Source organism: Saccostrea echinata, unplaced genomic scaffold (assembly GCF_033153115.1).
Source record: "Saccostrea echinata isolate AGI-Se365-2 ecotype Australia unplaced genomic scaffold, CSIRO_AGI_Sech_v1 ptg000045l, whole genome shotgun sequence".
In the NCBI taxonomy this organism is placed as follows: Eukaryota; Metazoa; Mollusca; class Bivalvia; order Ostreida; family Ostreidae; genus Saccostrea; species Saccostrea echinata.
Window position 1 is genome coordinate 4,263,055 of NW_026889794.1, and position 71,699 is coordinate 4,334,753.

General features: G+C 33.5%; 7 protein-coding genes and 1 pseudogene across 7 annotated transcripts; 2 read left to right on the plus strand and 6 right to left on the minus strand.

Moving 5' to 3' along the window:
- Positions 1–1,631: 1,631 nt before the first annotated feature.
- Positions 1,632–4,437, minus strand: LOC133201650 (prostaglandin E2 receptor EP4 subtype-like). Its single transcript, XM_061337438.1, has 2 exons — positions 3,655–4,437; positions 1,632–1,904 (listed from the first exon to the last, which is right to left on the minus strand). The coding sequence occupies exons 1-2, from the start codon at positions 4,435–4,437 to the stop codon at positions 1,632–1,634; spliced, it is 1,056 nt and encodes a 351-aa protein (XP_061193422.1).
- A 4,409-nt stretch (positions 4,438–8,846) lies between these two features.
- On the minus strand, positions 8,847–17,777 carry LOC133201796 (iron-sulfur clusters transporter ABCB7, mitochondrial-like). The gene is made up of 15 exons (XM_061337602.1): positions 17,610–17,777; positions 17,448–17,507; positions 16,148–16,342; positions 15,709–15,838; positions 15,073–15,259; positions 14,889–14,970; positions 14,701–14,789; positions 14,234–14,321; positions 13,929–14,103; positions 13,120–13,277; positions 12,721–12,884; positions 11,972–12,101; positions 11,620–11,785; positions 10,641–10,744; positions 8,847–10,032 (listed from the first exon to the last, which is right to left on the minus strand). Exons 1-15 carry the CDS (start codon positions 17,736–17,738, stop codon positions 9,796–9,798), a joined length of 2,094 nt encoding a protein of 697 aa, XP_061193586.1. The 5' UTR covers positions 17,739–17,777; the 3' UTR covers positions 8,847–9,795.
- Positions 17,778–17,813: 36 nt separating this feature from the next.
- On the plus strand, positions 17,814–24,962 carry LOC133201803 (uracil phosphoribosyltransferase homolog). The gene is made up of 7 exons (XM_061337610.1): positions 17,814–17,999; positions 19,877–19,919; positions 20,293–20,362; positions 20,723–20,785; positions 21,065–21,226; positions 22,684–22,782; positions 23,246–24,962. The coding sequence occupies exons 1-7, from the start codon at positions 17,869–17,871 to the stop codon at positions 23,350–23,352; spliced, it is 675 nt and encodes a 224-aa protein (XP_061193594.1). The 5' UTR covers positions 17,814–17,868; the 3' UTR covers positions 23,353–24,962.
- A 3,401-nt stretch (positions 24,963–28,363) lies between these two features.
- LOC133201795 (PR domain zinc finger protein 4-like) lies at positions 28,364–38,934 on the minus strand. The gene is made up of 10 exons (XM_061337601.1): positions 38,697–38,934; positions 38,406–38,507; positions 37,237–38,277; positions 35,398–35,538; positions 34,749–34,802; positions 34,158–34,307; positions 33,675–33,787; positions 31,868–32,078; positions 30,974–31,240; positions 28,364–28,998 (listed from the first exon to the last, which is right to left on the minus strand). Exons 1-10 carry the CDS (start codon positions 38,842–38,844, stop codon positions 28,574–28,576), a joined length of 2,652 nt encoding a protein of 883 aa, XP_061193585.1. The 5' UTR covers positions 38,845–38,934; the 3' UTR covers positions 28,364–28,573.
- Positions 38,935–42,123: 3,189 nt separating this feature from the next.
- On the minus strand, positions 42,124–43,131 carry LOC133201802 (serine-enriched protein-like). The gene is made up of 2 exons (XM_061337609.1): positions 43,053–43,131; positions 42,124–42,776 (listed from the first exon to the last, which is right to left on the minus strand). The coding sequence occupies exons 1-2, from the start codon at positions 43,129–43,131 to the stop codon at positions 42,124–42,126; spliced, it is 732 nt and encodes a 243-aa protein (XP_061193593.1).
- Positions 43,132–48,143: 5,012 nt separating this feature from the next.
- LOC133201652 (serine-enriched protein-like) lies at positions 48,144–49,092 on the minus strand. Its single transcript, XM_061337439.1, has 2 exons — positions 49,014–49,092; positions 48,144–48,790 (listed from the first exon to the last, which is right to left on the minus strand). The coding sequence occupies exons 1-2, from the start codon at positions 49,090–49,092 to the stop codon at positions 48,144–48,146; spliced, it is 726 nt and encodes a 241-aa protein (XP_061193423.1).
- A 1,665-nt stretch (positions 49,093–50,757) lies between these two features.
- On the plus strand, positions 50,758–57,952 carry LOC133201794 (uncharacterized). Its single transcript, XM_061337600.1, has 7 exons — positions 50,758–51,844; positions 52,246–52,372; positions 54,241–54,406; positions 54,502–55,576; positions 55,681–55,798; positions 56,447–56,613; positions 56,829–57,952. Exons 1-7 carry the CDS (start codon positions 50,892–50,894, stop codon positions 56,932–56,934), a joined length of 2,712 nt encoding a protein of 903 aa, XP_061193584.1. The 5' UTR covers positions 50,758–50,891; the 3' UTR covers positions 56,935–57,952.
- Positions 57,953–68,754: 10,802 nt separating this feature from the next.
- On the minus strand, positions 68,755–69,928 carry LOC133201806 (uncharacterized; annotated as a pseudogene).
- Between the last annotated feature and the right edge of the window lie 1,771 nt (positions 69,929–71,699).

Below are 71,699 nucleotides of genomic sequence, written 5' to 3' on the forward strand. Positions count from 1 at the left end.
GATACTACCGATGCAACTATGGAAGAAAGGTAAATGCCAAAACATAAGAAATAAAATGATAAATTGTAAGATACAGACAGGAGAGATGTAATGGTATCTGGATTTTCTCTTGATATGAAAGGCTCGGTGGCTGTAGTCCTCAAATATTCTCTGTATTGGTCTTTAACCGATTTTAAGTACTGGTAACCTAATTAGTCAGACTTGGGCTGATCCTCAGCCATGGGGGAAAGAGGGGTATCAATATGGATGCTAATCGTCATTAAGCATGTTAAGATAAAGATCTGAAAATAATTCTTCACGGAAATTAATCATCCGCTGATCCCAAGTGGATAAAATTTAAATAACCTTCAACTAACACACAGCTTTCGTCATTCAATTTGTCCTAAATTTTACAAATATGTATGATTATAAAAAAAGAAATAAAAAAGAAATTTACATAATCGTTTTGGCCCACGAATATATTCAATCTAAATGATTAGAGCGCAAATACCAGTAACAAATTGTAGAGAGTGAATCAGAATTAATTTGCTTCATCATGTTTTGCTAGCGAATCTCACACAAAATCAAAAAGATATTTGTTTTACCCAAACAAGTACTATTACTGCAACTTTCGACAATTACTGAAAGTTGGATTTATGTTCATAAAAATAAGCTGAATAATGTTTGCCAAGGTAAATACATGTAGTACTTTTGTATGATTTTGTAATAATGTCATACAATGTCTGAAAAAAAAGTGTGTAAAGATAGTACAGAAAAATAACACACATTCTCAATTTTGAACTCCGAAGAATACTTCTGAAATAAAATGTAAAGATTAGTACAGAAAATGTTACAGCGTCTCAATTTTGAAGACTAAAGAATACTTACAATTTCTTTATATTTTAGGAATTCATTATTTTGTGTTATTTCTCTTCAATATCAGTCAAAAAATATATACCAATCCGTGCATCAAATTTCTGTTTGTGTTATTTATCCTTCAATGAAGTTGTAAACTTAGGACCTTTTGCAGTCCATCGTAGCCCAAGGAGCCATGAAATGAATATTTTGTCATGCACTATTATGCAAAATCATGATGCAGAAAAACAAATAACTTGAAAAACTTGTATGATTTTCAATTTAAAAAAAAATATTTCAAAGGACGACTTTGATAAACTATAAATACTGCACAAAAAAATTCAATAACAAATAATCAAGAGATAAAGTAAAGATACTGTAACAGTAACTTTTCGAACTGATTAATGTCGATATACAATTACTGTCACTCTTCAAAATCATGAATAGCACTAAATAAACATGTTTTGTGATGTTATATGACTAGCAATGATAAAGATCTTTAAGATATACATTTGAATGAGATCAAACTCACTGTAAAATTCTGCGCCTCATACACTTTTAAACATTTTTTTCTGTCTTCTTCTTCTTCTTTTTTTTTTTGGGGGGGGGGGGTATACATGTAATTTCTGTACCTTCCACACCTACAATCTCAGAGTCTACAGATGTATCACAAAGTACCGAGAGGAAGGATTGAATTCCTTCAAATTTCTTCTATATGGTTATGAAGACAAAGTCATAAGCTGTTATAAGGCTTTTTTTTAATTTTTTTTTTTAAATTTTTTTTTTAATTTGTTTATTCAGGTTGATGAACTGATTTCAATTTTCTCTTGGTTGGAAGCAGATGTTGCTTTGTTGTCAGTTTTAGTACTGGTACTATTGCACTGCTCTGGCGATTTTTCGGATCTCCCGTGCCTTTTTCTTATAAATCGGAACAGACACTCGAGATTTTCCCTACGGAAGAAAATGTAGACGAGGGGGTCTAAAACTAAATTAAAGGTGGCCATCCTGCTTGCATGGAGATCGGCGCTATTGTCTTTCATAGATCCACTTTCATTCACAATGGCTCGAATCTGGAAATAGAATAACTGACTTTTATGCTGCATTATTTTAGCCTCCATAGTTTATTAATAATATATCATAAAGCAAGCTTGAATTCTATCCAAATTGTTTTCTGTATTAGAATTGACTTTGTAAAGTTCTCATCTTATACACCACCTAAAATATTCGCTCTTAAGTTGAACATTTTATATATAACGAATTCTTGTGTAAATACTTTGAATGAAGTTAACAAACAGTGATGAGACGTGGTGAAAGTTATAGTTAAGTACCAGTTAGTAAGATCCCACACAATCCGAATTTCCTTACATTTTATTGCCTTTTAGAGTAAATCATTTTATTCAATTTCTTTCAAAACATATGCAGCGTGTACTGTATTCATTTATATCTTGAATCCTAATAGTTAATATTCGTGAAATCTTTAATTTGTTTTCCAATATGCTCGGGAAATGCATGCATGCAACACCCGCGTCAAAATAAGTAATTTTTATCCAACCTGAACTATATTTTTTTAATTACATCATATCGTAAAAAATATGTGATTTTCAAAACAAATTTGCATTGGAAAAAAAAATTAATTTCGATTACTTGATCATTCCCTATGGTTTATATAACTGACATTGAAGGATAAGAAGTCAAAAAGTTTAAATCAATTTGATTTACACCCGTGCAAATAAAAGTATTTCCGATTAATTTATGTTTTTAATTTACATTCTGTTAATTAATCATCGTAACAATTCTGAGAATCACTATCCAGGTGCAATTAATTTCAGTGGAGAATAAATAACGGCATGCATTTTCTAAACTTTTATTACCTATGATTTTTCAAAATTGTCAAATGTCAAACGTGCTTTTCCTAAATTGAATAGATATACTGCAATAATGCCTATTTTTGATTTAAAAATAACTTGAAGCCATTTATATTGAGGGGGTTGACAGAAGAAGTAACTTGCTTGTCTTTCATTTATTATTTCAGTGAATGAAAACCAAAACAACATGAACACGACTTCCTGCTCCCAGCCTCAGCAAGTGCAATTTTCACCTGAATAGAAAAAGATGGCTAGTAGACAGAGTTGGTTTACCTGAAGACATTCAAAAATGTTTTCTTTTATGTTTATGTATACGGATACAGATTCAATCATCTACCTTTGACAAAAAACTACTAAAACTTAAAAAAGAAAATGTTGAAGTCACGATCCTGTCAATAAAGAAATAAAACTCTGCAGTAATTTTTAAAAAAAATTGCTTTTTTTGGTTGTTTGTTTGTAGGGGAATTAATGTTGCAGCTGTTGTAGAAAAAAAATTCATTTAAATTTAAAGTTAAATAAATTAAAGTATTTTTTTTTCTGCAATACCTGCAATGTTAATACTCGTACTGACAAAGAAAGAAAGACTTTTTCTTGTTTATATTATCTGTATAAATAACCATATAAAGTAAAATTAAGTCCGTTAAATATTGTATTATTGATATGTATGTCATTGTATGTTTCATCGATGGAAAAGCTTGGTTAGTGGCATTTACTGAGTGATAAACAACCGTGGTTTTCATAGGCAATAAAGGAAATAATATTCATTGGATGTAGATATTTACTTTTTATACCTCTTTGTCATGGGAAAGAAGTTTCTATAATGACAATAACAGTTTAATGCACATATTTAATGCCTTCCAATGAAAATGTCCTTTTTTGTCATTTAGCTCATTTAAGAATTGCATAACATAATACGTTTTTTGCAAAATTTACGTGTTTCTGGGAAAACACTTACCGCCATAGGGATTCCGCACGTGGCTGTTACTATGACAATAATAATCAGGAGAATGATGGAATAAATTTCATTTCTGTTGGCTTTGTCATACTGTTTCTTCTTGTCCTGTGCTCTGATTCGCCTCAATACTAATTTGACTAAATTAAATATAATAGTAAAAAGAATGGTTAAAATCCAAAATACAGAGTACATGTATGCATATATCTTGTCTGCCAGATTTTGAGCTCTGAAATTGTAGAAGCACCAAGTACCCGGATACTGTAAAACATATTCACCAAATCCGATGATAGGAAGAAGGGAGATGAAAGCCACTGTGACCCAAACTGTTCCAAGCAAAATGTTCGTTCGCCTTTCTTTTGCTGTGGGATTATTATAGAAGAATGGGAACCAAACTCCAATGAACCTTTCTAGCGACATGGTGCCTACGATGGCAGCAGACGACAAGACGACAAAACTAATCATGTACCCGGTATAATTACAAAGCTGTTGACCCCCTTGCCATTCGACGTTGTTGGCATACGTAGCCAAAAGTACTGGGAAGCATGTGATACTACCAAATAAGTCTGTGATGTTCAATGACACCATTAGTCTGTAAAAAGCACTCCATCTGTGGGACTTTGAGGACCTGATGATCATGACAAGAGCAGAAATGTTGAACATCAAGGCCAAAATAAACATAACTATTATATTTCCAAGAAACCCTTTACTTTTAATTCCAGGATCTTCTGTAGTGGAATTAACAGACGTGTTGCTTGCAAGTGACATACTGTTACCTGCATTCATTGCTTGTACAACTAGCATCTATATAGTGTGCTTGGCGGATTTAGCATTGCGAGTGCTGGTACATGCACATCTGGTGCTCCAGATAAAAAGAAATGTGAAGTTTGAAGACATTAAATTACCATTGAATTATGAAAAGCATGTAGGTGTGAAAGAAATCGACACTTTTCCTTGACTCAATCTTTTCTTTCTTTGAGAACCTGATTTTTAATGCTTTCGCAATTTCAATCTTCTTTGGTTGAATTTAATGAAATGCCGTTTGTCGCCCTTATCTGAATTTAATGTTTTATTCAAGATCTACAAGAAGGAAGAAAAACTTCTATCCGATCTTGAAAGTATAGGTGTGACACAATACAGGCCAATAATTCGAAAAGCGATGACTCATCTCTTATAATACAGTTCCTGAAAATAAAAACAAAAAATATAAATGTTGATTTGTTACAACTGCCTTCCGTTCCTAATAAAGATTGATCAAAAGGATCAAGCTTTTTTTAATTCTTGATTTACCTTGAGTTACCTGTCTTCAATTACCGGGTACTTCAGTTATATATACGAGGGGTGATAAAAAAGTTCGCGAACTTTCTCTGTATTTAGAAACCCACAATTCAGATCAGAATGAAATTTGGCACACATATAGTCATACACATGTTCTATAAATAGCAGATGTTAAATATAATGTTTTGCTCCGTGTTTGTGACGTCACAATGTGAAAATGACGTCAGTATGTAGGTCACTTGTGATAAAAAACGGTTGACTCAGTCGAGCTCGAGCAATGAACGGCTGTAAAGTTTAACGTATATCTCGGAAATTCCTTTGCAGTAGAATATGATAATTTGTACGAGGTTTATGAAGACAAAAGACTTACCAGAAGTTCAATCATTAATTAGATTGAATGTTTTAGTGAAGGCAGGGAGATGGTTAAAAATGATGTTTGTTCTGTTGCCCAGGGAAAGCAAGCGGGTAAAAAGATGTGTCCTTAGTTGGGCAATTTGTTTTGAAAGATCGCCAAGTTACAGTAAGAAAAATAGTTGAATATCTGAGCAATAATATAATTATTAAATTCCTAAAATATCGTTTACATTAGACTTTAAACATATGAGATATGAAAAAAAGAAGGCGCCCATACTTTTTCCACATTGGATAAACGACGCTCCCGAGACAGAAGACTCGGGTTGTGATGGTCACCATGCTAATTCTGGGAAGGGATATCCTTATCCACCCATCCTATTGCCGAGATTTGACCATTTTTAACAGATGGTCTGTCCTTGTTATAAAAAATTACTTGCATGGTAAGAAATATAAGACTCGGAAAAATCTCTTAGCTTATGTGAACAGACCGCTACGAAGCATGTCACGTGACCGCCTGGATCACGTGATTCGCGCATGGGCAGAACAATGGCAAAATCGAAGAGGACTACTTGAAAAAATAATGAACACTGAAACCTCATTTTATTTCTTTTAAGGAAGTAATTCAATTAGTTCGCGAACTTTTTGATCACCCCTCGTATATAGCTAAATATTGAATCTGCTTTGCTCCTGGTTTCGTCTACTCACAAACTCAAACTTATGTCTTACAACTCTTGAACAATCTTTATATAAATTAAGGAGGTTGGATCCTGCCATCAAAAGTAATGAGAATTTTTTATCAAGTATATTTTCTGAATTTATACACATAGCTTAATTAAAAATCAAAACAAAAAATGGGGGTCAATGCGCTTCTTTTGGCGCTACAGAGCATTTAGTTTGACCTTTTTGCACTGTAAATACGTCTTACACATAAATCAATTTTTGAAGTTTTTCCTCCAATATTTTTTATTCAAGTAAATTATGGGAACAAACACTGACTTATGTCATCTTGAATAGACACCTAAAAATTTGTGACAACGAAAAAATTTTCAAATTACTCCGCATGTTCAATTATTTGACCTTTTTGCACTCAAAAAATTTCATTTTTCTGGCATTAAAAATTTAACAAGCAAAAATATCATTTGAAAGTAATGACATTTTACTGAATTTAAGAAGAAATGTTAAAAGTATCTTATATATTCAGAAAAGAAAATAAAAAGTGGGGGTCTGTGATGTTAATTTTTAGATATTACTAAAATAGTGCTAATTTTAAGCTTAAAATAGGGATATTTTTTTCTTGACTTTCAAAATATATTTGCTATATTTATTAAATATGATGATAAAATTCATGACAGTTTATTAAATATATAATTTAGGACCAGTATAAAACAGTTCACTTCACAAAATAACTCTGTGTGCAGACTGCATGGAGAAATAGGAATTCAAACTTAACATACTTTAAATACTTCGAAAGAGAAAAAATGATCATTTTCTTCTAAAAAACCTTCCGCCACAAAATATAGTTCCTCACTTAATGCTTTTGGTATGGAATTAAGTCATGGAGTTTTAACTGAATATAGTTTAATTGGCATTGTAGAATCCAAAATTACTGTAAGAATTCAAACTTTACGCAGAATTTTTGAAATATAGGGTAAGATATAAATCTGCTCAAAAGCTCAGGAGCGAACCTCGTTAAATCTTATTCACATTTAGGTCATGGAATACCCAAAATCCAAAGAAAGTGGGGTTTTATCATAGCGTTTTGTATTTCGTTGTTTTTAGATTTAAAATAAAGACTTTGTTATATGATAAACTCTCACACAAAATTCTATAGCCAATCAGAAGTTAGAAACTTACCGGTATTCACTATTCATCATTCACTAATCGAATAGCGAACCGTATTCTGTGGTGGATTCACTATTCAAATTTCTGTTTGTGTCCTGATAGGCCTAAATATTTTTTTTCAAGAAACTAGATTGACTCAATTTTTATACATTCAAAGACCACACTTACAATAAAAGACACAGGACCCTGGACCAATATAACTAGCCCGACCAAAATGGTGGCCGTGGATGTAATACTATCAAAAGGTAAATCTTGTACAAGGGACTGTATAACATCCAGAATCCCATATTTAGACCTTCATCTTTGGACACGAAAGGGGGGGGGGGGGCTGGGAGTGAAAACGCGAGGTTTTTTTCCAAAGGATCCTTCCTGTAAATATAAACAGTGCCCATTTCATCATCAATTTTATTCCTTTTAAACTAATTCTATTAAATATTCTGCAATCAGTTCCATACTTGGAATATTTCCAGATCGAGAGTAGGCAGTTAAAGAAAAAAAATCACCCAAACCAACTATAGCCTCAGTATCCAAACCTACGACCTTAATAACGGGACTCTGGAAAAATGACAATAATGAAGCTTAATTAAAATCAATAGAGTTAATGTTGTTTCCTACCTTTAAATATGCTGTGCCTATTTTCTGTGATTAAATACACTCGATCAGGAAGATGAAGACGAAGACATAACTCGGGAGGAAATGTGATAACAACATTCAAGTTCATTTCCTTGTTCCATCAAGAAGAAATGCTTTAGAATTAAACATAAATCAGATGTAGTGAAACACTGATGTAAGAAAAAGAATCCTTCCCGTTTTACATCTATACTTTGTAATATCCATTGAATATTTATTCATATGTGGACCTTTTTTCACGAAAAATCTTACTACTAAGACAAGTTTTTTTTTTCCATTCTCCAAGTATCTGAGATGTAGTAGGTCACAAAAAAATCTTACATTTTCAATATATGTATATTCTTTTTAGATTTTAATTAGATTTTATGAATAAAATATCTTTATTAAACCAAAATGTTCAGTTTTAAGTTTTTATCCTATAGCTAATTGTAAGATTTTTGTGATGAGAGCCACTGTATCCTACTAGAAATTATCTTGAATCAAAGGGGCATCTCCGGCGGATAAGAACTATCATGGAAAAAACGACTTGCCAAAAATTACATCGAAAACTGTAGACAGGAGAGTTTACATTGGTTTCTGAATGACTGGGTAGCGTGATTTACAAATATTCTCTGCATGGTTTTTCTCAAAAATATTCAAGGATTAAAATAGTCCAATCTGTCAGACGTTCATTTTATTTTGTATTAAAATACTTCATCCCAGAAATTGGTCACCATATGCGCCATACTCCATCTGTTCTCAAAGACTTTAACTGTGCTAGATACCATCAGAACTGATCATCAACCTACCAATATCTTAATTAATTGTGAGTTCTAATTAAATCCTCTAAAGATGTTCTCAACTTATTTGATAAAGAAGCTACATACGGGTTTTACAATCACCAATCTACTCAATCCTGGTGATTTACTTAAAAATAATGAAAATCAGAGTGGTGAATCGGAATTATTTTACTTTATCAGATTCTGATGGTGAACCTCACTCAAAATCTGCCACAAATTGTATCAGTGGAAAATATCTGTATTTATACCCATACAGATACCATTATTCATACTAGTAACTACTACAGATCAGCAATACTTACAGAAACATGCTGCCTTTTAATGTAATGATTTATTGTAAACAAACTGAATCACACAGTTTGAAACACCAGTAGAATGATCATTTCTAACCTATATAAATATATATCTCCATTTTTTTTAACATCAAACACAAACAATTTTCCTGGAATAAGGAACCCTAAATAATGAATAGAAAAGGGAGTGTGGTGGGGAAAGGAATAAACTCCTAAAAAAAGAAATTTATCAATTCCAAAAGGTTCTTGATTGCTTGATGGAGTACATCATAAAAGTGCATGAGAGTTTCAATCCATCATTTCACAAGACATTGAAAAAAACAAATAAACCCATAATCTTCCCACTAGATGGACAGCTTGTGTTCATTCATGCATATTTCAGAAGTTGGCTTAACAAATAAATACAGCAAATTCTAAATATTTCTTTTCTCCTATCAAACCCTTTTTCTGATAAAAACGAACAGAAATTTAAGAACAAAAGTGGGAGAAGCATACATTAATTTTTATAAGCATTTTTAATTTATGTTCAACATAAATGTACATGTACAGCTTGTGGTATTCATTAGATAAAAGCAATAGCCATTAGACAATACAATAAATAAAAACTTTCACATCTCTATAAATAATTTCATCCAATATAGTTTGCCTCTATATAATTTCATTGTTCATGTCCGAGCAAATCAGACACATTAATTAAAATGACACATTTGGCAGACCCTGTAATAAAATGCCAGTGAGAAAAGAGGTGTTGATTTTATTGGTGGATCTTAAATTATCTTAAATTATCTAATGCTTCTTAAAAAATGAATATTACATAAATACACAGCAAAGTGCATCTTGTGTTTACTCATTGTGTGATGACAAGCAAAATAAAAAGCATGTTACATCAGTTTGAACAAGTACAAATTGTTTGACATCCTCACAAATTCCTTCATTTTTATCTAATTAAAACTAAAACAACACATAAATTAATGTACGTCATCTAAAACTGGTACGTGCCCTTGTGCTATGTGACTTTGCTTAGTCCATAAGTGTCCATACAGACTATCAGGATTAGCTAAGAGTTCATAATGGCTGCCCTTCTCTGCAACCTTGCCATTACGTATCACTAAAATTTCATCAGCATCCACAATGGTAGAGAGTCTGTGTGCTATCACTAGGGTGGTTCTACCCTCTGTCACCCGCTTCAGAGTCGACAGAATCATCTAAAACACAAAAGGACAATTACATGACTGCATTCAAAATCTACACAGCACCGTTCATTCATATTTATTTCTATGTATTGTCCTATGTAAATGCAAGCTATATGTGTTGTTTTTTGTTGTGTTTTTGTGTGTGTAAATTATGTCTGTTGTACTGCATGCCATTGTAATTTTAACTATGTTAAATGTGTATATTGTCATTTGTGTATTTTATGTATAAGTCTTACTAATCTAGTTAGAATAATCTAACTGTGTCTCGGGACAAGCCCTCACCACTATCGTTAAACCGGGTCCGTAGGACAACATCATTTTAACGATAGAACATTCTATCTATTACTAATCATGTCGGTCAAAAGCTCTACAGTGCTTATGTTATTTGTTTGAAAATTTGATTCTGAAGCACATACTGTACAAGTAAACCAACTTTTATTTGCATGCAAGAAATATCAGCAAATTTTGATACCTATGCTATACTTGTGAATATTTCTCTGCTTCAACATTTACTTGTGTCAAATCTTTAGACAGTTGTCTTGTCCCCTTCATGGAAGCTACTCATATGCCAGTGAATGTAAAACTAATTCATTATTTTTGTGTTCATATGTTAAACATACCTGTTCTGTAATAGTATCTAGAGATGATGTTGCTTCATCATAAACTATAATCATGGGGTCCTTAACTAACATCCGGGCTATGGCAACTCGTTGTTGCTCTCCTCCTAAAATAAACATAGAAAATTTATCTCCCTTTTAAAGCAATCTAAATCATTATTGCTAGAAAACAACCCAAAAGTAAAAAAAAAAAAATCAATCAAATAGTTGAACTAAATTACTGACATGCAAGTCATACCAAATATAAATGGGCACAGCAATGACAATGGATGTTTTAGCAAAGAACAATTCTCAAGCAGTGTTAAGTAGACATAACCATACATAACTCTGCATACAGTACAGACAATGTAGTTTCCTTATTTACACCTCATGTTTGTGTGATTTCATCACAGTTTGGACAGGTAAATCAGGTAGCACTGATGTCATCTTCCCCAAAGAAAAAACCATTCACATTGTAGTAAAAAAAATTTTAAATGTACTTGTCACTTGGCTTTCAGTGATATTCAAATATAGTTTTCAGAATATAAAATTATACAATTTCTTCCCTAATTCTCATACTTCACAATAATAGTCAAACTAAAAAATGAATTATTTATTAGATATTACTGTACTACTGCTAGCAAAAAGAAGTCTGTTCCTTAGCCCTCTCTATCTGCCACTTCTTACAGTGTTCAAAAAATAAACATAGGTTTCTTGTAGATCAAATATTTAAATTTATGAGTATCTTTAACTTGGGTTTTAGTGATTTTCAAATATTGTTTCCAGAATATGACATTATTAGATATTTTTATCACTGATTCATACTTGATAATCTGTCACTGCTTACAGTTTTATAAGTGACATTTATATTGCCAAAGTATAGACAATTAGGATAGTGCAAATGAACAGCATCTGAGCTTTTGAACAATAATTCACATCACGGTGGTGTAAAACCTGGATTTCCTTTATTACACTGTTGCGTGGGAGGAGATAAAATTCTCACCTGAAAGTTTGTTTCCTCTTTCCCCTAACTTCATCTCCATATTGTAGAGAAGTTTGGGAGGAATTTGTGCCATGGTGGCTGCCTCCATAACTTGTTCCTGAGATTTGTTGTGGTCTCCATATTGTAAGTTATACATCAAGGTCTCGTTAAATAACATGCTACAGTCCTTGATAAAATATAATTCTTTTTGTAGTCAACTTTTTGTTTACATAAATACATTGTAGAAATATACATGTGAAATCAATTGTCATACATGTATTTTTCTCTTTACATCAAGTGCAATTAATATAACACAGGAATCTTCTCTAAGTGTTAAAAATTGTAATATTATGGATTTTAAGGTACAATTTACCTGTGGTACAACTCCAATAACTTGCCTAACACTATGTAGGTCAAGGTCCCTGATGTTCTGTCCATTAATGAGGATTCTACCTTCATCAGGGTCAAAAAACCTAAACAGCATCTTAACAATGGTGGACTTCCTGGAACAAAGTAAAAACAATTCTTTTTAAAAAAAAAATACACAAAAGAATATTTCTTTGAATACTTGTGCCCAGTACTGAGTGCTAGGGCTTCCTGATTATACTAAGATAACATTTTTGAAAAAAAAAAATTGCTAAAGTTGATATGGCCTGGTGGTGAAGTATTTACAATTCAAAGCTAGAAAACTGATCAGTTTGGGAGGGCACTGCAGAGGGATTTATGTTTAAAGGTGGGTTTAAAGGGATGTTATTGTGATAACAAACAAGAAAGAAAAAGATTCAGAAAATTTGAAAATATCATCACAAAAAAGAAAAATTGAAACAGCCACAATAATTATAAGATTTAATATCCCCGCCCCCTCCCCCCAAAAGAAATTCACTTTTTTGACATCAAAATCCATCAAAAATAGGTAAAAACCCTGATACATTGCATTACATGTAATTTAAAGTTTGTCCTTGTCAACACATATAATGGTTTAATATCACATAATACTGTTAAACATGAGCAGAGGAGAAAAAAAGAGTAGTTTTTCAATCAAAACGAGTAGGATACATTTCAAGTGACAGTCTTGGCTATACATATAACATCTGAATCAATACAAGACAGATTTCCACCTACCCTGATCCGCTGCCTCCAACAATGGCCACCTTCTTCCCTGGTTCAACAGAGAAAGACAGTCCATCAAGAATCTGCCTCTCTTCCGAGTGAGCGAAGCGAACATTGTCAAACTCGATAGAGGCAGAGTCAGGGGAAACAAACAGTGGTGGGGCATTTGGAAGACTCTGAAAAACAGCATATGAAAAATGATGGAAATTCAAGCAGATGATTTTTTAGGATAAAATCAAATAAAATTCCTGTATTCTGCACATTATTTGAAAAGAAATGGCTCAAAAAGTGGGGAAAAAGCAATCACCTAAGTCAGATATTCATGATTAAAATTTTCTTCTCAGTCAACATTTTTTATCATTAGAATAATTTTATAGGTGAAACATAATAATGACAGCATGATATCAGAACCTTGATACTGGTCTCCATTTTCATGAGCTTGAACATCTCCTTCATGTCAATGTTTGACTCTGACAGTTCTCTGTAGGTGGATCCAACAAAGTTTAGCTGGGTGGAGAGTTGAATTAGGAGTCCATTGACCATCACCAGATCCCCAATGGTGGCAGTACCTGCAGAATGTCAGATACATTTTCACTTAACTGCAATGATTATACACCTATAAAATATCAGATTCAATTCTGATTTTATATAAAGAAAGTACACTATGTAATTTACTTTATGCTGAATTCAATTATAAGTGTAAACTGAGTTTCAAGAATATATACCGTAATACATTTATCATATATATGGTATGTCATCAGTAAACACTTGAAGCATTTGAATTTGTGAGGTCCATCTCCATGGACTGAAAATTTCTTTCCTATTTTAATGTACACAGAAAGCTTGTTGGTTAAGTGGGTAAAGTGATTTATACAATTTCATGTATAATTCACAATTGCTATTCAAATCATGATTCATTAAGGCTGCAACCTTTATCTTTAATATGGATATAGATTCTCATTGTATAATAGTGTATAGTGAAATATGTGGAGATAGTTAAGGGAAAAAAGGGCCACATCTCTGCATTTTGATGAAAATATGGAGAATTTAACACAAATCAAAACGTTAAGTACCATACAGTTGCATTAGTGTTTCCCTGTTTACTTTAAAGAAAAATATACCCCAGTATTAATAATTTACACCGCATTAATGTCGCCAAGTGATTTATCTATTTATTAATTTTTATATCTAATTATCCTGCTGTGAACCCCATGTTGTACCTTGTGTAATTCCTTGAGCAGTCAGTGCCATGACACCTGTGAGGCCGATGGAGAATATTAGATTCTGTCCACTGTTTAACAAGGCCAGAGTCTTCATTGTTAGCTGTCTTAAATCCATATACTTCCCAGTCAGTTTGTCATACACCTTAGCTTCATAATCTTCGTTGTTGAAAAGCTAAAATTATTATAAGAAATTAGATTTGTTTTTGTGATCTTAATTTTTCATCTTGAGAGGTGATAGGCCTAGTTATAATAGTTATTGCCCTTTGGTCTTTGCCTTTTATAAATATATATTTATAAATTACCTTTACAAGTTCATAGTTCAGAAGGCACTCTGTGGCTTTACTTCTTGTTGCATTTTTAGCCATATTCATACTACGCCTTATTTTACTCCTACAAAGAGAAGTCACTACTCTGTCACATACATGTGTATTTGGCCAAGAAATTTACTTGCTTTATAAATATAAACTATAAAATGCAACAATTTTGATTAAAGAATTCTATTTTACCTGCACAGATAGTATGTCTTCATTCTTCAATGTCTATATTATGGTATTTGAATGTATTATCAACTGTTTCTCCTATTCATTTTCCCCAGTTCAGTACATATTATACTTCAAGGTGATGTTTATCACCACATTATGTGATGATACCATTTATTCCTTTGTTACATATTTTTAACTTCATATTAATGGTAGTCAAGCAAATTGAATATGATTTTCAGTAATCACCTTCTATGGAAATATATAAATCTAATTCTGTTACACTCTACCTTTTTTCTGTGTATTGGAGAGTAAACACTACATAGGTAATGATAGTTCCACAGGTTATAGCTGCATAGGTCAAACCAAACCTATAACCCTGTCAAAAAATATCACAAAAATATTTAGAATTTATTGCTTCTTGAGTGTTTCGTTAAATATATAAGTGACCAATGGAACTGGATGATTTATCACTTACCAAAATGCTAGAAACAAGCAAAACTTCCAGTACTGAAGGAATGATATTCACAACTAACATCCTTAACATTGTGTTCATTCCTCTGAAAAAAAGAAAAGCAAAATCTTAAAAAAAATTAGACATAAACCTACGTTACATGTACATGTATACAATTTTCATTTTTGTAAGCAGTATGTTTACTTACTCTGTGCCCCTGCTGATGGCCTCACACACATCTGAGGTGTCTTTGGAGGAGTGGAACTTGTGGTCCATGTACAGCATGTTCCTCAGAATATTTGTGGCAACTTTCCTCATGGAACTCTGGGCTACTTCACTGAATACATAATTCCTCATCTCACTGAAGAATGTGGACAAAATCCTGGCAATGCCATCTACAATTAATATTTCTGAGATTATAAAATTACTCTTACAGATGGAATTATGTACATGTATGTATTGTGTCAAGTCATAATCAGCATCAAGGAAGATAACTTTTGAAGACCACTGAAAACATAACATATATCTACTTTTCATTCCTTTTTCTTTCCTTTTTTTCAAACTAAAACTTATTCAATCAAATTACACAAGTAAGGAGATAGAAAGTCTATTAAAAGTGACAAATATACTAAGAAAACTGGAAAATTTATCCATCAAAGAATCACTCCCTTATTCTGACCAAATTGAAATGAAAAATAACATGGCTTGAGAACTCTAAGGGCATTATTTGGGCAAGTTAAGTACCGGGTAATTCAAAATAATCAATATGGCTTGAAAAAAAATGTATACAAAAAACTAACAAAAGAGAGCATAAACTAAAGATGGTGAGAATTTTAAAACCTACAGATTAACATGGATCCTGTAGCTACTGTTAAGACAGCAGTTGGGGCACTGGTCAAGTCCAGGAAGTTTTCTTTATCTCCAAGGTAATCTACTGCATATTTAAATATAAATGGCACACAAATATTGATGGCCTGAAATAAAAGCAAAAAAGGTGTGACAAATTAATTCATTATAAGTGAATACAAAGATAAATAAACTACTACAGTGTAACTAATTAAACAATTTAAGTTTGAAGCACATTTGTTTCACTTCGAAAAAGTTACTAACCATGTTAAAAATAAACAAAATTTGATTAAAGAGGTCAAGTAGAAAGAACAATTCATTCAGGTAACCTAACCTGAATGGTACAATTAAAAAGTCACACTTTCAAGGATGCAAATTTTTCCTTCTCCTCTTTAATCTTCCCCTCCCACCACTACATTTTAATAAATAATTTAAACCTTAGAGCCAAGAAGTAGCGAGGTTGTTAATATGATGCGCCGTTTGATGAACCAATCATCTTTAGGCCAGATAAAACTAAGAAGGTATCGTCGAATTTCTTTATTGGTGACATCAGGAGTTCTCTCATCTTCCTTTTTAGCTGCAGGCTTTGTAGATAAAACTCTCGCCTCAACAACAGCATTATTCCAAGAGCGCTGAAAGAAAGAGAACATAAAAGCTACCAATGTGTCAAGGCATTGAGTCAAGGCATTAGCAACATTTTATTTAAGGTAAGGTTTGTGATTACAAAGAGATAACTCAAATATTGTTAACAAGGATGCCATGGATCATCCGAGCATTTGAAACAAAAGTAAATATTACAAATGTAGACATGCGTAGTCATTCAAGTCATGGTGTTTTCGAGATAAAAGAGGTAAATTTTAGTGTTGTCAATGAAAAACCATCTGAGTAACCAGTTATTCGATCGGAAAAATAAGCGAGTAACTGGTTACTAAAAATTGTCCGATTTGACAACAATAGTAAATTTCAATCCCAAAAATTATTCTTCAAGCAATTTAAAGACAGTGAAGTGAAAAGGGATTCATTAGAAAAATCTTCCAGTGGAAAACTCAGTGAAAGACAACCACAATTTCACCTTGCAAACCTTACCTTAATACCATCAACATATGCATACCTAGTCCGAAATATCTGACGTTTTCCAGGCTTTTTTCACGATTTTGATATTTTACGTGCCAGGAAAACGTCAGAACCGGCGCCATTACGAAAACTGGAAATTTCACCGTCTCCAACCGGGGCTGATTTTCGATACTTGCAAACTGAGTTAAATGCCGAACTTACTATTTATCAGTACCAGAATGCCCCTAGTACTCACCAATATCGATGAAAAGAAAATATCACTCCACATTTCGATTTGGTTTTGCAAGAGTTTAAAATGCACGAAATGAAAAGAAATTCGACTGTGTGATAAAATGGTTTTCACCAGATTGTATTTTTCATAAACAAACCCATATAAACGATGCTGGTGAGTATTAAAGGCATTGTACTATTGATAAGTTGTGAATTCAGCATTTAATTCGGTTCGCAGGTATCGAAAATCAACCCGAGAATGCCGTCTCCAGTTGGAGGCGGCGAATTTCCAGTTTTTGTAATGGCGCCGGTTCTGATGTTTTCCTGGCACGTAAAATATCAAAATCGTGAAAAAAGCCTGGAAAACGTCAGATATTTCGGACTAATGCATACCCATCTTAATTAAAGGCATGTATATTCCATATATTATTTTAATTTTACAAATACACATACCTTCAGAAAAGTATTTTCATGACACAAGCTTCCAAGTACAGCTTTCTCAGGAGCATGACCCTGAAATTTTTGATTTAAGAATAATAAAAAAGTACATGTATCTCCATTTCATATTCAAACAGTCAAAGTGAACGTCCGTAAATCTGACCTTATGTTACTCACGGGTTTGAAATTATGTAAATACTGTCTACATAGATTGTATTTTGGTACACTGCTTTGGCATAAGGGTTTTAAATTCAGAATTCTATGTGAACATTGTCTACATTGCAGTATTTTTGCAAGGCCTGTCATTCCCTCAGCTGTACTTTCACTTCCGGTGAGTACATATAGATATTCCGTACATAAAAAATTCCTTTTCATTCATTTCTGAGAACGAGTTAGTTTTGAATGCAATTTTCCGGGAAGCCGCACGAGGATTACGATGGAGCCAGATTTAATACAAAATTCTCATGTACATCACAATAGTTATGAGGACACTGACTTCGGACCAAAGTTTAAGAAGTTGAGAATAACTGACAACGTCAGAGAATTACAGACTGTGTTACGTGACAAGTAGGTGTTTAGTGTCATTTCATATTTCTGTTGTAATCGACTGTAATTTCTTTTGTTTACAAACACGTGTTAAAACATTAAAACGAGAATAAAACTTTGCCAAAGGTCTTCTAGATGTAATTGAACAAATATACATTTTTATATTTAGTGGTGTTCATGTTGTTAGGCAGTCACCCCCCCCCCCCCCTCAAAAAAGCAAACCCCCCCCCCCTTCACCAAATATCTAAATATCAGAGCAAGCAATGCAATATACATGATATGCTATGCCACTATACAGACATAAGACATTTATGTCTCAGAGGTTATAAAATGAAGCAAATTCATAATGAAGTTTATAAAATTATTTAGGTATTTTTTTTTGGTTCAGATATCTTGAACAGAACATACTTTAGGTTAAATTATTTGATGTTTTTATTGTACAGTAGGCCTAATGTGCAACATAACTTATGATACACATTAGACAAGAAGTAGATACAATGACTTTATTTGCAAATAAAAGCTGTTGCTAGGTAAATGTAGATCGACATTTTTCTTACAAATTGTTAATTTGTAATTCAAACTGAATTCGTCTTCAGATTTTCCGTTTACCAGATCATGACAAGGGGAGCACATGGCAGGTAACCCAAGACGACAGGGGATGCCTACTCCTCCATGGCACCTGATCACACCTCTGTTTTCAGAGGTCCTAGTTGGCTTTGTTTATAATTTGTATTATTTAAATGGACTCTTTAGATACATGATCACTGTTCGTTATCTTCAGATTTTACCTTTCCATATCGTTTTTCCTTTGGAAAGCTACTATTATAATTTGTATATCTAAAAAGTTTTCCTAAATGTCCTGATGTAATGTGTAATCTGGTCTGTGTGGGTAGGTTAAGGTTACCTGTCAAAAATTATATTGCACGTATGCAGTCTCTTCTCTGAACAACCAAGAAAAGATCTCAAGACACTGCAAACTTGAGCTGTCATGATGTGGAGAGTGTCATAAAACTTTACAACTTAATTGATAGTGCATGTAAAATGAATGCTATTGTAAAATCCATATGTCTACATTGTCCGCGGTTTGAGGATTTGTTATATTTATTTATTTCATATTTTAAAGTTAACAATATTTTATTTCATTTCCCTAAATTGGCATTCAGTGTATCAATATGATAACAAAGAAATAGAATTGTAAAGTTGCATGTAACAGGTAGCATTTATCATTAATGTAATCATTATATAATGTAACTGACTGGTGCAAGTGATTGATAAGAATTAATTTAACACATTATCCTTGATTTGGGAGGAATAAGTTGTATGTTCTCTTTCTGAATCTTATTTAGGATGCTGTTGTGATTGCTTCAGTATTAGTATTAATTGCAGTGCTATAGAGAAAATACATGTACCAACAAATACATGGGTTCATTGCAAGTTGAAATTCTCATATAAAAATATTTTCTTTAAGAGGTACATGTGCATGTAACTACTCATTGACAAGTTCGTCGCTAGCACTTTTCAGGTTTTTTACATTAGAAAATGAGTTCATTTATGTAACAAAAAAAAAGACAGTGTTAATCACTTGCATAGAAGCAACTGACATCCAACACATTTAAAAAATATAATTGAATGTAACTTGATCATCAAGGTCATGTGACATTGTGACTGTCAAAATATATCTAATAGAACCCTCTGTGCAAATTGACTGTACTTACATACAGAGTTCATAAATTAAAATAGAAATTGGGCTAGCTTGCAATGTAATGATGTATAAGCTTCCAACAACTTTAACATAGCTGCATGTCCTATGAATAAGAACATTTAATAGCACAATAAAGATATATATAATAATGATGTACATTCAATTTTTTATTAAAATGTGAAATTTCTATTTTTAGATCAACATCACGAGGGGATTTTATTTTTTATGCAGATCGATTGGTAAGGAAAATATATGAAAAATTAAGAGTAATACCTTAGTACGCTTCAACTACATATCAAAGAAAATGCAGTGCTAAAGTATTTTCATTACTGCCGAGGAATTAAACTTGACAAAAGATCTTTCTTGCCCTTCCTATTAATATTCATAATTATTAAGATCATATTTGTGATAATTCTTTGATAATAAAGAAGTTACTATCCCTGCTTAAAAGTTACCAGTAATTAATAGCCGAGCTGGTCATCTGGTTGCTTATCACAGAATGGAATTTTTCTTAACACTTGACGTGTATTACAAAAATGATATATTGTTGCCAACTCTTGTACCGGTACATATTACTTATGATTGACATTTTAACATAATGTTTCTTATCAGATTCGCCTTGTAGTTGAGGAGGGTCTCAATCAACTTCCTTACAGATCAAGCGAGGTCACCACTCCTACAGGTAAGTTGAGTATTGGGGGGGGGGGTGGGGGTGGGTAGTCCTTCTTTTCACTTGTAGAATTACTGCATATAGTAATGATGAATCCCATGTGTTAGACATAAAGTTTGCATACATAATATTCATTGTACAATAAAATGTCAAAGCCTATCTAGAGGAGATACATGTATTAGTCATTTAAATTAAATACCAAGATTTTTAATGTGTAGACAGAATTATTGAATTTTTAAAAATCAAAGTTCATGTTTTCAACATGTTCAAATTCATTCCTTTCACATATACATGTTTTTCAAATAACACCCAGTCAAGAAGATGTATTGAATAAACTCTGAATAATAACATATATTTTGGGTTATATTGCAGGACAGGTATACAGTGGTCTAAGATATGAGAAAGGAAATTGTGGGGTCAGCATAATGAGAAGTGGTGAGTCAACCTATGTGTTAGAGCTAGTATTCTCCAATATGTTGTAGGAAATAATTTTCTATGAAAAGTAAACTTTATATAAATGCCAAAAATTTTTGGTGTTTCTTCATACTTTATGTAATTTCAAATCAAGTTTAATTCAGACTGTATTTTATATATATACATGGATGTGAAAGGTAATGTACATGTATGTCTTACAATCCTTCACAAATCTCCAGGCAGTAAATGAATTTAAGAAATTTGTAAACTTGACCAGATTTCTTTGTTTTACTATGACAGGAGAGGCGATGGAGCAAGGTCTTCGAGACTGTTGTAGGTCGATACGTATTGGAAAAATCCTCATCCAGAGTGACGAGGACACACACGAGGCCAAGATTGTATATGCCAAACTCCCTCCTGATATTGCTGACCGCAAGGTGCTCCTAATGTACCCCATCTTGAGTAAGTGTGGTATAACACCCTGTTGTTGGAAAAATGGATATTTTTCTAGGCTCACCAAGTTTTTAGTTAGGACTACATGGAATCATCTCAATGATTTCCCCCATAGGAAAGCCTGACATAGTGATCCGACATGTTAAACCATCAGTGATTTGTAGCTGAGTTAAGGCTTTTGTTGTTACATGTATTTTGTACTGGAAAATTCTGTGAAACACCTATATTGTATGAGGTTTACTGTTAGCTGTATGACCATTGGCTAACATTGGCTGAGGGTAACCTTGATGGACTATTATATAAATAGTGCACGTTTTTGAGGGTAACAGTTGAAATTGACACCCCAAGGAAAACCATTGTCAACCGACGCGTCAGCGGAGGTTGACAATGGTTTTCCGAGGGGTGTCAATTTCAACTGTTACCCTCAAAAACGTGCACCATTTATTTTATTATACTGAATGTCTTATTGATTTCGGATGTCATAAAAAAATTCGGAGATCGTCGTTAAGTTCACGCTTAGAAAGCTTTCAAACTCCCCGCTTCTATTTTTCTCAATAAGAAAGCTTCGGAAAAGATTTACCAACCTCTTTATAGCTTGTTTGCTACTCAAAAAGTCCTTTATCATCTAAAGTTTGCACTCGCAAGGATGTTTCGTCTGTCGTTTGTTGTTTTCAAGTAAGCTTCATCGGACGCAAGCTTTTAATGAAGTCGTTTATGCTGCTTCTTTCAAACGCACAACTGACGTTTTGAGAATTCTACGGTGAACCGTACGCGCATGATTTGAACGCATGTGATATTTTCGTAATATTACCCGTTGCTAAGTGTGTTGCTAACGCTGAGGGTAACATTACGGATAGTTAAATGCGTCTAAACCAATCAGATTTTAGTATTTAACATGAAAGTATAATAAAGTATGATATTGTTCACTTCAGAAGAATATCTGACTCTCTAGTATAGATCACAGAAAATGATTATAGTACATGTACAGTGTATGTCTCAGAGTTTCTATTCTTTATGGGGAAAGTAATAATTAGCACAGTCATGAGTATAAACATAGTTTTAACGTGTGTAATATTCAAATTGTTGTCCTATAGTATCTTATGCCCTTGAGATGGGAAAAAACAGGATATAATGGGTACATGTATAATTTTCTAATTGGCTGTGTAATAATCACCTTGTTCACAAATTTAACACCATACACATACCTATTCTTAAAGTCATGAGACAGAGACTTTACAAAAGATGAAGGTCTCTTGTTGTGCTAAGATCAAAGATTGAGTATAGTTTTGCTACAATAGGAATTTCACACCCTCTTAAGTTATACAGAGATATATAATTATTGAGAAAAGGTCAAGGTTTTCAGTTTGGCCAAAGTCATACTTTTTTAAGTTTTAAAGACCAGATTCAAATTTGCATCCATTGGATCTTCACACCATCTGGAACATTTTATTTTTGTATCTTACCAGGTACAGGGAACACTGTAGTAAAGGCCTGTGCAATACTCACAGACCACAAAGTACCGGAGGAAAATATCATCCTATTGAATCTCTTCACAACTCCACAGGGTAAGCAAAATACATGACAAAGTAATAACGATAGTATTCAATGTTAGTAAAGAACTCAAGTCTTAGCTCCAACCAGCTTGTTATCTTATTAGTTGCTAATTTTCAAATTTATCAATCTCAGGGTTTTAGTATTTATTTCTGTTTTGTTTCAGCTATAGAAAAAGCACAGGATTTTCACATTATTTATTTTTCACGTATATATTAAAAAAATAACCCCATACCTTGTAAATAACTTTAAGGTATGGGGACGGGTTAATTTTTTCAATAAGAAAAATATGTGACAACAAGTGCCTGTGGTATAGGCTCATTGTTATGCTATACAAACTTTGTAGAATATAAAATTTTGTTTGATTTTCAAACTGAATAGATAAACCATTGGTTAGCCCTGTATTTCTAGATACATAATTTATGATAATATTATAACTGCATTTATCAGAGACAAATCTTACTCTTTCTATTTCAGCTGTTCGCTTGGTCCAGAATAAATATCCAGAAGTGACCATCTTGACATCAGAAGTTCACCCTGTGGCACCTAATCATTTTGGACAGAAGTATTTTGGTACAGAATAATGAACGTTGGAAAGCTCAATAGCTCTCAGTGTGAATGCTTGGTAATGAATATGTCTTAAGTTTTGGTATGTCTGTAAAAAATGAGAACTTAGAAGGAACAATTTTTTCGTCTGCTTTAAATCAATTGTCCATTTTTTTTCCCCTTCATTTTTTTTTTCATGAATGCCTTTTTGGTTGATGAAATATCTCTTTAAAAAATCTCAGGAATATTTGGCATTGTTCACCGAGATTTCCGATTTGACACATGTATGATTATAATTATGTTCATGTATATTATATACATATAATGAAAGGACTAATGTAATTTAACATTTGATAATTAAATTAGATTTACATGTATGATGAGCATTTACTGGTGCCAGGAATTGTGTGATAATGTTTTGGTGTTTTTTAAAGTATTATTAAATGTTTATACATTATTTGTTGCAACAATGTAAACAACAATGTAAAATGCACAAAGCCCTTTTTTCCCTTTTATTAATGGACTTTTTGTCTTTATTTTTTGTAAAAATCTTGACATATACAAAGTATCATGATACTAGTTGATTGTAAATTGAAACTAGGTGTTTATTTCTCTCAGTAGTCTCTAGCCGTATGACTGAGAATATGGGTATGAATGAGGATGGAATATAATTACATGTGTAATATGTTGTGTCTGACTCAGTAAAATTTACTTATTCCACTAATTGCATTATTGCAATAACAGTATATACTGAGTACATGTATAATCAAATGACACACCTTAATCTTGTACTTTACCAAAATACTGAAAACAAACTTTTTTCCATGGGGTCATAATTCCATGAAATCAGAATTTCTGTTCAATCTGTGGGTAGAAAATTATGCAGATTTTTCTTGGAATGTGTTTACATGTCCTTAATGCATTTTAAGTCTGCATACGTAGTATAAATTAATCCCATACGGAAAAAAGTACACCTACAGTAAATGATCATACCAACGTATTTTCATTTTTTTTCTCTGTAACATATACCAAAATAAAAGATTATTTATCCAAAAAGGTCACATTGCTTGTATTATCATGATAATACATGGTAAATATGATTTTTGTTTTTGTTGAGTACATTATGCATACTTTTGTATTTTATCAGAGCATTTATATAAAACTAGAATATGTTTACATGTATTAGAATTGGAATGTGCAATTAAAAATTAACAATTATATTTGCATTATGACACAAGGGCTTCATTTGTGAAAAGAACTCAATTTTTAACACATGTATCAGAGTTATGGCCTTTGACATAAAATAACTGGAACTTAATTAATTCTTATTTGTTTTGTCATGTAAATTGTTAAGGAAGAAAAAAATGGATGTATTTAATATTTACAAGATATTTTCACAAGTTATAAAATTGTTAATTATGGAGATGCTGTCTTGAAAGTGAGTCTGTTATACCTATCTAGTAAAAAAGCAGTTTACATTGATTTGATATTAATATCTTTATGTTTATAGTAAATGTTGACGTGTACTGGTATACTGAAAACTGCCACAATCTATAGAAATTTGTTCATTTCTTGAAAATACATATGTGTAGCTAGAATTACCTTTACTTGTTCATTTTGAATCAGAATAAAGCAATTCTGTATGAAATGGAGTACCTATGCATCTCTTTTTAAAGCCAATAAGAAAAGGATATGTTGATGAAATACAGTATTTCAGATGCTGTTAGAACGAAAAAAAAATCTTACTGGTTACTGAGCTCTCTGTAAATTGTGGTGAAAATTTATCACCAGCTAAACTCTGTAATAGATCATGTCGGCTGCATCATCAAAATTGATTTCTGTGCATGAACTGCACAGGATTCAAGACAAATAAAACATTGACTCACATTAATACTTTTTATCCCCCCCCCCCCCACCCCCCAGAAAGGAAGAACAATTTCTGAGTTTCCATGTTTGTTATTTTTTTAAGTTGGAAGATTACATGAAAAAAGTAACACCAGAATGTATGCTTAAAGCTGACATGATTGATTAAATATGCAATGCTGTAAAATCACTTATTTTCGTGGGGTCAAATTTTTTAGTTTGAGGAAAATATATTGGTATGAAAGAATTTGATTTTGTAGGTAAAAAAAGACTTTATACTGTTGATGTGTTGTATAGAATTTTAACATATTTGTGGGCATCTTTATACCACGAAATCAACAAAAATTAGACCCTCATTAAATTTAGGAATTTCACAGTAGTTTTGTTCTTCAAATACATGACCTGCATGTCCTGTATAACTGTTAAGCTTACAGAGATATGCACTTCCAGAATGCCTTCTAAATTTGTCAGTAAAAAGCTATAATTCTTAGAGATATCAATCCTGTATATATAATAAAAAAAATCAATTTAGAGTAATCTTGAAAATCATCCAAACCTCCCATTTTATATTTAAATCTGTTTTGTGGTGATTCATGTCATACTTTGTTCCATGGCCATATATAACTTCAGCCAAATAACAGGTAAAAGAAAACACCATAACACACAATAAAAGTTTTAATATTAAAGCAACAAAAACAATTCATATTAATGCTGGTACAATGTACTGTAAATCATTATATTTCATGTGACTTTTTTCGGTGAGACAATAGCACTGCATTTATACCAGATATAAATCTTATGTATATTTCCTAGACAATAAATAATTAAAGTCATTTCCCATAACTAGTCTATTGATGAAAATTTATTTTCAAGATGAGACAATAATTACTTTAGTGCATCTATGGTTGCATTTCCATAAAAAAAAATCTCCATGTATAAAAAAAACATTCCTCTCCTGCATCACATTGCTCTCTCTAGCAAAATTTTTTTCACATAAATTTGGTCTTTTTGATGACATGTCTCTTTATAGAAAGAATTATCAATGACCTATTAAACCTATAAAAAAATTTCAATCGTCTCCCTCCCTTGCTTCCAAATTTTTTGGAGAAATTTGAGTCCTGCTTATCCAAGCATGCTTTTTAACAAGTTTGGTTGAAATAATAATACAGAGTTAACAGACAAGACACCAATTGGATGGGCAGAAAAAATTAAGAAAATTTTTGATTAGAAAAGCTTACTTGAGCCTTTGGCCCAGATGTGCTAAGAAGTTGCAGACAAGAAAGATAATTAAGCATACACTAGCTAGGGTTTATGTTCAACAAACAACAATACTTATTTTAGAAAACAACACTTTATAAAAGGTTATAAAATAACTATAAAAAACAGCACTTTAAACAAATTAAATAAAATACTGAAGCATAGAAGCCTTCTTTTCTTGTAAAGTTTAAAGTTAATACTAGTATAACATTATTTTTTGCAAAAAATAACCTGAAACTAGAAATATGTCCATAGGACATGAATGCCCCGCCAAGGGTATATTAGTAATGCAACATTTTAACACAAATTGAGAAAAGTGAGGTCAAGGTCAAAGGAAAGGTCAAGGTCAAAAAATATTGCTGCAGTTGAATAGCTTACATCAGTATGTATCAGCATATGACGTTTGATTCAGAAACTAATTTAAGAAAAGTGAGGTCAAGATCAAAGGAAAGGTCAAGATCAAAAAATGTTGATGTAGTTGAAAAGGTTACATCAGTATGTATTAGCATATGAAGTTTGATGAAAATATTATGAATGGTTTCTTTAAAACTGAGCTAAACACTAATTTAAGAAAAGTGAGGTCAAGGTCAAAGGAAAGGTCAAGGTCAAAAAATATTGATGCAGTTGAATAGCTTACATCAGTATGTATCAGCATATGAAGTTTGACACTAATTTAAGAAAAGTGAGGTCAAGGTCAAAGGAAAGGTCAAGGTCAAAAAATGTTGATGCAGTTGAAAAGGTTACATCAGTATGTATTAGCATATGAAGTTTGATGAAAATATTATGAATGGTTTCTTTAAAACTGAGCTAAACATTAATTTAAGAAAAGTGAGGTCAAGGTCAAAGGAAAGGTCAATGTCAAAAAATATTGATGCAATTGAATAGCTCTCATCAGTATGTATCAGCATATGAAGTTTGACACTAATTTAAGAAAAGTGAGGTCAAGGTCAAAGGAAAGGTCAAGGTCAAAAAATGTTGATGCAGTTGAATAGCTCTCATCAGTATGTATCAGCATATGAAGTTTGATAACACTATCTTGAATGGTATCTTTAATACTGAGCTAAAAACTTATTTAAGAAAAGTGAGGTCAAGGTCAAAGGAAAGGTCAAGGTAAAAAATATTGATGCAGTTGAATAGCTCTCATCAGTATGTATCAGCATAAGAAGTTTGACACTAATTTAAGAAAAGTGAGGTCAAGGTCAAAGGAAAGGTCAAGGTCAAAAAATGTTGATGCAGTTGAATAGCTCTCATCAGTATGTATCAGCATATGAAGTTTGATAACACTATCTTGAATGGTATCTTTAATACTGAGCTAAAAACTTATTTAAGAAAAGTGAGGTCAAGGTCAAAGGAAAGGTCAAGGTAAAAAATATTGATGCAGTTGAATAGCTCTCATCAGTATGTATCAGCATATGAAGTTTGTTAAAAATATCTTGAATGGTTTCATTAAAACAGAGCTAAACATTAATTTAAGAAAAGTGAGGTCAAGGTCAAAATAAAGGTCAAGATCAAAAAAATGTTGATGCAATTGAATAGCTTACATCAGTATGTATCAACATATGAAGTTTGATAACACTATCTTGAATGGTATCTTTAAAACTGAGCTAAACACTAATTTAAGAAAAGTGAGGTCAAGGTCAAAGGAAAGGTCAAGGTCAAAAAATGTTGATGCAGTTGCATATTCCTCATCAATATCTATCAGCATATGAAGTTTGATAAAAATATCTTGGATAGTTTCTTTGAAACTGAGCTTTGAACAGAGCTAAACGCAAAGTGTGACGGAAGGACAGACGGAAGGACGGAAGGACAGAAGGACGGAAGGACGGAAGACGGACATGACAAACACTATATGCCCCGGCCATATTCATGGCGGGGCATAAAAAAGTTTATACAAAACAGAATAATATGTGCTTATTCTATTTCCTCTTTTTTCTATGCATTACTTCATATGTCTAAAATTCCTCAAATGCTACAATACTCAACATTTGCTCTGAATCATCTATGCTACCAAGTGTTTCTGATTTGCTGGACTCCCCACAAACCCAAGGGTTTGGGAGTGAAACACTTGGTAAATGAAGATTGCATTGGATGTATAAAAGGACATTGACGCGTAGCTTAAAGATTTCAAAATGATTCTAGCTATAGAGTGCTTTTGTTCTCTACTCCTAGTATTTCGTTCTGATTATAAACACTTTCCTCCATCTGTAAGTACATTGGATACTTGTCAACCCCGCGACATTTAGCTTTATGCCGCTGTAAATGGTATTTTGTGTAGTAGTTTTTGTCACATAACTCACAGTGAAAGTTCTTCTGTCCAGTGTGAATAAGAATGTGTCTTTTGTAGTTTTGCTTTTTAGTAAAGGTCTTTTCGCAGGACTCACACTGAAAAAGACCAGATTTCGTATGGATTTTCTCATGGAGTTTTCGATCTGTGTCCCGGTTGAACGTTCTTTCACAAAATGTGCACCTGAGTTTTTCCACTTTATGAATTCCCATGTGAGACTCCAAATGTGCCTTTTGTCGAAAAGATTTATGACACAATTCACATTGAAAATTTCTTTCACCTGAAAAAAGATACATAATTTCAAACCTGCTTCTATAAAATACACAAAAGTATACGCTTCAGCCTATCAAACTGAGAAATCTCTTCTTTTTTTTCTACATACTTTACATAGTGCATGATTGTTTTATTGATTGAATTAAGTATTATGTCTCAACTACATACAAGTAATGAAACAAGAGGCCCAGGGGCCACATCGCTCACCTGAGCACTCTGCCTAGGAAAAAGCAGAAATCAGTTCAGTCTTGAAAAGTTTTGTTATAAAAGTGGTTTGAGGGGGGAGGGGGGGGGGGTTATTTTGAACTTGAATCTATACTTCAAAGGGATGCTTTTGAATTAATATGACAAATAATGGCTATGCTGTTCTTAGGAAGACAATTTTTATTGATATATCATTTATATTCTTTTGTATAACTATGATCCCCTGTTATGGCCCCTCTATTCTCCTGGGGGTTCATGATTTGAACAAAATTTGAATCTACATTACCTGAGGATGCTTGCATTTAAATATGACTAATTATTGCTTTGCTGTTCTTCAGAAGAAGATTTTAAAAGGCTTGCTTTTTCCTATGTATTCCTATGTAAAACTTTGATTGCCCATTGTGGCCCCACCCTACCCCTGGGAGGTCATGATTTAAACAAACTTGAATCTACACTACCTGAGAATGCACCCATAAAAAAAAAACAATCATGGCTTTGCTGTTCTTGAGAAAAAGATTTTTACAAATTTTTCCTAAGGCCCCACCTTACCCCCAGGGTCATGATTGGAACAAACTTGAACCTGCACTACTTGAGGATGCTTCCATGTAAATATGACCAATCATGGCTTTGTTGTTCTTGTGAAGAAGATTTTTACAGATTTTTCCTATGTATTCTTATTTAAAACTTGGATCGCCCATTGTGGCTCCACCCTACCCCCGGGGGTCATGATTGGAACAAACTTGAATCTACACTACCTGAGCATGCTTCCATATAAATATAACCATTCATGGCTTTGCTGTTCTTGAGAAGAAGATTTTTAAAGAATTTTCCTATATATTCCTATGTAAAACTTTGATCGCCCATTGTGGCCCCACCCTACCCCCGGGGGTCATGATTTGAACAAACTTGAATCTACACTACATGAGGATGCTACTACATAAATATAACCAATCATGGCTTTGCTGTTCTTTTTAAAGAATTTTCCTATATATTCCTATGTAAAACTTTGATCGCTCATTGTGGCCCCACCCTACCCCCAGGGGTCATGATTTGAACAAACTTGAATCTACACTACCTGAGGATGCTTCCATATAAGTTTCATATTTTCAAGCACAGTGGTTCTTGAGAAGAAGATTTTTAAATGATGCCATTAATTTTTCATGAATTCATGATTATCTCCCCTTGGAAGAAGGCGTGGCCCTTCATTTGAACAAACTTGAATCCCCTTCACCCAAGGATACTCTGTGCCAAGTTTGGTTGAAATTGGCCCAGTAGTTCTGGAGAAGAAGATGAAATTGTGAAAAGTTTACAACAACAACGACAACAACGCCGACGACGACGACAGACAACGGACAAATTTTGATCAGAAAAGCTCACTTGAGCCTTCGGCTCAGGTGAGCTAAAAATGTTCTCGTAGAATTCCAATATGTATTTCAGTTAAAAAGGGAAATAACTCTGTATTAACCTGAGTGCTTACAATTTTCTAACACACTATAAGAAACTCCGTTTTACAAAATACAGAAGTATAGCAGATCATAAACATGGGAAATTATTGAATCAGGTAATTGTAACTGCTCTCTGCAAATAATGAGTTTTGCTACGAAGGGAAGTCATGAACCATTTAATATTCAATTGCATATTTACATAGAATGTTTCATCAGTTGCAAAAATTATTAGTCTTGTGTGGATTTCATACTGATGTATCATGCATACAAATTAATGCTAATAATGGTTGGTTTACAGAATACATTGTATAACATGGAAATTTATAGCCTTACCTTTGTGGACTGCTAAGTGTTTTTTGAGATTACTGTTACTGGCCAGCACTTTCTTACAAAATGGACAAGTGATGAGTTCTAAGGGATCGGATTTTTGTTTCCTGGATTTGGATTTCAGACAGAAAGGATCATTATCATCCACTGGATTACAGAGGGCTTCCTTGTGTATGTCTGCAAGATGCTGCCTCAGACCCTGCTTTTTACGGAACATTCTGGCGCAGACTGGGCACTCGTTGACACTTCCTGGTTTGGGAATCAGTGAGAAACCTGTGAGAGATCAAACAGAAATATGTTAATGTACCTATACTAATTATATATTTAGAAATATTACTTCGAGATTACACCATTATTTTTAGGAAAAAAAATTGTTCTTATACATGTACATCAGGATATATATGGATTAATTTATTCATTTTGGAGATTCTTTATGCACTGAATGATCATTTTTAGCAATGCACTGCATTATAAAATGTACAAGGTCTGTTTACAAATTTTTCAATGTATACTGATGAAAATTTGTATGTACACATCACCTTGTGTGATTTATGACAAAGTGAAATTCAAAAAAATGAATATTTAATGCTTATACACATACAAATATCAATTCTAAAAACTTATATTTGCCCTCATTTACTACTAATTTCAATTTTTTCTCAACCTAATTTACCATTGTGTCATCATATTCTGCACTGATGATGATCTGACAAATGAAATGCAAGTTTTATTAAGGAGTTATGAGCAAAATTTTTAAATAGAGTACATGCACTCAAAAAATATGATACCAGTATTTCACATTATGAAATGGTTATTAGAATGACACATTTATGAAGTAATTATATTCTTTATCAGGTATATACATGTAACTGTGTACTTTTTAAGTTTCTAAACATTTACCACAAATCACAGCATACTCCTTGGAGAACCAGTACAAGAGTTCTTCCCCTTCTCTGATGTCTCTTTTGGCAAAGAAGAACAACGACCTTCCCACCTGATGTACGATCAAGTTCTGCTCCACGATGTTCTGAGCAGGGCGTATGAATCTCAACCAATTACTAAGTTCTTCATCCTCAGTTGTAATATAGTGACAATCATTTTCTGCCATTACCTGAAAGTAAATCCAATTCAGCTAATATTGTTGGGATACTACCCAGTAAATAAACTGTGAATGTGTCATCATCCATATACTGAATATATGAAGTTTAAAAGTCATCTGATCCTTAAAGACATAAGATGAAGTGATTTAAATAAGAACTTTTGTTCAGATGAGCTAATAAATATTCACAAGCATAGGTGTGTATTTTGAAAATTAGACAAATCCACATTAAATTCCATGTCCCACGATAATGAAACAACTTAGCCCAAAGTCAAAATCCATAAATTGACCTTATTAGTATAGTACATGTAGTCAAATAGTCCAAACATAAATGTTATTCAAGATTGCATCACCAAGGTGTGTATATCTGCCAATTCAAAATTTCATTTACACAGCATCTGAAAAAATAAGGTGTCTACCTTTAGCCATTACTCATCTGTGTTGCAAATACATTGCATAAAGTTAAAAGATACTTGTGTTATTGTGTCACATAAAAGTGTTGACACAACGAAGATGGGTGGATGGACAAACATAGGGATTATTATAGGGCACCCACACTTTCATGCTGGACCCTAATTAATACTAGAAATATGTCCATAGGACATGAATGCCCCGCAGAGGGTATATTAGTAATGCAACATGAAAATTTGTATTAGTGTATGAAATTTGATGAGAATATCTTGAATAGTTTCTTTAAAATTGAAATTGAAATCTAAAAAGTTGGATATAGATGATAAGTTCTCACCAAATTATGTATAAGTGCATAAACTTACACAAATATATCTTAAATGGTTTCTTTAAAATTAAGCAAAATGCAAATCTAAGAAAAGTGAGGTCAAGGTCACAAGAAAGTTCAAGGTCAAATGTTTTAGAAGCAATTGAATACTTCTCACAAATATGTATCAGCATATTTAAGTTTGATAAAAAAATTTTGAATGGTTTATTTAAAACTGAGCTAAACACTAATTTAATATAAATGAAGTTAAGGTCAAAGGAAAGGTCAAGGTCAAAAAATGTTGATGCAATTGAAAAGGTTACATCAGTATGTATTAACATATAAAGTTTGATAAAAATATCATGAATGGTTTCTTTAAAACTTAGTAAACACACATAAAGAAAAGTGAGGTCAAGGTCAAAGGAAAGGTCAAGGTCAAAAAATATTGATGCAGTTGAATAGCTTACATCAGTATGTATCAGCATATGAAGTTTGACACTAATTTAAGAAAAGTGAGGTCAAGGTCAAAAAATGTTGATGCAGTTGAATAGCTCTCTCATCAATATGTATCAACATATGAAGTTTGATAACACTGTATTGAATGGAATCTTTAAAATTGAGCTAAACACTAATTTAAGAAAAGTGAGGTCAAGGTCAAAGGAAAAGTCAAGGTCAAAAAATGTTGATGCAGTTGCATAGCTCTCATCAACATCTCTCAACATATGAAGTTTGATAAAAATATCTTGGATAGTTTCTTTGAAACCTAGCTTTGAACAGAGCTAAACAATAAGCGTGACGGAAAGACAGATGGAAGGATGGAAGGACAGAAGAAGGACATGACAAACACTATATGCCCCGGCCATATTCATGGCGGGGCATAAAACCTGGCTTACTCTCCACTCTGGGAATGATCCTTCTGTTTCTAATGTTGTTATATCTTTCCCAATCAGTGGTCCAAACTTTGTATGTGCCCCCAAACCTTTCAGTGCATAGACACCTTCAGGAGCTGAAACCAACAAGTAACAACTTTGTAATATTTATAAAAATAGGAAACTACCAGTACAATCATTTTTCTAAGTGTTCAAGTTTTGTGTTTATTCTAGCACACAGACATAGGTTCTTTTTTCAAAGGACAAGATTTCTTTACTATACATATACTCAGTATGGTGATTTTAATCACATTAAATCTTATTATAATAAGAATGCTGAATGACTGTGTCCAAGAGCTACCATAATTGTCTAACATGAGTAGATATTGAAAGGAAAAAGTTGAAGATAACGAACAGTGATCCATCTCATAAAATATTTTTTTTTGTTTAAATCATCTTAAAAAATATTTTTCATTTAATTCATCTTGAAAAATGTTAAGACTTTACTCTGTGAGGACATAGAAGACTTTGAGAGCCTGATTTCCAGACAGCTTGGCATAGACAGACGAGCCCTGGAGGGGATGACTTTGTCTGTAATGTGGGTATACTGAACGGGACTCAGGCAGGTGCACTTAGAACTGTCACAGGTAACACAATCTAAAACAGAGCAAATCTAGTTATTACACATGGTGTGACAAGAGTAGGAAAGAGTTAATACAGTCGGTTAGACATACATGTAACAGTTGCTACCGCACATCAATGATGTAGCTAATAACCTAGATGTTTAATAAGTAAAAGATATACCATACAATTTTGACTGTTTTGTGGTGTAGTGTAAATTATATCATGGTATATGTATATCCACAACTAACTTTTCTATAGAGTCAATGGGGGCAATATAGGTTGTAAGTAAGAGTAATGCATACTGGGCAGTGCATTTCGATTATTTCTATAAGAGGTCTATATCTAAGTCATCTAAACTATCTGATAAATAAATAACTGATCAATAAAACCCATTACTGTTGCCAACAACACATTAATGAATTTGGAGAATACTAAGGTACCTGTTTGAAATGTTTCAAAATTATTCAAACTTACAGTCTACTGAAAAGTCTACAGCTTGAGTTGATGGGGTTTTCTTAACTTTTGGATCTGAAATAATGAAATGGCAATTGAGCATCCATACATACATGTATGTACATGTATAATTAACATTAATCAATGGACACATGCTGATCTACAGTGTACTCACAGGTACAAGTATAATGTATATCTTAGTTTGAGTAAGTTCATGAACATCTGTGCAAGATACTGTTTACAGGGAAATTTTCGCTCCCGTTTTATTTTCGCCCCTTTCGCCCTTCTCAGAGGTGGGCGAATTTAAAACAGGGCGAATTCAAAGAACACAGTATAATCTCTTAAACAGAACTGCAACTGGGCGAATTTAAAACGGGGCAAAGTTGTTTGCAAGTGTGAAAGGGCAAAAATAATATGGGGCGAAAATAACCCTGTATACAGTAAAACTTTAATGCATGTTAAGATAAAATGACTTGTCTTCCATTCACATTCTTCAGTGCTTGCACTTTGCACTGAAGAGCTACCTATGGTTAATTTATATACAATAATGATCATTTACGTACATCATAATGTACATATATCTTAACATCACCTATCTTATACATGTAAATTTTTTTCATTGAGAATGAACACCTAATAATTATAAAGGTCACACAGCCTTTGTGGCTACCTTCAGACTGTATAGCTGCGTTGATGTTTTCTATGGTGAGGTTGGACGGAAGTGTGACATCATCCGTATCCGCGGAGGACTGGAGGTAGTTAGTAAGACTATTCTGAATGGCAGCGTAGTCCTGGTAGTTCATCGTAGCCACTGAAAAAAAAAAACCACACTCCAAAATCTGCAATCTGATGATGTCTAGCCAAATATTGCACCATAGTTATTTGATGAATACATTTAATGAAGAATGACATTCAGTAAAAATTGTTTATAATAGAATCCTTGAGACATAAATTTTTAGTTCTAACCCATATTTTAAACCAAATTTCTCTGTATTCATATATAGAGACAGTTATGACATGAGGGATAAGAAATGATATAACTTCCTTTTTACAGAGATTTCCTTATACCCAAGCTCCTTATAAGTGAGTTTTATTGTACATGTAATTTTTGTGATATAAAATTAAGGAAGCAACAACAAAAGATAATAAAATAAAACTGGTTATGTCTGCTACTCAGGCAGATTGCAATTTAAAACTTCAATGTCTTTAAATGTAGCATTCACTTTTAAAATTTTGAAATTAATTAGTTGCATGAAATTTGGATTAAATATCTTGGATCAAGTTTCTTCAATTAAGAAATAAAAATAAAGAAGTAAAACCATTGGAATTATTCATACCGGTAAATTTTATACATATTCACAATTCTTTATAAATCTTAAAAATCCTTATTTCTTGTAACGAGTAATTTAAAATGGGTGCAAACACACAGAAATTTTAGACTGAATGTGTTCTTCTTTTGGCAAGATTTATATTTTGACACCTTTAATGCGATCTTTAGTCAGGGATAGACATTAACTTTCAGATTCACTTGCCCTTCGGGCAAGTGATCTCAAACTTTGACTTGTCCGAATGCAAAACTTGGTTGCCCAAAATTAGGATGGAACTTAAGACGAAAATTATTAATTACTGCAAGCGTTATGAAAAGAAAAAATGTGACGATATACACTACTGTCAATTTGGCAAGTTGAGCTACCGGGTACCTGAAAAAATTTCGATCCTGTATTTGTACATAAATGTATATCGCTGTACTTGTAAATTTAACCTGTTAACTCACACTGCCATTCAGCAATAACCCTCCGTTTCCTTTTTTAAAAATTCATATTTTTGAAAATTATTTGCGGTAGGATCATTTTGTGATTCGTGATTTTCAGCGATAACTGTGAAGCAACGCTTAAGGAAGATAGTTGCTACGGAACATACATCTTACCTTGATCAGGATACAACGTGTTACACTGTACTTATATTCTGTGCGTGATTAATCTAATTTCCTAAAAAGAAGTTTAACAAAATGTTGTTACTCGTAGAGCGTATTTCCTATGAAAGAAAACAACGAACTCGATTTTTAAATGAACGGTATAATCCAGAAATGCTACCAAGGAATTTCGAATGCAAAACATTGTCAGTCAGGTGCGTTGCAGAAATCAAGTGCTCAATTTATTGTTTTATCTATAAATTAATGTAAACTAAATAAATATGTACATTTGTGTGAGAAAAATTCACTTGCCCGATCGGACAAGTATGTCGATGATTTCACTTGCCCGAACTGAGAATTTACTTGTCCCGGGCAATCGGACAACCGTTAATGTCGATCCCTGTTAGTGTTCTAATTCATAACTACCACTAAAATATTACTTTATCACAGTATTATACATGAAAAATACAAAAGATTTAGAACTTAATCAACATAGTGCTAAATAGTACATCATTTATATTTTAATGCCAAACTTTAAAAGTACTAGCACATACAGAATGTACAAGTACTGTAAAAAAAGAATACAGTGAAACAAACCTGCCACTTGTGTATTAGAGGTTGACTGCAGTAGGCCCTCCACTGCCATAGTGTCAGAAGATGTAGTGACTGCATAGAACTGCTCCAACTGATCCCCACTGATCAGCAGTGACTGGGCAGGGTTTTGAATTGAGCCCAGGGAGGGATCTTGTTTAACAGAGATCATTTGATTGGCTGTTTGTCCCAGGGTTGCTGTATCAGCATAAGAAACTTGGTTGTTGATTAGCTGTCTTAGGTAGGTCACCTGTGAGGCATCAATTGGCTGAGAATGTGATGTCTCCGTGACAATAGATGATGGGGCTGAAGTTGATTGGTTGGATGAAGATGATGAGATTACTGAAAGAGAGGACGGAATGCACACTGGAATACTGGGTACAATTGAGGCCAGAGCAATGGTAGATCCAGCTGACTGTGTGATGGATGGAATTGCTGGTAGAGACACATTACTTGATGGAACTGGTTGGACAGAGCCATCACTGTTCAATAAATGACAAATGTCAACACTTTGCGAGACTGGAATAATGTCCGAATTTGCTGTAGTTTCACCAGATGACTGGTTAAGAATGTTTAAAAGTGCCTGACATGTTGCACTGTTTTGTAAGGACGGATTAGTCAGGATTAGATTTATCATACTCTGAAGACCAGCTATCTGTGCATCAGTATTAGAATTTGGATTTTGCAAAAAACTGCCATCAATACCCTCCAACTGATCAGCATTTTCTATGCCTGACACCTCTAGTTGGTTGGCCTGGGCATTTCCCTGAGCTAGGGTTGCCAGCTGTGATAACAGGGCACTTGTCTGGTGACAGTTTGCTGTAGAAGAAGAGTCTGGGGGAAACACTCCTGAAAGGACAGACTTATCAACAGGTATGACTTCTTGGATTGCTTTGATGCTGTTCCCCTCTATCGTTGAATTATGGGATTGTTCAGATGTACTCACAATAGATGAGGTAGCACTTGGTGGTGTGATGGGGGAAAGAAGCTGACGAATTGATTGCAGTCCTGTGTGTCGAATCAATGACTTCAGTGGTGGCAATGTTCCTGCAAGGTATTATATATCAAAGTCATGAGTTCTTAGTGTTCACATAATGTGTTACCAAAGGCTATAGGCGCTAAGAAAACATCTTTCAAAATACTACATTGTATGTTTCAAAAGTAATTTTTTTTACCCTGTGTACTGTTTTGTTTATCTCCCATTCCTATAGAGACCATTAGTGGAACAGTTTGAGATAAACTTGTCATAACTGTTGACGACGAAGGAACTGGAACGACTAAAAAAAAATATATCAAGATATGGGTGTCCATACTTCAATCCCTTTTACTTTGAATTATTTTATTATTTATATATTTTATATATTCAAATTAAAGAGTATTTTAATCAGGTGTTTGTTTAAAAGTAGGAAAGTTTAGTTATTAGTACTCAACTGTTAAATATTGAACAAATCAGAGAAATTTTGAACCTGTGGTATGTGTGGAGGCTGGTTCATTTTGTCCGTACAGTCCAACTACACTCTGCCCGAACGCCCCCATGGCTGCACTGGTTAACTGGTCAATATTGATAGCCGACAATGTGTCCGTCATCGAGTCGTTGGATTCCGCTGTAGTCATATCCTCGTGTTTTTCGAGTTATTTAACTTGGAAAATTCAGTTTTCTTACAACACGCCAAATCATTGTACTTAAAAATGATTATCAAGAACACAGTTCAATTACATTTTACACAAATGGCAACATAACAACTTCAAAATCCTCTGCTTTATGAATATCTGTTAGAAATATATGTAGAAAAAAAATTGTTTAGCTTTTCCTAGAGGAAGTATTTAGCGAACGGTAAAAGTTGAGTGAAAATAATGGGAAAGCGCATTTCCGGAATGTTTTACGCGCACGCCAAAAAAATAAAATAAAATAAAATAAAATAAAATAAAATAAAATAAAATAAAATAAAATAAAATAAAATTAAATTAAATTAAATTAAATTAAATTAAATTAAATTAAATTAAATAATTAAATTAAATTAAATTAAATTATAATAAATAAATAAATAAATTCTACTCAAAATTATATGGTTACCCCCATCCCACCCCTGTCTTTTCCGATTGCATTAGAATAATGTACAATAGAATGACACAAAAGAAGAGAATTATTAAAAATATATATCTAAAAAAAACAGATTTTCATCGAAATGAAATTAATCTAATATAATCACATCTGAAGTCTTTCCCAACCCGTAGGAAGCAATTTCACTTTGACGGGGCACAACCATACATTTTCAGTTGGGGGGGGGGGGGACTATGAACTACCAAAATTCCTTGACAAGCAAAAAAAAAAAAAAAAAAAAAAAAGGCCATCAGACATTAATATTGAGGGGGCACAAGCATATAGCAGCTATGTTTTCTATAGTGTTCTATATATCGGCAAAATTATTGGGGGCGGGGGGGGGGGGGGCACGCACCCCGTGCCCCCCGGTTCCTACGACCATGCTTTGAAAAGGGGGTGGGTTAAAATTTAGCTGACATAATTTACTAAATTACGTGGGTGCAGGAATTTTTCCCGAAGGGGGGGGGGGGGGGAGTCGAGGTCCTTACTAACTCAGAAAATATCAGACTTGGAAACAGCTTGAGAAGCAAAAAAAAAAGGGGGGGGGGGACATCCTGTCCAAACCTGAAAAGCTATTTCGTGTTTAGGGATATGGGGAGTGGATTGGTGAGGATACGACAAATCCCTTTCCTAAACCAATTTCCTTCTAACATATGACTCTCCTTATCCATTTCCGAGGGGTCCGTGTTTACGAAGGGGTCCAAACTCATTTGGGGGGGGGGGGGTTGCTTTACCACAGAAATTCAATAACATTGAAAATCTTGGGAATTGGGAATTAAGGGGTCAGGATCCCTCTCCCGAACCAAACGCCCTTTTTAGATCCGAGCATGCCAGTAATTCTTTCAGCTTTAGATATATATGTAATTGAAAAAAAATCCTACAGAAAAAATAACATCATATTTGACTGTAATCAATTGTTGTTACCTTTCTAAGGTGATTTCCGAAGATTGAAAGAACAACAAACTGTTTTCATAATCATAAGATCGAAGATGACTATACTAGCATTCTGGAAACTATAGCGGAGGGAGAAGCCTTGTTATACATGGAAAGGAGGGTGGTGGGGGTAGGGTGACTATATACATGTAGCGAGTCTTCCCCCAAAAGAATTATTAATATATAAAATTGCAGACTTTCCCTGGAGAGGCTCACTTCCTGTTGGAAGATTCACCATATATCCAGTCTTTCAGGGGAAGTCTCACTATGGAGAACTTTTACTACAAAACACCAGTTTTGCCCAGGACTTTTGAAACTGAAATGAAAAAAGACCTTGCATAAATCTAAGCTAGGAAAAAGTGCTTCCAAATCTCTTGGTGTTTGTATGTGTTTCTGCAAAGGGAGAGGGGGTAACATTGTACCACTGAAACTCTGTGAACGCAATTCTTATTTTTTGCTTCCCGCTTTCACGAAAGTGCGAGGACATTTAATCGCATTCGAATGCCTGTTTGTCCCTCTGTCAGTCCGCCTATCTGTCTGTTTTTCACAAAATTCATAACTTTTGAATGAGAGGATAGGGCTTTTGTATTTCACATGTGACAAAACCTAATTGAGTGTACTATAATTTTTGACCCCATGACCTTGACCTTGAATTTTGACTATTTTTTTTAATTTGACATTTTTTTAAAATAACTTTTGGATAAGAGAAGATAGATTTTCATATTTCACATTTGCATTACCTGTAGCTAGACCTTTCCGAATGTACCATAATTTTTTGTTTCCGTGGCCTTGAAGTTTGACTTATTCTTTTTTTTTTTTTTTTTTTTTTTTTTTTTTTTGAATAAAACATTGTTACTAACTTGTGAATGAGAGAAGATAAAGCTTACATATTTCACATTTGCATTACCTGTGACTAGACCTTTCCGAATGTTCCATAGTTGTTGACCCCGTGACCTTGAAGTTTGACCTACTTTTAAAATAACATTGGTAGTAACAGAGAAGGTTTGACTTTCATTTTTCATATTACACCTCCGGTGACAACATCCTTCAAGGAGTACTATCATTTTAGACCTAATGACATTGATCTTAAAGTTTGCCCTAGTTTTCAAAAATTGTAACCCTGGCCGTTTTATTTTGCACCTGAAGAGACAGATCTTTCAAATTTTTACAATTTTACTTGTTCATTACCTGTGACAAGACCTTTTCCAATATATGATGATTTTGACCTTATGACCTTAACCTTGAAGTTTGTCATACTTTTCAAAAAAAAAAATTAACGTTGGTCGTAACTTTTGCACCTAAAGAGACAGGTCTTTAGTTTTTTCACATGTGCATTACTTGTGACATTTCGGAATCTACTATGATTTTTGATCTCATGCTTGATCTCAAAAATGTCACCCATTGGAGCTTTACCCCATTTCTAATATTTGATGTTTTCCATTTTTTCCTTACAAAAGAGTAACATTGTCGTGATTATTTCAAGTTCAGATGAAAACATGATAGACTCTATGGTTTCTCTGGCCAATCAAATGAACGCTTCAACCGGCTGGCAATAAATGGAAATATTATGAGAGACAAGTACGTTTTTTGAATTAATTTATCATTTTTCAATTTTCATATACACAAAGGAATATACAGTTCACAATAAAAACAATCAATAACAAGATCAGAATCTCTTTTGTTTCCTCCGAAACTCCTCAATTGGCGTCCTCCTGTGTTCCTCGTCTTCTTTCCTCTTCTTCCTCGATTTGGTCGCGGCACGGATGGGAGATGAGATTTTAGTGGAACATAGTGATCTATGACGTATGGTACAATGAAACTTCTGGGCGAAGATTCTCCAGTTCTCTATTTCCCCTGTCTCATCCGTTGATGGATCTCTGATATCCGTGAATCTTTTCGATGAATTTTGCTGCAGCACGGTGATGAGCGAGATAGAACTTCGTTGATTTCAAGATGGCCGACGCGTTGCCCTTCCTGATGGTCCTTGTTGTGAAGTCTCGGCAGGCAATCTTTAAGTCAGTGAGATCAAACTCTGATGCTCCACAATAAAGTCCTGTTACATTGGAAGTATTAATGTTGACTTTCCCACAATGGACAAAAGTAATGAGTTCTCTGAAGTCATCAGGCTGGTAGTTTCTGATTTCGATCACAATATGGTTGGAAGGAGTTGAGTTCTCTTTGCTCTTCTTTTTAGACTTCTTAGACGAAGGTAATTGTCGCTGAGCATCAAGGATGAGGTTGTAGAAAACTCGGCTTCGTGTGGCTAAAATCGCTTTCATGCCGTAAATTGGAACACGCTTTTCTCCGACGAGGAACATGACGTCACAGAGGTCCGGAAGTGAGATGATGCACTGGAGGGTGTTGCAGAGTTCCTGAGTACTCCTGTATTTCATCACTTCCGGTTCAGCAGCTGGTAGTTCGTCATTGTTGAATTCGGAGATTGATGTATCGGACTCTCTGTCAGTGTCGGCACTAGATTGTTCTGTAGCCGATTCATAACCAGAAGAACAGCCTACAATAAAAAGTTAATGTTACAAAAGATGTACGGGGTAATATATCTATCTTAAAACACTGCGCCTCTATTGAATAAGAAAAGGGGAAACTTTTAAAACTTACAATTAATTATAAAACTTGAGCTTGTATTATGTTAAAATTTAAAAACCTTTTTATTGCTATATATATTTAATTTGTCATAAAAAATTAAATTAAGAATAAAAAATATGAACAATTGAAATGGATTTGCTGTTTAGAAAATTTTATAGTCTGTTATATGAGAATTCATATATACCTTCGTTGTCGTATCCGAAATCAGACTTATTCAAGTCTTCATTCTCCACCAAAGGCATCTTGGACTCTGAAAGATTCATTCTGACTGGATAAAATGTTTGTATCAAATATATCGAATTGTGTGAAGTAAACTTTAGAAGTGCTACTTATTTCCGGACAGTTTCTGTTTTATATTCAGTGTTGTCCAATACTTCACTAATTGTCAGTGTCCGACACCGTGACATTGAGTTAGAGACGAAGGTCAGTTTACCGTTACCCGTGGAACAGTGTCACACCTGTGTCAACAGTCTGACTGCTAACCCGCCACGAAAATTAATTGATAATTGGTTAATTACCAGTATTACTTAATAATTATTTACTTATTATTGTTTCGACGTTCCTCCTCATTAAAGTTTAGATAGTCCAATATTTCAATTTAAGACAAAATTAGAACATTTCAATAAAAATTGATATTACAAATATCGTTTCCTAACGTTGGTCATACTGGTCGAATGTTTTTACACACTTTTTTTTAAACTAAATTCTAATGTTATTTTAATTTCAATTTGATGTGTGACAGTTATTAATATTTGATTATTTTGTTCAGCACTGTACGTGGAAAGTACATTTTAAAAGAATTTCTTCTGATAAATTAATTAAACCAGTCTTTCATGGAATGATGTGATCATTACATGTAATCTGATTTTATGACAATACCAAAATGTGTGTACTATAAATTTATATTGCTTTTTAACGAAACATTTTTCTTAGCACTGTTAAATTATCATGTGTAGGTACAAGACCAAAAATCCCAATTAGTATGTATCTATTTATTTCAAATTTACTGGAGACGCATAGCTTGTTTTGAACATATTTTATTGTATAATTAGTACAAAAGGAATTGGTGACAAGTTCTTACAACTTAGAAAAACCTTTCCCCATAATATATACAACAATTATAATTATAGTGATTGTCGAACATACAAAATATTTCAAAGACATTTATAAAAGTATAGATGTAGCTTTTGGATGACAAGATAAAAATATCAACCTTTGGTATTCGAATTCTTTCTCTACATCCCCCTTCAACCCCCTTCCCCGTTATAATTCACAGAGAAATAAAAGAAATGAAAGTAAAAATAAATAAACAAGTAAGAAAGAAATCAAAAATGAAATAAATTAATAAATAATAAAAATAAATGAAATAGATTAATAAATAATAAAATAAAATAAATTTTAAAAAAAAATGAATCTGTGCCGCCGTAAATCGGAGTCTTTTTTTCTTTTTCTTTAGTGGATAGATCTGTAGTTCTCTGGTGTGTCTGTCCTAATTTTATTTCTCAGAGAGCTGTAGCATGTATAGCTAAACGAAAGGATATCAGTGCTTCCAAAGTTATACATGTACGCGAAGCTCTTGTTTACGAATCTCTTTGGTAGCGTCTAATGTGGGCACAAAATACATGTATATTATCCCTTTTAATGTTCGTCTTTGAGGGTCTGTCTCTGATTTCTCGAAAATAACATAAAGTATGGTGTGTCTGATTATGGAATACTTGTACATTACTGTACAATATGTACATATCAAACATATGTAGACACTTACGGCATACTGTATATCGTCAATTCATATATGTATATTTCATTCATGTCGAAGATGTAAATCAGATTGATTTAGTTTAAACCATATTTTATTTGAAAAGAACAAGCAAAAGGTACAGATATATAGTTGAGATACATGTAGATCGAAAAGCTCAAGGATTCAAAAACAAATTAGAAACTTGTACTGACCCTTTTCCTTATTATTTGTAAATATTAATATACTTTCATGTAAATAAGTTGATCTGATTCGTTGAGAAAAAAAAAAAAAAAAAAAAAAAAAAAAAAAAAAAACTATGGTAATGATCTGTTCTGTTTTCGAATTGTTTAATGTGACACTTTCTTTTATCCAGAGGAATGATTACATTATGTTTATCTTGCTTTTGTGGTGGGACTAGATTCGAAAGATAATGAGGAGTTTGACCGCAAACCGTTATGGAAGCATTTTAACTTCAAACAGTTTAATCACGCAGTTGATTCCACACACAATATCATTTAAGTAAATGAGAAATAGCAAGGGACCAAGAATTGATCCCTGAAGAACACCGGACTTTATAAAACTAAATTAGTATATACACTGAAGACAGTAGTAGAACTAAATGTTGTGAAATTCTACGAATTCATGTCAAATTCAAAAGTAAAATCTTTGATAAAACTTTTGTTACAAATATATTGTATCTTTGAGTCTGTCTATTCCCCATAATTGTTCTCCTGGTGACCTTCAATGCATGGATTACATATATACACATCATTATGTGTCCATCTTTAATCCATGCAGTTAATTTGATTCAAGTCCTTTGCATAAAAGCAGGTATAACATTGTAACTTATTTTCCACTTTTTCTTTACAAAATATTTTCAGTAATTAAGTACAAAACTAAAACGGGTTTCCGGTATAAATGGATTGAAAGGCTGAAATGAAAGTGCATGAACAAAATCCAAGCTTCATATTTTTTTTTAAAACTAATAAACATTATAAGCATAACTTTAGGAGTTGCGATTCCATTTGCGGGATTAAATCACTCGTTTAATCTAGAGTTTACCAGAATGTTGGGGCCTTTTGAATGCACATGTACATGTGCTGTTACTCTTAATTAATATAATTATCTGAAACCTTTGGCAAAATAAATCACCTGTCCCTGATTGACTTGAAAATAAATATTCTGAATTTAAAAAAAAAAATTGCCCTCCCCCCTCCCTCGAATCAGATGGTCTTTCCTTAGTTGATTTGGCATTTGCATATCAAGCAAGCAAGGGCCAATCTGAATTGCAGTATGATATCTTAAAAAAGATTATGCAAACAATGTTTTACAGACTGGAGGGGCACTTAAAACTCATACATGTACATGCACTTGACCCAGACGTTGCATGTTCACAAATTTTGACTAATGCCTCGACTCAAAGTCCGTGATACTTTGGACGAACCAATCTGAAAGACGTATGTGTAACATTTCTGAAATTAATAAATTGTGTAGTGAAGTATATTGATCGAAGTTTCACTGTGGTTGAGTTACAAGACAATAGATGACGAGTAATTGACCTGTAACATTTTTCTTTTCGTTGTATCTTGTTCCGGTAAAAAATCATTATAGAATTTCATGACTACACGTATAAAACAAAAGATATAAACCTGACATATTACCTGACATATTACCTCAGCACTATGCAAACTGACAAAGATCTATATGGAAGATATTTACATAAATTATATGAATACAGGTGATATATATTTCTTCAGGATAGGCTGATAGCCCTTAAAGCTTAAACAAACTCATTTCTATTGAGGTCCTTATAATTATTATATTAACAAACAACCTGAGAGTATTACGTAAGGAATATACTTCTCCTATACCGGCAAGTGTAATCTGGTTTCCCTTAGAATTTAAAAAGCAATCTTTAAGTCATCAAATATTACATGTGTCGAAGCAGAACGGATTGCAATCTGTCCAGGTAGACTCGCATATCAAAAATCAGCTCAATATTTGCAAGGGTATAGAAAAAGTGCTGAAAACCAAGTCGGACAGACTGACAGATGTGTTTTCTCCGGTTTCATCGGTAGGAGACTAATGAATATATATAAAAAATTACACACTGGAATTTAGACAAGGTACTTTGAATATTGCATAAGGCGTTGAAAAAAATCCAACATGTTTCAAAGGTTGATCTTGTGCATTTATAACTTAATACAATCACCATAATACTTACGGAATATATAATTAGACAAACCATCGTGTTGTATCTCTCGCAATTGTAGCTTATAGTAGGATCTAACAGCTTTCTTAAATTTGTGCAATATTCGTCTCCTTGCTCTCTAATGGCAATTCATTCTAGTCTCTAGTCTTGACGACACTTTACCTTAAGGTTCATCGATACTCTGATAAGAGAGATAACTCTAAATGACATAAATGTCTATTATTCCTTTATAATCTTGTCAAGTTGAAGTGTCTTTTTTGTCCAATTTTGCACCGCAAGCTACGCTATAACTGTTTATATCTTACTTAAAAAATACATTTTTTTAGGAAAATCATAAGAGTTAAAGAAACATTTTATATGAGTGAGCAGAGGGTTTATGAACCTTAAATTTATCACAGGTATATAAATATTCTTATTAGCTGAACTTCTAGTAATATCATTATTTAGTACAAAATAGTCATAGTCGTAAGCTGGTGTATTTTAATGATATACATGTATATATATCAAAAAAAAAAAAAAACAACAACAACAACAAAAAAAAACAAACAAACAAACAAACAAAACAAAACAAAAAAAAAAACAAAAAAAAAAACAAAAAAAAAAAAAACAAAAAACCAAAAAAATTTTAAAAAAAAAACCAAAAAAAAAAAAAGGTATAATCTTTTTTGTGTAACTCTATCATAAACTCTTAACATTTCAGAAAGTCTAAAATGTCTAAAATGTTACAAGAAATACTCTCTCTATGACTAAGTAAAGGTTTAAAAAAAAAAAACCTTCCTTATTTATTTTAAATCACTTGGAATTTATGTTTAAATTGTTGTTTACTGTAGTACTCCACAATACCAAGAAGAACAGGCATAGTCAAAATAACAACGTATCAAAGCAGAACACATTGTCTTTCTAGACTGTGCATTAAGACAAGGTGCATTTCTGTGTTAGAATTTAAGAATCTGGTATCTATGAAAGTAGATAAGCTCTTGCAATTAATTACACGATCAAGTCTTTAAATCTAATAGTATTTATTAATTGTCATAAAAAATTTATCAAGACATAAAATACTTTATTCACAGCAGAAAACAAATAAAGTTATATGAATAGTTAATGCTTGTGTGTGAACACATTCATCAAACACATTCAAACAAAGTTCGCAGGTCATTTAATTCAACATTTCTTCCTTTTCAACTCCTCAATCCCGTGCTCTTCCTGGTTTCTTCGTCTTCTTCGACTGGAGGAAAGCAAGTAGGGCTTTGCTTGATCAAGCAGATCTTTCAAGATTCTTTATAAGCAACCTTTGGGTAAGGTTGCCTTTCTCCATTTTGTTACTTTCAGTCGTTGTTGGCTTTCAGATATCCGTGAATCTTTTCGACGAACTTTGCCGCAGCACGGTGATGAGCGAGACAGAACTTCGTTGATTTCAAGATGGCCGACGTGTTGCCCTTCCTGATGGTCCTTGTTGTGAAGTCTCGGCAGGCAATCTTTAAGTCAGAGAGATCAAACTCTGATGCTCCACAATAAAGTCCTGTTACATTGGAAGTATTGATGTTGACTTTCCCACAATGGACGAAAGTAATTAGGTCTCTGAAGTCATCAGGCTGGTAGTTTCTGATTTCGATCACAATATGGTTGGAAGGAGTTGAGTTCTCTTTGCTTTTCTTTTTAGACTTCTTAGACAAAGGTGATTGTCGTTGAGCATCAAGGATGAGGTTGAAGAAAACTCGGCTTCTTGTGGCTAAAATCGCTTTCATTCCATAAACTGGAACACGCTTTTCTCCGACGAGGAACATAACGTCACAGAGGTCTGGAAGTGAGATGATGTACTGGAGGGTGTTGCAGAGTTCCTGAGTACTCCTGTATTTCATCACTTCCGGTTCAACTGCTGACTCTCCGTCTTTGGTGATCTCAGAGATTGACCTATCGGACTCTCTGTCGGAATTGAAATGTTCTGAAGCCGAATCATAACCTGAAGAATATCCTGTAAAATGAAACAAATTCGTTAATAAAATTCAAAAATAAATATTTATGTTTATAAGAAAAACTCCTTTATGACATACATATCTTTTAACTTGTCTTATTCAAAGAACAAGCGTGCATGATTATTCATTTTCCCCCCTCAAAATTAAATACATGCAAACGTACATGTACATGTGTCATTGCCTTTTAAATAAAAAAAGGACGAGTTATACAATAAATTATACCTTCGTTCTCGCATCCGGAGTCTGGCACATTCAAGACTTCACTGTCTATAAGCAGAACTTGAGAGTCATTGACATTCATCCTGGTTAAGTATTTTTTTTGTCTTTTTTGCAAATTAACTAAGCTTAAAGGTAAAACTTTGGAAGTACTGCTTATTCCCGGACAGTTCTGTTTTATACCCAAAGTTGTCCAATACTTCACTAATTGTCAGTGTCCGACACCGTGACATTGAGTTAGAGACGACGGACAGTTTACCGTTACCCGTGGAACAGTGTCACACCTGTGTCAAGACTCTGACCGCTAACCCGCGAAGAAAATTAATTAGTAAATAAGCAATTATTATGGACTAATTATGCTTACCTGTATGTCCTGTTCCGTTAATTTTGATATCTTTTCAAATGTCGAAGAGAAATCAATTAATACAGTTATCTAATTAAAAAAAATAGATTTTTATTTGTTAATAAGCCAATAACATATTATACATGTATACATGTACATATAAATACATTCCACATATTCAAAACAACTTGCCAGTTTACAATTGAAACAATGTAAATTGAATTTAAATTCTTCATTAACTTAAAACTTTGACTTTAAAAACGTCAAATTTTAAATTAAGTTTTAACATATTGTAAATAAATAAATATTTAAAAAATAATAATAAATAAATTAATTATAATAAAATAATATAAATAAATAAAATCTTATATTTATATTTTCTTAATCTTAATATTTTATCTTTACATTTTTATTTTTTTTAACCTTATGAAATACTGAAGACATAGAACAGTGAAAATTCAGTAATTATAGGTTTTATTTACTGTCAAGTATATTCAACAAGTTAGAAACATAAAACAGAGAAACAAACTTAAGGTGTTTGAATATAAACAACCAAAACTGTACAAATTAATAGGAACTTGCAACATAATTCCCGATTCTTATCATTTATCCATAAATTGCAATCGAAAAAAAAAAACCCCTTTACAGAGCCTCATGAACAGATGAACACTTCTCAATATCCCCAATATTTGAAATTGTAAGAAAAGCTATGATTCAGAGAGCATCCCCAGAGGAAATCGTTTACAAAATAGAATTGCAAAATATCACATTGAAAAGTTTCTTATAAGATTCAAGAAATACACTGTTTTTAATCATTAATATAAATGTTCAACGCAGTACTATCTAGGTTGTACAGGTTTTATGTAAATGCGGATATGTGTACCGTTAATGGAATAGTGGAAATAGGTTGTATCTGGGTCATATAAGGTATGCGTGACTCATGACATTGCAGTGTAATTACCTGTCCAAGGTAAAATGACCTGCGACGTAAAAGCTTAGGTTCTTCATCCTAAACAAGATCTTAAACAAAGGCCACTTACTAGTGAATGTTTTTTTGCATCCTTATCAGATTCATTAATAATTAAAATATTTCGCGTAGTAATGAACCACGTGTGTCGTATAGTATCGATTTCCATAGCCAACAAAGAAATGTAAACATGACGCCAGAAAGACGGACAGCAGTGAGGCATGCTTTTACACCTGGAAAACCCGATAATTACAGGTGAAAAAATGCATGTTTATTATTATTTTATGAATAGCAGTTATTTTAAACAATTGTATGAATCCTGACATTTTTACCGACGTTAATTACACTTGAACATTTCCATAAAATCCCTTTGGGGCCTCTTTTTGTTGACACACCTGATAAACATATACCTGAGGCATGCGCACAAATTGAAAGCGTCTTCTTTTATTTGAATAGGTGAGCTAATTCCGACCGCCATTTTGAATTTTGAGGAAGTGAAGCAGGTGAGAAAGCGTTGCTTATTTCACTCCGTTAGTACATAATGTGAAAACTTGAGGAACTTAACAAATTAACGATGGGATTTCTCAGGTGTGCCTTCACCTGCGTGATTCTGGCCCTGTTCTTCGTCTGGACTGGATCAGGGAGAAGTGTTTTTGAATGGATGAGGCCAGACAATTTTGATGAGATTATGGACAAGTTGTCTTCTGTAACCGAGGAGAACTGTCGCTCAAAACCCAAACATGAGCTCGAGCTTCCTGGCGCGTCAGTGTCGCAAAAACCGCGCTACAACATGCTTCTTACATCAGTGATATACTCCAACAGATCTCAACTTCTACATCTGCACAACATGGCCTTGAATAGGGCTCATTATTATAGTTTCATCTACCAGAGACTAAACAGATCAGTAGATTTCAACTATCAGCCTGGACTGATGTATTTATATATGTCGGCAACAGCCGATGTGACTGCTAGTGAAGGGTTCCTAAACGGTTCCGCAATCTTTTTTGATAATCATTGTTATTATCCAAACTGGTACAACAAAATTTTAGATTTCAACAAGACCACGCCATTGTTTGGTCCAAGAGCGTGGAGGGAGGATGATTACGCAGAAACAACGAACTACCTCCGAGAACCCACGAACAGGACGGTGGATATTCATGATTACGGGGCTGGTTGGAACAAAAACTACTCCAATCAGGCTTACAAAACAGCCCCGTGGTACTCACCTTGGATGCCAGATATCACGGGAGAGCAGGATTCATTGACTAAGTTTACTTATGTAGTGGGTATAAAATTTTCAAACAAAACTGGGACGTTTATAGATAATGAGTTTGTGGCGATTCCTTATTTTGGTCCGCCACAGCCAGGAATTAACGACCGAGAGGAGAATTCTCCGTCACTTCCGGTGCAGTGGAGCAAACCTTACTTCGATTGTGGAAGGTCCAATAAATGGATAGTAACAGCCAGCGCACCTGTTGTGGAGTACATGCCGCGATACTCTCCCTTCATTCATTTACGAAGACCAAGGTATAATAGTTTTTCGTCATCTATCATTCTTATTCGCTCATAATGTACATACTAAAGAGATGTTTGATTTGATCAGTAACCCCCTCCCCCCCCCCCTCCCCATTAATCTTTAATCAGCAAGTATTTTCAGAAATTGCAAACTACGCTACGATTCTCCTTTCTCATGCAATTCACTCTCTTAATATGTTGGGATTTTTTGTTTGCAAAGAAAACGCCATAATCTCAAAAACAATCCACTACACAGATAATGGAGTTTATTCAACAAAACCCAGATTTACCAAGGGAATTAAGACTCCGCAGTTATTGTGTGCATAGGACATGGGTATTAATGCATCTGAAAACATCGGATTGTATACAGTGTGTCAGTTTAAACATATCTTTTTTGTATTTTTTTTGGACAGAACTGTAGCGGTCTCTGCCATGGATATAGAGTTTGAGAGAATAGACATTAACCCCTGTCCCATCAGTGATGGTAATCCAGAACCAAATTACTTTGCTGGCACAGCGAGATGCAAACCAACCACAATGGTGAGTTCCTTTTGGACATGTCTCTACTATATGTATGAATGTTAGCAATTAAAGATAACACAATTTGTTTCTTCTAAAATTTGAGTATCTTTGCTTCAATAGGTGCCTCTTCTATAGGTGATATCTGTTTATTTGTACAATTTTATGTTTGACCAACATACATAATGACGAAAAGTGGGAAAATGTATCTTTATAGTTCAAAATAGGTAATTTAAGGTCTGAAAAGTTTTAGAAATATATGAAGTTACATTTTCAAGAGTCTATTTTTATACATTTTACACAATTAAAATGTACTTATTAGATTTCAATTGAAAGGAATAATGAAAAAAAAGCAATATAACTGTTCTGTGTGGGAGACAAGAAAATTTGTTTCTTATTCATTTTTCATCATTTTTTTTTCATTGTTTTATGTTTCATGTGAAGAAAAATGGAAAGAAATGCACCTCTATGTACTAGTATATCCTATATGAAAAAAAACTTTCAACTTTATCTTACATTTTAATATTATGAGGGATGCATTCAATTCCAGATATGTTGATTTCCATTATTTATAAATTGTAAATGAATTCTCTTGTGTGATCCATGTACAAAAATTAGCTTCTGTTGGAAAATATCAACCGATTCAATGATTATTTACTAGAATTTCAATGAAACAACGAATACTCATGGGATATGATGCTGCATTATATAACGACAAAAAATATTTTTTATTATCTTTGAAAGACAGAAGTTATTGATAACTTGTCATGTAATTACGTAGTAAATCTAATTATTACACCAAAAATGATCAAAAATAGTATAGATAATTCCTCCTGTCAATCGAACAAAGAAGGGAGATAAGCGCTTCATTAAAACTGGTATGGGAATACCATGCAATTGTATTTGTATAATGCTCTAGAAAAAAAAAAGTTAGAATCTAATCATGCGAGATATGGGAACCTTGTCACGCAAATGGACCATTCATACATGAAATAACGCAATATAAACCCTCAGAAAATAATCCTCGATATTGTAAATTAACGACCATTCAGCTGCATTACAGTTTTTGTTTATATTACATACTATACAATGATAAAGCTATTTTTCCTGATGATTACTGCTCGAGTTGTAATAAATGTATTTAAAAGAAGAAAAAGTATTTTTTTACCTGAGGTAAAAATAAAGAAAAGAAAAAGAAAGTAAACGAAACGCAGTTTAAACCACCTGGAACAAAACATTGGTTATTGTAATTATTCAGCCAGGTAAAACCTAGAAATCTGAAACACATTTAGTATAAATCCATCTAGATCTAAGTTTGATCCGTTAACAGAAGTTGTTAGCTTTTGATGCCTGATATTTCATTGCATTCACATAAAGTGAAAGCCGGGAATTCCTAACGCATTAGGAATTGTACCTTTTAAATCTCAGTGTAACAGGTAAACATAGTGCTAATCCAATCGATACATAGTCATCCCTGCTTCATTAAATACTAATATTAATTATTCAATTGCAATATCCAACACATCAATCACAGAGCCTGTAAATTAAGGCAAAGCTCTAAAGGTCCGTGAATAATACATGACGCCCTCTCAACCCCCTTGTCGATCTGAACGACATCAAACCAAGAGCCGCGGCCTCTGGGAACAACGACTGCAGCGCCACTCTAACTTAATGGGACATTTCGCCGCTGTATCAATCCTGGAAATTCCTACTGGACAAGTTTTCTCGATTGTGGTTGCTAACTGAAGAAATTTTGTCACGTTCATTTAATTCCAGATATGGAATTCTACAAATCGTCTGTTTTTCCCCGGAAATAATCCATGAAATATTTTATTCCTCTTAACTGGAAATTGACTAAGTCAAGTAAAGGTTTACTTTTCTTTCCACAGTGCGAAGTGATACCTGGTTATGGCTTCCGTCGGGGCGGTTACCAGTGCGTTTGTAAGCCCGGATATTACTACCCATGGTGGCATGACGGACCTTTCCTTGGGATTGAAATTGAGCAGGCTACCGGGACCGAATACGACGCTTGGTTTGATTGTCTGGCTGTGGAAGGTAAGTATTGACATTTATAATAAAAATGTGTGTCTTTTTAAAGTCAATCATTTTTTTTCAAAAAATAAGCAGTGACATGCTGTCTTTGACTGTAGAACAAATGGTGCCTCCCAATGAGATGCCAAGCTTTGTGGAAAGAAAGAAAAGATCTTCCTCTCTTCAGGACCGTTTCATTGACGTCATTTCTGCTGCTGACTCTAGCCCGCGTGTTTCAATGGGAAAACTATCTACTACAGAGAATGCAGGGAAAAGACAAAAACGTTCTGCCTCAAAGAAAGTCAACAAGTTGGTGGCAAAGAGATCTGCATTTAAAACAGTCAAACAAAGAATGCAGGAGCGAAGATTTATACCTCGGTACCCCGGAGAGAAGAGATTTATGAGGCATAAACGAGATCTATTTGATCAGGAAATGTACTCAAGAATGGAAAAGATTTTATACCGAAAGCAAACCACGAATAAAGAGAACTGCATGACAAAGCCAGATTATGAGTTGTACTTACCGGGTGATGCAGGATATGGCGCTGACAAACGATTCGAAGCCGAGGCTCGCACTGCATTGAGATTGGCACACTTTCTGTGTGATTTCCTTCAAAACATCGACGAATATGAAGACTTCGGAAGTGTAAGAGGAGACAAGAGATTAAATGAGACACACATATTTGGTGAAGTTCTCGCAAATGTCATGAGCAACTTCAAAATTCTAGGCAGTGGCGTTTTCTTTGATCGCTACAAGTTCCGAATGTCGCCGCCTATTAATAACACTGATCCCCGATTTGTACACGGTATCACCCGGGAGTACTTCGGACCATTTGCATACACATATATGTCTGCAGATACCGACGGATTGGAAAAGTTCCGTGCTTTAGACTATGCTGGTCTGAAATCTCCATATACCCAAAAGAGGTGGTTTAGAGACATGAAGGCAAGATGGCAAACGAACTTTGAGGGCCTGAAACAATACACCGCCAAGCCTATGGTTCGTTCTGACCCTAACGGAACTAGCTTAGTGAGATGGGAGCACTACCCATTAAAATATTTTGCTCCAAAATATGAACACGGAGAATGGCTGAGACCTACCTTTAAGTGTGATGGAATGGTAGATGAGTGGGTCGTGACATACATAGCACCATTCTTTGGAACGAATGCATTAAAGACTCGGCTAGAATTTCAGTAAGTCCGGACATATATTATTAGTCGAAAGCAGTTTTTACTTTTGTATAATATTTAAGTATACCGGTACTAGCGTAGTAACATTTATTCTATTTCTCTTTCAGTGGAGTGGTTACAGTTGATGTCAAGTTAGACTTCTTAGAAATCCATCAGTGTCCTGGAGATTATTCGGTGGCAAATGCATTCAAAAACACAGCGCGTTGCCACTTTAAATCGCAATATGTAAGTGAAGCAAACCTTCATGTACTGTTCAAACACAAATAACTGGCGATATTCACTATAGTTTCCACCTAGAAGTTATTAATGTATTCTTAGATATTTTTGTATTTATTGCAACTATAATCTTAGTATGCATGAAGTAGCTTCTCTTTATTTATAAACTTTCTCTACTGCTTTATTTTCTCTAAGCGGAAGTTTTTCCTGTTGGTCGTTCTTGGCACTGGCGGAATAATCACGTGACAAGTATAGTGGTTGTTCCCTTGTGTCAATAATGAACTCGAGGAAAGTCGCCATATTCTTAAACAGCCTTCAATGTATATTTCTCGGTACTATATCTACTGTTAACAAAATGTATTTTTAAACAGTATCTCTCCCTAAAATATTACTTTAATTTCTTTTATCATCAAGAATTTAGTTTGCATGCAAAGATTATTTTTTTCACCCTTCTCATTATTTGCGTCTTTCAAAAGCTTCAAGTTTCAGTCTTTTTTTGTTTTATTTCGCCGCATGCACGAAATGCATTTGTAATCTTACGATAGATGCAAGCTCTCTTTTGAAAGATAAATACGTCAATCTACGAGTGTTATGATGTCTAAAGAAGGAATTTAATAACAACTCGCAACTCAACTTTGAAGTATTTTTCTTTTGCAGTGTATACCTTTACCTCTACAAACCCCCACCCAGCGCTACCTCCGAGGAGGGTACAAGTGCGAGTGTCGTCAAGGTTACGAGTACCCCTTCAATGACCTCAGCTGGTTCTTCGATGGTCAGATGATGGAAGAGGAATATAACAAAATGTTACGAGGAGAGCCCAATAGGTATCGTCTGCTGATGACGCGCTTATGTTTGCTGATTACGTATTTATGTTTCATATTTAGAATAATCAAAACAATTGAAAATATATACTTACCATGGGACAAACAAAGTACTTGAGATGCCTTGGAACTACGTGCATCCTAATCCTACCAGACCAGTAGGATTTTTTTTATCATGCATTTGCATTATGTATAACATTTTAAATTTCTTATTACAGATACGACACGCTGAAATGCAGAATAGCTGGAGCGGCCTCCATTACATTGAGCTGGGTGCTTCTGTCAATATCTTCTTTTATCTATCTTCTCTGGACTCGTATCTAAATATTACAGTGCATTTCCTAATTTAAATTTTCTTTTTTCCCCTTTGAAATCTGTTCTAGTCTTCTACGCAAGTAAGTACAGAAAAGTAACCGGAAAATAACCATGGGTCACATTTTAGACCAAAAATACAAATATCTGAATTATGATATACATGCATGATGATTTTTTTTTTACATTCTTAAAGTAATAAATTATTTGGAATAACTAGTTTGCAGGATTTTTTAAATTGATTGACGTGTTTTTCAGTATAAATGCTCAAAAACAATGTTATCATTAAATATTTTAAGTTGTTTTTATCATTATTATATGATTATACTGTTACAATTTTACTTTGTAAACTGTAACCTCGTGCCATTAATGCCAAAATGATTGTTCGTTGTTAGTGCAGTTGAAATGTATAAATGCTTGTGATTTTAAATCGAATGTACGTATATGATTCAATGAAAATTAACGAATGTATGCAAGACCGCTTGAAAAGGCATCCATTTAATGTATTTTATGTATATATCTACCTGTAATGGGCATACAATATTGTATAAATAGATCATATACATATACATGTATTTTTTTTTAACATAAGTGCTTTTAAAATCTAACGCTTCTACGTATGCAAGAACTTTGTTTTCTCGTGCCATGTATATAATTATGATTTCACATACAGAAGGCATATTACCCAAGAAATCTTCAGAATGGTCAATAAACTTCTGTTTCTCTAACCTTATCATGTCACTTTGTTACCAAGAACTTTGGTGTATAACCTAGAAAATTCCACTACTGTTGAATACATGTCAAATTCATTAATTGTTTTGTTTTTATACATGTTTCCTTGATAAAATATTTTTGAATTCTAGAAAATATCTAGTCTAAAAGCCATATTTTTATGAACTACGTATACCGGGGGAATAGGTAAGGCGCCTTAATTGTGATTTTTTTATTGTATGTAAGTATGTACATAATATTTTCATAGATTATTTTTTTATACTACCATGAAATGATAATAAAAATGAACAAATACAAACAGGGTGTTTTGATTGTTTCTATAAATCATGGAGTTTTGAAAGTATATCGTTATGCAGGTTGAAGGTTACATAGCGTTTGCGAAATTAAATATTGAGAGACAAATGCAGTTCTATTTCAACGAAGTGGTGCATTATTTGAGACGAATAAGGTGTTGAACAAATAGAAACGAGTAAAATATATCTCTGTTTGTGATGAATTCTACCTACAGATAGTGCTTTTGACAGATTTGATTTATCGTGCTGTACCCAGTCACGGACTATGTTACGAATTATTTCACGGAAAAAATCCAGAAAATATAATGAGACATAATAAACAGCCACGAGAGAGGGATTCTAATATACAACAATTAAAATTAGGCTAGTGTATTGAATGCAAAGAAGAGGACCGTATCTATTGAAAAAAAAATGGAGTTTTTTGGATGGAAATTGTACCAAGTAGCATCTTAGGTGATCCGTAGTCCTCCTCTGAAACTCTGAATTCTGTACAGCATGATAACGACCTGCCAGTCCATGATTGGCGTCATGTGACAGAGTTGTATCAAATTCTTCCTTTTTTGGTAAGCAGTGAGCCAGGCATCAAAGAGAATAGATACATGTAATTAGTAGAGTGATATTAAATTAATAGCATGACTGGAACGACTATAGTGAACCATACAGTTACTTTTTCGTGTCCGAATTTGAATTATCTCGCTTGAATCGTACTTCTCAAATATTCTCTTGCAAGTCATGGTCTTTATTCAATTGTAATATGTACTACTCTAAAAAAAGGCTTATAAATATCCACAATATATACATGTCGGTAATCTAGCAACAAATGACACATGAGCCATTAGGCTGACCTGAGTCCAAGTTTCTCGTCATTTACCTTTGTAAAGTGAAATGTATTTGATTGATTCCAGGATGGGGGGTGGGGGGGGGGGGGAGGAATTAGAGATCTAAATAAACTATGCAAAGTAAACAGATATGGTCCTTCTCTTATGAAAATGATCATAAGGGTCACCAATTTTATCAGACAAACATAATTTAGTTTATGCCTTATTCAGGTGGGTATTGTGCATAATGACAAACAATAACTTACAATGGTGGTCAGCCTCCAACAACAGAGAATACTTGTTTTTTTTTCCTTTATTCAGGACAGGCATTCATCCACTGTAACCTGTACCACTACTGTCCAGTGACTTATACCATGTCCATGCATGTGAACAAAGTAAACCTCTAGATGGTTGAACTCTCTATGTCCTTGCATGTGAACAAAATAAACATCTGGGAGGTTGACATATCTATGTCCTTGCATGTGAACAATGTAAACCTCTGGGAGATTGACTTCTCTATGTCCTTGCATGTGAACAAATTAAATCAATGAGAGCTTGACATATCTATGTCCTTGCATGTGAACAAATTAAACCACTGGGAGATTGACATCTCTATGTCATTGCATGTGAACACAATAAACTGCTGTGAGGTCGACCTCTCTATGTCCTTGCATGTGAACAAAGTAAACCTCTGGGAGGCTGACCTCTCTATGTCCTTGCATGTGATCAAAGTAAACCTCTGGGAGGCTGACCTCTCTATGTCATTGCATGTGAACAATGTAAACCACTTGGAGGTTGACCTCTCTATGTCCTTGCATGTGAACAAAGTAGACCTCTGGGAAATTGACATCTCTCTGTCCTTGCATGTGAACAATGTATACCTCTGGGAGTTTGACATATCTATGTCCTTGCATGTAAACAATGTAAACCTCTGGGAGGCTGACCTCTCTATGTCATTGCATGTGAACAATGTAAACCACTGGGAGGTTGACCTCTCTATGTCCTTGCATGTGAACAAAGGCCTCTGGGAAGTTGACCTCTTTATGTCCTTGCATATGAACAAAGTAAACCACTGGGAGGTTGACATCTCTATGTCCTTGCATGTGAATAAAGTAAACCACAGGGAGGTTGACCTCTCTATGTCCTTGCATGTGAAAAAGTAAATCTCTGAGAGGTTGACCTCTCTATGTCCTTGCATGTGAACAGAGTAAACCTCTGGAAGGTCGACCTCTCTATGTCCTTGCATGTGAACAATGAAAGCCTCTGGGAGACTGACCTCTCTATGTCCTTGCATGTAAACAATGTAAACCACTTGGAGGTTGACCTCTCTATGTCTTTGTATGTGAACAAAGTAGACCTCTGGGAGGTTGACATCTCTTTGTCCTTGCTTGTGAACAAATTAAACCTCTGGGAGGTTGACATATCTATGTCCTTGCATGTGAACAATGAAAACCTCTGGGAGGCTGACCTCTCTATGTCATTGCGTGTGAACAATATGAACCACTCAGAGGTTGACCTTTCTATGTCCTTGCATGTGAACATAGTAGACCTCTGGGAGGTTGACATCTCTTTGTCCTTGCATGTGATCAAAGTAAACCACTGGGAGGTCGACCTCTGTATGTCCTTGCATATAAACAAAGTAAACCACTGGGAGGTCGACCTCTCTATGTCCTTGCATGTGAACAAAGTAGACCTCTGGGAGGTTGACATCTCTATGTCCTTGCATGTGAACAATAAAAACCTCTGGGAGGCTGACCTCTCTATGTCCTTGCATATGAAAAAGTAAACCACTGGGAGGTTGACATCTCTATGTCCTTGCATGTAAACAATGTAATCCACTTGGAGGTTGACATATCTATGTCCTTGCATGTGAACAATGTAAACCGCTGGGAGGCTGACCCCTCTATGTCATTGCATGTGAACAATGTAAACCACTGGGAGGTGACCTCTCTATGTTCTTGCATATGAACAAAGTAGACTGTGGGAGATTGATATCTCTATGTCCTTGCATACGAACAAAGTAAACCACTGGAGGTTGACCTCTCTATGTTCTTGCATATGAACAAAGTAAACCTCTGGGAGGTTGACCTCTCTTTGTTCTTGCATGTAAACAAATTAAAACAACTGGGAGGTCAACCTTTCTTTGTCCTTGCATGTGAACAAAGTAATCCTCTGGGAAGTTGACCTCTCTATGTCCTTGCATACGAACAAAGTAAACCACTGGAGGTTGACCTCTCTATGTCCTTGCATATGAACAAAGTAAACCTCTTGGAGGTTGACCTTTCCATGGTCGACCCCTGGATAGTTAGTCAAACCTGAACATCACAGGTACAAAGAAATATAACTGCAATAATGTAGCCTTCTCCGATTTTTTTTTTTTTTGGGGGGGGGGGGGGGGAGAGGGCTACAACTACTTTGGATCTCCGTAATGGTTCAAGTGCTGGAGTGATTCACTGCCGCACAGATTTCGGCTCAAATTATCAGTAAGTGGGTATTTTATTAACATATCTTACCTGAACTCATAAAATGTAGTTATGCAAGACATGAATTGATCCAAAAATATACAGAACAATCAATATATCGGTTATTTTTCATGTATGTCAACATCACAACTTGAATTTATCCGCCATGTTTACTGACCTTGATCGATTTTATTTTGGGACAACCAATGAGAATTCGGGATCTAGGGGAGCGGATCGTTCAGGATTTCCCTTATTTAAAGCATAAATATCACTATTTTATGAAAAAAATATCACATGGAATGGTTTTATTCATCGATGTTTAGTGATAACATACAGCACAAACATTTATCAATACCGACATTTACAATACAAATGAGAAATTATACAATACGAATGGAAAATTATAGAATACAAATAAAAATTAAACAATACAAATAAAAATTATACAATACAAATAGAAAAATTATACAATTCAAATATAAAAATATAAAATACAGATGGAGAATTATAGAATACAAATAAAAAAAATTTCAATACAAATGAAAAATTATAGAATACAAATGGAAAATTTTACAATACAAAAGGAAACTTATACAATGCAAATGGAAAAGATCGAATATTGCAACGGTTGACATGTCATAACTTTTGTTAAAAAATGGTTCTTGATCCTTGACGATGTCCTACTACTGAATAAGTTTTTGAATAAACTTGATATCTACATTTCATTGTACATCATTGTATAAAGATTTTTGTATGTAAACATCTAAGTCAATCTTTGAAGTTAAATTGCTCCGCCATTATACTCCCACCGACTCAAATAAATCTCGGGATGCTTTACGTATCCGACCCATTGTAAGCCTGCTATTTTATTTTGCAATAATCCTAACAATATGAATCTTCACTATTCAGAAATGTTTTGTACATTTCTTTTTGAGCCAGTGATTCTCCATGCAGAATCATGTCCTTTTAAAATGATCCCCACGAACGACTAATTATTTAGAGCTACAGCTAATGGCCCTTCATTTGGAAAAGGTATTTTTCCTTTAAAAAGGGTGCTTATTGCAAAGGTTGGTAGAAATTGGTCCTTTAATTCTGGAGGAAAAAAAAACAACACAAAACAGACACCTCGACGGACAGAGGAAGAAACTTATTTGTAACTTAAGTTCAAATGACTGATAAAGAACCAAGAGTTTTCAATACACTAGCGAAGAACTCTGCACGTACCACAACAAGTAAAGTCATCCATGTACTCTGATGTCCTCCGGAAGCCAGGAGAGTAAATCATCGCATGTCTTTCCCAGTATTGAACTATTGGTGGTTCCAAGAGGACAACAGAAAGGTTAAATAAATATTCTAGGACCTGGAAGTCAATGGACAACAAATTTGTATCTGGATGGATACACATTTTTCTTTTCATACATTTTTAAAGCTAAAAAATTCAATTGGCTTTTAAATATATTAATTTTTAGGTCCTAATGAAATTAAAATTATATTACTTTGTCTGTAGATTTAAAAAAGGCAGATAAATCGATACATTTATGCACTCGTACATGTACACTAGTTAAATGCAAAGAAAATTCTAGCTAAAATATGCAATTCTTTCCATTAAGTGAAAGTATGACAAAGTTTTCCTATTGTTGTATTTATTCCAAAGGCCTTAAGATATTTCCTACTTTTTTCTACTTCAAATATTTGAATCAATTAATCTTAGTTAGGTTTAACACACTTTCTACCTTGACATAAATGAAATCCATTGCCCTCAATTATCAGCCATCTACAAATAATACACTACAAATAAAGACCATTGACGGATTAGCATTGTTCTACAATGAAGTCTGATTAAATATTCCTTTTTACTAACCAGAGTAGATATCGAGGCAAGCGTATTAAAAACCTTTGGACCATTCAACACAAAGATTAACCCGACGATTTGTTTCTTTTTTCTCCTGGATAAGGCACCCTATTGCCAGAGTGCAAGATCCTTGTCAACGTTTTAACGCCTGATGTTTATCGACGGGTAAATCGCAACAAATGTTCCCATGCTTTAATTATAAATGAGGGACGGTGTATCTTAATTAAACCTTCTATATTAAGGTAGGTGGTTTAGGTATCTAGATGCGTTGTTAATGACCACAATCGGGATCTGTTGCATACGCTTAGACACGAACCGTAAATACTCCTGTAGCTTAATTCTGGGGAATGGATAGCTAAAGAGGCTGGATTTTGAAGTGATGCTTTCATAAGTATATTGGTAGGTAAAATATTAAAAAGAAAGTAAAACGCAAAAAGTGTGTAGAAGTGTTAAGAAAATAAACCTAATAATTCAAATATAGGTAGTGATTAACAAGTGGAGAAATACCAAGGTTTTTGTTTTTTCTTTTTATATTTTTTTATCGATCAAAGATATACTTTTATAATGACAAATGAAGCTGAAGTACACGGAGTTAAATGTTTGATAGGCGACTATTTTTTCTTCAACTTAAATTCCAGGTTTCAATGACAAAATACGATATTATTTGCTATTGCACTCATCAACTTTGTATTTCATGCATTTTACTTTTTGGAAAAAATAGATTTTCATGATTAACCTTTTCAGTTTGAGTTTTTAAATTGTGACAAATTCCTTGCATCTTGTTACATGTAGATGACTTTCAATAAACTGCATCTATTACATCATTATGAAATGGAAGTGCCACCTATCAGGAACATATGTTTTTATTAAATATGAAGATATTAATAATTTCTACATTCAAATTGTTGGAATTTTTAACTTTGTTTTGCGAGGTCACCAATATAAAGAATTAAAATTCTGTTGACAGGTCTTACCGATTTTTATGTGGACAACAATTTCATTGTCAAAGCATGTGTGCTACCGAGTAATTAAATACTTACAATCAAACATGTGCATTTAAATCCTATGTATTTGCTTTAATTTAATCAATATTTGTTGAAATGCAGAGATTAAGATGTCATCGTGAAATGGCTTTATTAAAGGACCCTTTATTCTAAAGTTACCTCTATGTATAGATTTTTTAAATCTTAAAAATGTTTCAGATCAAATTTTTCACTCAACTGTTACATTAAATATCAGTAATATATTAAATTCATATGCTGTAGAAGTGTACTCAAAGTTACACTTTGGAAAACGCTCTATCAAATACATGTATGGCGCATTCAAACCCATGAACTCTAGAAAGTCCACGCCAGTATTTTAAAAAAAAAAATATTCTGAATACAAGAATGTTGTATATTGATATATATTAGGAATACTGATACTGTTTTAAAGACAAACCAAAATAAAATTCTTCCACAATTATATCTCCTTTTTCAGACAGTGAACAATACCATGCCTATCATGTGGCCTTGTCCGGGAAATCCAAAATGCAGAAAAATTTACCTCTATGGTCGAGGACTGAAGGCACATATTGCTTCCTGTAAGCATGCGCAGTCCAAAAGAGTTCGTGGAAGACGGGAAGCTTTGGAGACGATGTTCAGTGTGGTGTGTTTTACAGAAAGCAGAAACTTAGGAAACATCACTCTGGCCAGACGGTCAGTGCCGGACTTCAGATATGAACCTGCTACCCTGATTAGAATTTAACAATGCACGGTAGCCTTCTAACGCTAGTCATTAACATTATTGTTCAGTGAATTAAAAATGTAATGAAATTCCGTAAAGCATTTGAAGTGCTATGTATAAGTGTTAGTAAAATGGATTCAAAGTAGCGAATATGATTAAATGTGTTTCAACACTTTTTCAAAAAAGCTTTCTGTTGCATAAAACCAGACTAAAATTATACAAATAAGTCTGCTGCCGAAGAGGGCATCTTGGAAAAAAATCACGGCAATAAGATTGCTGAAAAATTTTGAATATAAATGAATTAATTTCGTTCTACTATTGTAGTTTAAATGATGTTTAAATGAAATATGACAATAAAATGCAAAACGAGTTTGTTTCTTCCAATTGTTTGTTTAAGCAAGATTTGTTGTTTATATTGATTTTATCTTTAAAAAAGTATGTATAGGTACCATCAAATACGACGGAATTTATCCTTTTAAGGAGTGGATCAATATAGGTATAGAAAGTGAATCTATGTTCATTAGCCGAATCAAAGAAAACTATTGATATTTGAAGATGAACGCTTGCAAAACAAGCCACAATAATTATTCTATAAATTAAATTATAAATACTAGTATTGTTAAAAAAAGTAGCGATGGCAAACTATTATAACAATATAGAGACCAATCTTATCGACGCAAGTATCAAAAGTTCAAAAAATTACGAAGGTCAGGTCCGAAATACCACCGCTGCAGGATATTACAGAAAATGGCGATGTGCATATTTTCATATAGGGATATTGACAAAGTTGAGGCGTTAAACAACTATTTTGCTTCGATTTCGTCGTTGCATGATGTTGAACAAGCACTACCAGTTTTTTCTTTATTGTGTAATAGTGTTTTTAATAGTATTGAAATAGTTGAGCAAGACATTATTGATATAATTTTTATTCTCTCTGTGAACAAGGCCATAGGACCAGACAATATTAGTCATAAAATGTTAAAAGCTACTATTTTTAGCGTCTCATTTCCCTCGTGTATTCTGTTTAATAGATTTTTAAGAGAATGTGTATTTCCTAAACAGTGGAAAGTAGCTAATGTACTTCCTGTATTTAAAAAAGGTGACCCATCATTATTATCAAAGTATAGACCTGTACCATTATTAAGCTGCGTAGGTAAAATTATGGAGCGAGTCATTTTTAAATATGTTTATAATTATTTTCATTCAAACAATCTTTTTTTTATAAATATCAGGCTGGTTTTTACCAGGTCATTCAACTGTTTATCAGCTTATTGAGACATACGATTACATAGCTAAAGCTATATATGAAGGAAAACACTGTTGTATGGTTTTCTGTGATTTGTCTAAGGCATTTGATCGGGTATGGCATAAAGGTCTTCTATTTAAGTTACAAACTTATGGTGTTAGTGACAAAATATTGCTATGGTTTCAAAGTTATTTAGATTTAAGGACACAATGGGTATTGCATAGGAATACTATGTCTAATTTTAAACCTTTACATGCTGGAGTCCCTCAGAGGTCTGTATTGGGACCACTTTTATTTTTGACATATGTCAATGATGTTGCTGAAAATATGTCGAGTTTAAGCAGGTTGTATGCTGATGATAATTCTTTACATAACTGTTCTGAAAATATACATGATATTCAAGTAGGATTGAATTATGATTTAAATCAACTTGAACAGTGGTCTAAACAGTGGCTATTGAAATTTAATCCTTCGAAAATCAAAGCTATCTTTTTTAGCACTAAGAAAAATGTCGATCTACCAAGGCTTAAATTTCAGGACTGTTATTTAGATTTTGTATCATCACACAACCACTTAGGTATTCTCTTTTCACACGACCTTACATGGTCAGCGTACATTGATTCTATCGTTGCCAATGCATATAAAAAAATAGGTCTACTTAAAAAAATGCAGTTCAGGGTAAGTGCTAAAACTTTATCTCTTTTATATACTACTTTTATAAGACTTCAGTTAGAATACGCAACTGAAGTTTGGTGTGGGTGTTCTTGTCAAGATTCCGAAAAACTAGAAAAATTACAGTTAGCAGCAGCAAGAATAGCCACTGGATTAACTTCTTTGGCATCGCGAGATTCTCTCTATTTTAAAACTGGATGGGAACCACTTGCTATTAGAAGAATGTCCAAAGTAAGAACAACTATGTATTAAATTTTTCATAATATGGTACCCGAGTATCTGAAAGAAATATTTCCAAACATTCGATCACACGAATCAAATTACGCAACAAGACAATCACAAAATTATTGCATCCCTAAGTGTAGATTAAACATTTATAAATCATCTTTTATCCCAATTGCAATAAGGGAATGGAACTCTTTACCACTAACAAGACAATCCACTACTATAGGTTCCTTCAAAAACTGTATAAACTCTCAAAAAACACCTACTCCTGCCTTTTTTTCTTTTGGTGTTCGTTACTGGAATGTAATTCATACTAGATTAAGACACAATTGTGTTCTGAATAAAGATTTATTTAGGTATAACATCATTGACAGTCCATTATGCACTTGTGGAAAAATAGAAGACGCATATCATTACTTTTTTTCTTGTGCGAAATACACTGTCCCAAGAAACGATTTGTTTAATGCTATTTTTAGAATGATTAATTTACGTATTGTAGACACTCACGTACTGTTATGGGGAGATGATTCGATTAGCATTTCTGAAAATGAAAGTTTATTTTTAAATGTGCAATTGTTTATTAAGAGATCTGGTCGTTTTTGAATTTATATATTTAGATTCATTTGTACAACTACATCAAATCAATTTTGTACATGCATAACCTATGTAAGATAATCATATTGACCTTTGGTTCAAGTGTAGTTTAATTTTTTAACATTATTTTTCGTTCTAAGTTTTAAGAACGTGTGTCCGATCCTTTTGTTGTAATATCTAAACAATAAAATATGTTCAAATCAAATTAAAAAAAAGTCACTTTTAGGATATCCCTAATCGGTCCCCAGTATGAAATAAAAATCCCAAAACCTTATTGCAGTTCTAAAGGACATTACCAATAATTTTCCAAAATATGATATGGCTACTACCTTAAATATAAGAGAAATTCTGTAAATCATGGTTTTTGTACAAAAACCACCATTCGCCATACTTGACAATATTCCAGTATGCATTCAAAATAAATTTGCGATGCCATTCACGACAATACACGTGCGGAAACGGACCTTCTAGTTTTACAAATACATTAAGTGATAAACTTCTTGGGGATAAGAAATATTTGCGATTGTGGATAGATCGTCAAAATATTTATTGAAAGTGAATAAAAGTTGATTAACTGAAGAATTCATTCAAATTTGCTTGCATTTTACAATGGATATACATGTATATATCTTCATCTTAATTAATAGCAATTTTTTTGGTTGCAAACTACATATACATGCAAAGTCTCGCATATAAAACAAAAACGCTTTTTCTGAGGGTCCAAGAGGATTTAAACAGACATCAAAGTTCCAGGAGAAAAAATGACTGAAATGAACCATACTATATATAAAGACAACAATGAAAACAATGATAATGAATAAATTAATTTTTTTTTTTTTTTTTTTTTTTTTTTAATAAATTTTGGATATCATTTATATATCAGTATTCATAAAAATCTAATGGTTTCCATAAATGTAAAATTTTGTGATTTACTGACATAAACCGGTTTATTCTTTAGCATAAACCCCCACCTCAACCAATAAAACTTCTGAACTGTCCGCGTCTTAATTTGATAAAAAACAATTGCTATTTATTTATTTTTATTTAGTTTGATAATATTAAAGCAGGATATTTGGTTTTTTGAGGCATTATTCAAATAAATAATATAGTCTGATTCTGAATGCAATTCACTGAATGAATTATTTTGTTTGAAAAAAAAAAAGATTTGTTGAAAATGACCTCGTGTAGCATATCTAAAAAAATTATGTGTCATTCACTTCAGATATTGGATTTTCTTAACATTTCCACTATAATGCTCTGCAACAAACATATTGTCACTGTTATCCACACATAAACCATATGGATTTTTCAGATCACAGTTATTTATAAAAGAGAGGAATCGTCCATCCTGGTCTAGTATGTGGATACAGTGGTTATTATGGTCTGCTGTAAGGATCTGACTCAGACTATCTGTTGTTATCCCGGGAGGTTTAAAAGGTTTGTTCTTGGTAGTAGAAGGATGGCCAGTGTTTCTAAATCGGAGTTTTGCAGACTGATTGACTACCACTACAGCACCAGCTACACAGTCAGCCACACAGATATCCAGGTTTCTATTCTCAGTGATGTACTTAATTTTGCAATTTCCTGAATATAGAGGTTTACCCTTGACATCAAACTGGATGGTTTGTTTCTCTGAGGAACCTGAGTAACGGACAACTTTAGATTGTGTTTTATCATCACTGCACATAGTAACCAGGAGATCATCAGTTGAGGAGGAAACACAGAGGTTTGTAGGTATCCAGTTCTGTAATCTGATAACCTCCTCTATCTGCCCATTCTTCACTTTATTCACAGTCTTTGTGTTCCATGCAACATACACTAGATCCCCATCACTTGTCAGTGTTATATCACTTGGCAATTCCTCTATTTTTGTACTGATTGTTTTGATGAGTGAACCTTCATTGTTAAAGCATTTCAAATCACCGACTCGGTAAGCACTTGTGCATTTCTTTTTCACTAAGACAAGTAATACTGCGGAGTTTTTCATACCCAGTATTTATAGTAGTGATGAGTTTAGGTTCTTCCAGCAGTTCTCTATTTGGTGTCTCTGGTTTCTTCAGTTTGTAGCCATTCTCTTCTTTTGTTGTGGATAAAGGTGTCAAAGATCCAAAAAACTCGTAAATCTGTTCTGTAAAATGTATTGTCTTTGGACTGAACGTTGGTAATGAAACTTGAACTTTGGAAGGAAGTTTCCTCAATTCTTTGTTTTTAGAACTGTATTCCATGGTCATGGATAATTCATTTGATTCCTCAATTCTATTCAGGTTATGTAGTGTTTGTCCAATAAGATTTTGAATCTGTTTGATATCATTCAAATGCTTTTTTAAAATGCTCATATGTTTTACTTTCATCTCTCCAATTTCGGCTTTCATTTTGTTGACAATGGTGTCGATTTCTCTGTGCCATTTTCTCCATGATTTGTTACTGCTGTTGTACAAGATTTCCATATTCTCCATCCAGTCTAGCTATTTCAGTTTGTATTTCAGTTAATACACAAAGAACACGCAGAGGTGTTGCATTCTTTGCAATGAAATTTATATCTTTTTGTTTGATGTGTTTTGCACTTAGGATAAATCAAGGTTGAATTTCTCTGTTGGAATGGGACCATCTTATGTTCGTCATAGTCATCAAAAATATGTTTTCCTACACAAGAAATGCATAGATTGACATAACAGTAATCGCAGTGCATCTGCACTATAGCGGTCTCTCAAAGGTCACAACGGACGACATCTTGGGCACTCTTGCTGGGATACATGTTGAAGCTAAAACATGAATGTTATAAAAACTTCTCTATTGTGGAAGAATCTCGTCCTTAATAATTTATGTATTACCTGTGAAAATGAAAGTAGTTAAATGTACTTAGTACTATCATTATAATCTTTTACACATTTTCTTCACAAATGTGCAGGTTAGTTAATTAAATTCATCACATTGCATACTTTTTATATAATTGCAAATAAACTGGCCTCTTTTTGTAAAAAAAATAATAACGTCTTGAGTGTGTCATCGGTCATAGGACATACACACCTAAAAATTTTCTGTTATCTGTCTAAAAATAGGATTAAACATATATATTCCTGTGCTATATACAGTGGTCTATTCCAAAGATTTAATCCAGTTTCTTATAACATTCAATTTCATTTGATATTCCATTTTTCTTTTCTATATCATATGTGACGTGGCCACCTCAAATCACTGCTCCAGTTATATGTGTCCTTTAGAGTTATCCCTCTTGTGTTGTTAAATCTATACATGCCTAAAAATTCTAAAGTAAATGTGAATAAAATTATATTCTCCCTTACTTTGTTCATCTGAATTTAGATGAATTATATTCTAAGTAATAACAAGTAAAGGCCAAAGTAGGAATGCTACTCGCTATAACCTTAAATCAATTAACATACATAAATTAATACACAATTATAATATTACCATCTTTACCAATATTATTCAATCTATTGTGTAATTATTTTTGTCAACTAAACAAACAAGAACTGGTATTCAGACAACGTCTCCTTCTTGTTATAATATTACATTCTTCTGCGTGAATATACGTTTTTGAGGTTACAGTGAGAGTCGATAAAGAATGTAAATGACCGGAAGTGTTTACAGTTACTTAGTCACGTGTTCTATGATAATTATTTATAGCAAGTAAACAACGAATTGAATCTAAATTAAATTCTCCCTCACTTCGACGTTCGTTCGTCCGAATTTAAATTAATTCTATTCTATAAAAAAATCATAACAAGTAAAGACCATAGTAGGAATGCTACTCGCTATAACCTCTATACAAGGGGCAATTTTAAAAGGACTTTATAATGAAATGATCAATATCCGTCCCAAAAATCAAACTCAGATGGAGAAGTCTATATTTATGTTTTTAACCAGCGGAATACCTGCGACTTCAAAACATTACCTATTTTCATTAGCTATGGCGTCAAATGTGAGATATGGCGTCAAGAAGATTACGCAAATTAAACATTTCAATGATTTTGAGATTTACGTGAATATTTTAATTAAAAGTCATAGAGCGCAGGTCTGTTCCAACTCAATGTTTTGATACAGTGTGTAAAACTATAAAATGAATGAAATATATAAATTCTGTATTGGAGCAGAATTGCGCTCTGTAAATTCTATCGTCAAAATTGTACAAATATTGTC

What these genes read in the sequence shown, in the direction of transcription:
- LOC133201795 (XM_061337601.1), bottom strand. Translation starts at nt 38,844, where the DNA reads ATGACTACAGCGGAATCCAACGACTCGATGACGGACACATTGTCGGCT. An exon ending in CTCTAATACACAAGTGGCAG is followed by an intron (nt 35,539 to 37,236) that starts GTTTGTTTCACT and finishes TTTTTTTTTCAG; the next exon opens with TGGCTACGATGAACTACCAG. An exon ending in ACACTTAGCAGTCCACAAAG is followed by an intron (nt 28,999 to 30,973) that starts GTAAGGCTATAA and finishes ATCTTTTTTCAG; the next exon opens with GTGAAAGAAATTTTCAATGT.
- LOC133201803 (XM_061337610.1), top strand. Translation starts at nt 17,869, where the DNA reads ATGGAGCCAGATTTAATACAAAATTCTCATGTACATCACAATAGTTAT. An exon ending in TTTTTTATGCAGATCGATTG is followed by an intron (nt 19,920 to 20,292) that starts GTAAGGAAAATA and finishes GTTTCTTATCAG; the next exon opens with ATTCGCCTTGTAGTTGAGGA. An exon ending in CCTAATGTACCCCATCTTGA is followed by an intron (nt 21,227 to 22,683) that starts GTAAGTGTGGTA and finishes GTATCTTACCAG; the next exon opens with GTACAGGGAACACTGTAGTA.
- LOC133201794 (XM_061337600.1), top strand. Translation starts at nt 50,892, where the DNA reads ATGGGATTTCTCAGGTGTGCCTTCACCTGCGTGATTCTGGCCCTGTTC. An exon ending in TGATTGTCTGGCTGTGGAAG is followed by an intron (nt 54,407 to 54,501) that starts GTAAGTATTGAC and finishes CTTTGACTGTAG; the next exon opens with AACAAATGGTGCCTCCCAAT. An exon ending in AAGACTCGGCTAGAATTTCA is followed by an intron (nt 55,577 to 55,680) that starts GTAAGTCCGGAC and finishes TTTCTCTTTCAG; the next exon opens with TGGAGTGGTTACAGTTGATG.
- LOC133201652 (XM_061337439.1), bottom strand. Translation starts at nt 49,092, where the DNA reads ATGAATGTCAATGACTCTCAAGTTCTGCTTATAGACAGTGAAGTCTTG. An exon ending in CTCCGGATGCGAGAACGAAG is followed by an intron (nt 48,791 to 49,013) that starts GTATAATTTATT and finishes TTCATTTTACAG; the next exon opens with GATATTCTTCAGGTTATGAT.
- LOC133201796 (XM_061337602.1), bottom strand. Translation starts at nt 17,738, where the DNA reads ATGACAGGCCTTGCAAAAATACTGCAATGTAGACAATGTTCACATAGA. An exon ending in TGAACTATGAACTTGTAAAG is followed by an intron (nt 14,104 to 14,233) that starts GTAATTTATAAA and finishes TAATAATTTTAG; the next exon opens with CTTTTCAACAACGAAGATTA. An exon ending in TGCTCAAGGAATTACACAAG is followed by an intron (nt 13,278 to 13,928) that starts GTACAACATGGG and finishes GACATTCTGCAG; the next exon opens with GTACTGCCACCATTGGGGAT.
- LOC133201650 (XM_061337438.1), bottom strand. Translation starts at nt 4,437, where the DNA reads ATGAATGCAGGTAACAGTATGTCACTTGCAAGCAACACGTCTGTTAAT. An exon ending in CGTGCGGAATCCCTATGGCG is followed by an intron (nt 1,905 to 3,654) that starts GTAAGTGTTTTC and finishes TTCTATTTCCAG; the next exon opens with ATTCGAGCCATTGTGAATGA.
- LOC133201802 (XM_061337609.1), bottom strand. Translation starts at nt 43,131, where the DNA reads ATGAATCTTTCAGAGTCCAAGATGCCTTTGGTGGAGAATGAAGACTTG. An exon ending in TTTCGGATACGACAACGAAG is followed by an intron (nt 42,777 to 43,052) that starts GTATATATGAAT and finishes TTTTTATTGTAG; the next exon opens with GCTGTTCTTCTGGTTATGAA.